General features: G+C 41.5%; 3 protein-coding genes across 4 annotated transcripts; 2 read left to right on the top strand and 1 right to left on the bottom strand.

Moving 5' to 3' along the window:
* The first annotated feature begins 26,138 nt into the window (after positions 1-26,138).
* Positions 26,139-38,717, top strand: LOC115057401 (glutamate decarboxylase 1-like). Its single transcript, XM_029524500.1, has 16 exons — positions 26,139-26,214; positions 27,912-27,968; positions 29,593-29,730; positions 30,422-30,664; positions 31,901-31,991; positions 35,280-35,392; positions 35,811-35,926; positions 36,571-36,650; positions 36,733-36,787; positions 36,875-36,991; positions 37,085-37,149; positions 37,253-37,331; positions 37,482-37,631; positions 37,819-37,926; positions 38,367-38,456; positions 38,544-38,717. Exons 1-16 carry the CDS (start codon positions 26,139-26,141, stop codon positions 38,715-38,717), a joined length of 1,752 nt encoding a protein of 583 aa, XP_029380360.1.
* A 3,468-nt stretch (positions 38,718-42,185) lies between these two features.
* On the top strand, positions 42,186-47,340 carry LOC115057228 (Golgi reassembly-stacking protein 2-like). Its single transcript, XM_029524170.1, has 10 exons — positions 42,186-42,355; positions 43,006-43,086; positions 43,179-43,382; positions 43,461-43,547; positions 43,662-43,792; positions 44,138-44,270; positions 44,751-44,874; positions 44,997-45,104; positions 45,481-45,582; positions 45,910-47,340. Exons 1-10 carry the CDS (start codon positions 42,293-42,295, stop codon positions 46,170-46,172), a joined length of 1,296 nt encoding a protein of 431 aa, XP_029380030.1. The 5' UTR covers positions 42,186-42,292; the 3' UTR covers positions 46,173-47,340.
* A 1,099-nt stretch (positions 47,341-48,439) lies between these two features.
* LOC115057227 (serine/threonine-protein kinase tousled-like 1-B) lies at positions 48,440-60,555 on the bottom strand. 2 transcript variants are annotated; one of them, XM_029524168.1, is made up of 22 exons: positions 60,080-60,554; positions 58,096-58,217; positions 57,504-57,572; positions 57,296-57,334; positions 57,097-57,172; positions 56,967-57,010; positions 56,781-56,870; positions 56,571-56,651; positions 56,399-56,491; positions 56,153-56,263; positions 55,498-55,634; positions 55,100-55,291; positions 54,595-54,661; positions 54,167-54,264; positions 53,860-53,941; positions 53,672-53,763; positions 53,503-53,592; positions 52,150-52,319; positions 51,821-51,956; positions 51,491-51,602; positions 51,090-51,197; positions 48,440-50,227 (listed from the first exon to the last, which is right to left on the bottom strand). In XM_029524168.1, exons 1-22 carry the CDS (start codon positions 60,204-60,206, stop codon positions 50,078-50,080), a joined length of 2,286 nt encoding a protein of 761 aa, XP_029380028.1. In that variant the 5' UTR covers positions 60,207-60,554; the 3' UTR covers positions 48,440-50,077. The 2 variants fall into 2 exon arrangements, with proteins under 2 accessions (XP_029380028.1, XP_029380029.1); XM_029524169.1 differs by lacking the exon at positions 57,296-57,334 and having other exon boundaries at positions 60,080-60,555.
* Positions 60,556-62,150: the final 1,595 nt, after the last annotated feature.

The raw sequence follows: 62,150 nt of genomic DNA on the forward strand, positions 1-62,150 counted from the left end.
CCCTAAAACTGAAACATGTAGAGATGAGCTGAAGGATGCAAGTAATTTCAACTTTTTCCTTTTTCAGGAACTTGAGAGGTCTATGGCACGTCTGAGCCTGGTGAGAAAATATAGCCTATAGCCCAAGGTATAAAGTGTGCACAACAGTCTCCCTATTTAGTAAATACTCAGCCATACTGGTCTCAACACATGGGTTGCTTGGTTACATAACAGCTGACATCAAGTAATTGTTAAGGATGAAGTAGTGAGGCAACATGAACATAAGAATCATTTAAAAATGATGGCTTTTATTCTTTAAAACAGCACAAAGCTTGAGAATAAGAAGTCCACAGAGGGTGAGTTTCATGGAGGGACTAATTAGGCAAGGTTTTAATTGAACAAACTGAGTTTATACAATGACATAGTGGTTTGAGCAAACCAATTAACACACAAGAGTTAACAAAGATGGACACAAACTCTGACCAGTAGCACTCACTAATCCCAAAATCCCCTGATAACGTGTCAGCGCATGGTTTGGCCCAATGAGCTGGCTCCAGGAACTCCCAAGCCATCACCCAAACCTTTTGCTCCTCCAGGTGGAGACTTGCTGGAGGAGCAACCATGATAACCCAAAGACAAATCTCCATGAGAGGCAAGAGTGCAAGAACAGGGTGAGGGTGGATGTTTCATCATAATGTTTTAATGTTGTCAATTGCTTCTAATGTTTGCTGAGTATATCCAGCTGTCTCTGTCATCGAATCACACTGCGTTAATAGTATGTTTCATTAAAGGGTGCAAAAATATTGTTATCATTAACGGCCAACACCAAGAAACATTTTTGAACATTGAGAGTGAACCTGTAATTAGACGTTGAATCAACCCACGGAAAAGCAGGCTCGAATGTCTGAAATGAAATATTTCAAACTGATAATGCATCATGATTTTACTTTTGTTTTATTCCACCACCACTAGAGGTCAGAACTGCACTACTGTAATATTCAGGACAATAACTGAGAGCACTAAGGTCTCTTGTGATGATGACCCAACCACTTATAGTTACATATAGACAATCAATCCATGCTTAATGAGAGGGCACAGAGAGCAGGAAGTCTTCATCTATCTATAAAACTAATTAGGAAAGATTGATGTGCTTGAATGGCCATGTGAACATGTGCAGCAAGTGACAAAAGGGAGGTCTGCACAGGATTTGTACAGATGACACGATTGAATGAATGTAAGTAGCTTTGCTTGTCAAAACAAAGATTTTCACAGGGTGAATATGCTGCTTGTGTAAATACCTCAGCTTCATCTCATCTTCTTTCTGTCAAATTTGCCCTTCTGGTCTCAGCTTCTGGGAAGCAGTGGGTCCATTCTCCTGACTCCAAAGACATCAATCTGGAGCATTTTTATTATGATCATATGCTAGTTGTATTGTTTGAGTAATGGTTTGGCTATGGGTCAGTAACCTCAGTATGTGCATGGTACATTATTAACGACCACGGATAAAGAGGAGGTGTGTGTATCACTGTGCATGTTTTCGTGCATACATGTGAGTGTGTGTACCACGTATGCAGACAAATGCTGCAACCAGCATCGATGAACGGAAGTAGATAAATAGAAATATTGCAGTTTTATCTGAAACCAATAAGAAGGAGGAAGTGAAGTGCACCTAAAATGGCCCGATTTAATGTGGTGATTTGTCAAAAGGTTCCTGAGAACAAACCTGGAATAGAGGAGGAGTGAATATATCTGTTTCTGGTGTTTCAAATGAGAGAGAATACAATTATGTTATTTTGTAGAAAGAACTGAGAATACACACATACTAGTGTGCACATTCACTATTGTGATATAAAGCGTAAGGAAAGAGGAGTTGATCTTTCGAAACACAGGTTTCATACATAGAAACAATCTGCATTACTGCTTCAAAAGTGTGAATTTAATGTCTCCACAAAAAAAAACACACCCACAGTCTTTTGCATGCAGCACTAATAATTTTATTCTCTTGGAAAAAAATGCATTGTTGTGTTGTTTTTGCCAGTGAAATAGGGAGCACATGTTTTGTGCTGATGATGAGTGACTGCAGGAACATTGTACAAATGTCACTGAGCATCACTTGATTGATGTTTTATACTAACAAATCTCTGTGTTCAGAAGTGTGTATGTGTTTGTGTGTGTGGGTGGGTCTTCCTGTTGGATGTGACAGCAAGTTAAGGAGAGTTGTGGTCACAAGACAGCACAACATGGGCCAATGAGTCACACAGGATCTATGGGGGAAAGTGTGTAGTTACATAACACTGTGATAACTGTGCAAAACACCCCTATAGCCAACAAACACATTCATACTATGAACTGTGTGTCCCACTTCAATTTAATAGTTCTGCACATCAGAGAGGACACCTCCCATACTTGCTAAGAGTAAATGAGAACCATCTGATGCATGTGCGTGAATATTAAATATGCTCCTTCTAACAGCTATTTCATGTAGCTTAGCACCAAGACAAAGCAGCCAATCAAAGATCAAATTCTGAGCCAAAGCACTAATTAACAAAGTAACACAATTTAACTCTGGTGTCTAATCCAACATGAAAAACTTGCTTGTTGCTATAAACCTACAGTTGGGAACATTTAGCTTATCTTATTTTGCTTACTTTAGTGCCATTTCTTCCTTCATCTTTTATAAAGATGAAGGAAAAGAGAAGTAATATGCTATTTAATGAGATTTTGTTGTGTTTGTTGATTGCTAGCTTTACATTAAGATAAGCTAACCACCACCTTGCTGACATGGGTGGAGTTTCTATGGTGTCACAGGGTGGCACCCGACCCCCCCATAATCTGATTGGCCTCCCATGTTATAACTGGCTCAATGCGCTGTCAAATTCTGTAAAGTTGTGTGAAAGTGGCTGCAGGTTCTACAACAAAGTGGAAAAGAAAACAAAACCTAGAAGTGAGCTGAAAGAAAACGTGCTTTTATTGCCAGTGCTTTTATTTTTAAAAAGTGCAGGAAGTTCTGCTGCCCTAATTCGCCACCTGTGAGTCTTCCAAATTCACAAACAAACTTGTTAGTTACTCGTTAGCATGAAAATACAGCTTCTTTTCCATGCTAATGTACGTTGAAAGATAAAAAAAAAAAAAAAGCCAATATTAAAATGTCACTATGAAATGTAAACCAGAGAAAAAATATGATGAAGAAGGGTTAGGGTTAGGGTTAGGGCTAGGGTTTGATGACTTTGTCATTGTTCAAGTATTATCAGCTGAGGTTGTGCGATCACTTAGGTCTTTGTGTATTGTTAATTTCACTGTGAATATTGTCAAATGTATTGTAATACATATAAGTATGAAAATATTCTGGCCGTGCCCCTGCTTACTCCAGCTCCATATTTAATATGTTTCATCAAACCCTCAGCAAAGAGGAGAAAATGTTTGATTGTTTTCAAAATAACATACTATTAGTTTAACTAATGGCTGCGAACACCTTGATGATTTGATGTATATGGCATGTAGGAGCAGCGTTACGCCTCAAGCTGCCTTTTCATGCTGAAGAATTTAAACACACACACATTCTATATAGTGGAAACCACAATGGCTCCTTTTTCTTTTCCCCTCCCTCTAGAGATGTTGAAATATTGGGAATATATAACATAACCAAAACCAGGATTCCCTCCAATCAATATGATCCCATGTTTTGCCTGCTTCATGGCACATTTTTACATTTTTTGTCACAGTGATTACAGTGTTCCTTTAACTAGCAGCAGTAAAAGGAAGCCATCGAGATTATGATAATTATATTTCCACATTTAAAGTAATAATTTTCAGTATAATCAGTGAAGGGTCTAGATGATAGTGGTCTCTCCTATCCACCCACCCACACACACAGCGTTTGGGTCCCGCTCTTTGTGGTGGAGTATTTTTACCTCACCCTCAGGGCAGCACTGAACTTAATGGGAAGCGAAGGCTTGTCCACTATGGTTAGTGTGTGTGTTTGTGTCTGTATGTGAGTCTGTGTGTCCTAGTTGTTTACCGTGTCCTGGCCCTCTCACGCTGTTCCTCACACCCTCCAGCTCTGAGAACATGGTCTCACCGCTTCGATAATGAATACGACATGAGGCATTCTGATTGGTTGGGCATGAGCTGTGGCATGCTGGCTTCTCCAATCTGCAACCAGACTGAGTATGAGAGGTGAGCCTCAGTGACACACAAACGTCATTATGACGCAAAAATAACAGTGTTTTTCCAGACCTATGTATTGTCTCATTTCGTTTCCCATTCAGGGCTAAAATTTGTGTTTTGACACCATAAATGGAGCTCAGGAAAGACGTCATCACAAATCTCTTTTCATCACCGATACTCCACCTGTTAGTACTTCCTGCTGTCAAAGTACTTTGTCAAAGTTTGGATTCATATTTAAAGCATATAAAGCACAGCACGTGGCTGCGTGCACAGCCTGTTGTGTGTTTATGATTATCTTTAGATGAGATATCTGCTTGTCCACTCAGCATCCACTGTCCTCAGGGCTACTGCCCAGTCAGCAGGATTCCTTCATCAAGGCCCCCAACAGTTTAAGGTGGAAGGTTGTTCAGTGATAGAGAAAATTGCCAAATTGTGGGGAGCTGTAAGAAACTAGAATGAAGGTCTAACTTTGCCAAGGTTGACCTCAACCATCAGCTAAAGACTTATAAGAACAGCTGACGAGCTTTGAAGAGGAGCAGTCAGGTGACAGTGACGTCATCAGTTGAAATTTGAGGACAGGATATGAAATTTGGAAGGTGACTGGACGATCTAGCTCTGCTGAGCTGACGTCCGAGGAAGTTTGAGTTACAAGATGCATTGCATATATAAGTAGAGAGGTTTATTGTAGTGAAAAGGTCACTAAGCCTAACATGAATAATAGGCCACAATTAACTATATATTTTTATTTTAAGTTCATGGTACAGATATGAACACTGAGAGAGATTTTTTGTTGTTGTTGTTGTTGTTTTTTTGTTTTTTGTTTTTTTTTTGCTGAAAAGTCACTGGCAGTTATTTTTGTTTCAGGGTGACTCGACATGTTTTGGGGTGACTTAAAGTCTCTTAAATACAATGACATGTCAAGGCTTCCTTGCAGAAAATGTCTGCAAGGAAGCCTTGCAAGGAAGTCTACATTTGGCAACAGTAACATTTGACCTTTCTTCACAGACAACACCAAGAGGATCCTCCACATCCAGACAAAGGAAAAGCATTGTTAAAGCATTGTAGCAGCCAATTGGTGCGGTAAGTCTCCTCACTGAAGTCTGTGTGACAATTGCTTATTTATGAATGCATGATGGTGTGTTTGAGGAGGTTGTTTTCCATACACAGGAGTCTATGACAAAAAGGAACATGGGGGACATGCCACACACATCTTGTGTTCAAAAGGCCCATAATTCTTAGCGACACCCCCGGGGTACATTAATAATAATCTTTAACCTTCCTTTGCTCCGTTTAGGTCTGTATTTAGAGCCATTAACCCAACGTATGTATCGTCTTCTACCACACTCCTTCACTCTGCTTCCTAATAGCCTGGATTAACCACTGCTTTAATAGACTCATCCATCTCCTCTGTTTATTCACACACACACTCTCTCTCTCTCTCACACACACACACAAATAATCTTTCTATCCCCTTCTCCTTTCATCTCTCTCTGCTCATGGGCAATTACACAAACAAATACAGTTTGTTTTCCGTGCTGCAAATGAATACATTTATCAGGCCATTACATTTTTAGTCTAAGGTCAGTTGTTGTATTATCACTGAGAAAAGGTGAAGTCACAGTGTCACTCCTTCAATTTGCACAGTACATTGGCCATGCAGATTTATGTAAATTCCTGCCACACAGTTTGGTCCCTGATTGGCTGGAGCATTACACCCCTGCAAAAGAGACTCAGAGCTTAAATCCCAATTTGCATAGCTCGACAGGAACCAAACGGGGAAGGAGAGAGGAACAGCTTTTTGTCAGCTGACGCTGCCGGGGTGGAAATCGTCAGACATACGTAAGACATCCATGTGATAGACGAAAGCATGCATGGATGGAACAAGCTTCGCAGCACTGTCATGGATTTCTCAAGGGCAAATCAAGGACAAATCCAGAGCATCTCGATTTTTTCCCATTTAATTCATACTTCTTCGGGATTAAATCCCTGATGTGATTTTCAAAATAAAAGCAATGGCTTTGGAAAAGTGTTTCCTAAACTCAGTTCACATTAGATCTGTAATGCAGCTTCTCAAAATACTCAAAGATGCAGCAATGTGTGTGTGTGTCAACATGGTGTTTTTTGATTAGCTGTCATTTCTCTAAACCAGCCTCAGAGGAGGCCTGAAGTAAAAGATCACACAAATAAACACACACAGTCACATGCATGGGCTTAACTAGTTTTACTCTTGACAATGATGGGGGAGTCACTTGTACATATTTCTACTTTTAACTGTCACTCACGAACTGTGGCCCCTCCTAACCCTATTCCCGCTCCTTCCTTCATGTTTTCCTTTTGCTTGATTCTCTGAAGGGAGGAAAATTCCCCTTATCAGCCCCAACCAGATGCAGCAGTGTATGTGTGTGTGTGAGAGAGGGGGGGAAATAATCCCTTGCTTTGCTTTTATTGGCTCAGCATTAACCCATTTTTGGTGAAGCTGATGACTTGGGGTTTATTTTAGAAGAAGCATCGTTTCATTTAGCTTTTTCAAGGTTGTGCGTTTTAGATGGCACTGCAGCAATTACTATGTGAAAGATCCAACAGTGGCATTTCAGAAAATTCATTATAAACTCCTGATTAATCAGACTGTGGTTGAACCCAACGATCGCATTAGAGCGTCACTGTGAATCCTGATGTCTCTGTGTGCGTATGTGTATGTGTGTATATTATATTGCTATAGTGATTCACTGAGCTTGTCTAAGAACATTAGTGTCAGTTCAGCTTGTTCTGTTTTCAGCAGCCTGCTCATCCACAGAATCTGTTTTCCTCATCCACATTAGTGATAGCGTGTGTTTCTATTGGGCAAAACCACTTCAGTCCACCTGCATGTCAAATTTAACACACTTTACTTCATTACTGGATGATTTGACATCACCACTCACCACTGTCATCACCATCTGAAGTCGTTATCCATTGGCTGCAGATTTAAAGCTGGTTTGTGACTCATGTCTCCACTCAGGAGCTCAACTGTGATCACATGACAACGGCATGTGCCTGTGTTCAGCCCTATTGCCAAAATTGAGAAAATGAAAAAACTCTCCCAGCTATAGTTGCCATAGTAACCAGCGATTCACTGCATCTGGCAAATTATAGGGTTGTATTGAAGGGCGAGAGGGTGCACATACGTGAGAGTGTGAAGTGTGTGTTTGTAGGAGACTGTAAACCTTGCCTGCATACAAAACCCGTTCAGGTTGAAATGAAAAAGAAAAATGGAAGATCAATTATTGTTTCTGTAGCCAATCAATATCAGATAAGGTGGCACATACACACAGAATACAAAGACACACCATTTGGGTCATAAATACCAGTTATTATACAGATATATATATATATATATAGATGCTGTCCTCTCAGAGAGCAGCGCTTTACTAATTTGTTATGACTTTGCTGTCGACAAATGAAGGTAGACGGACAGAAGGAGAGAGGGGGATGTCTCCAGCGACATTGCAATTATCTGTGCACGATGATGAAGGTTGTACAGATATGAAGAGAGACCAGTAAAGGGGTTCAGATAATACTTTTCTCTTGCATGTGGGGACATTGCAAACACCCTTTTCCTTGCTCTTATATAAATACTGTAAAAGAAGGTCGAGAGGAAACAGTTGTTCTCTTCCAGTGATTTTATGCAGCAGAAGGGGATAGACTTAAACATTGTATAATACACCTATATATATCTGTCAATACACACATTGAAAGTGAATAGATGCATTTGTTGTGTGAATTTTTTTAATTTTCTCAAGATGTTACAATAATTTATTGATCATAAATATTGTGGTGTGTAGTAGTGTAGGAATTCAATTTTGTTTCTTTAATCACTGAAGTTCCACAATATAAAAATAAAAATACTAAAAATACAACCAGGACAATTTACACTATATTAGCAATGATTTTTCTTTCCCAGGTTCAATGTGTTATCTTCCTTTATTTTTGATATTTCATATTACCTAGATTAAGATTCCTTGTGTCTCCCGCACCTTCAAATGAAGTTTCTGAGTAGGGCAACAAATATTACCTTCATTTTGTTGTTAGGGCCGTTATCCACAACTTCTTATCCACTGACTTCCATGAAATCTTTTCAAGCAAACTATATTCTTTAAGTGGACAAAATCTGTGTGTGCCCAACAACTAAACAAGTCCAAAGATATCATGTTTTGGTTGACCGGTGACTCTAAACTGTCCGTAGGTCTGAGTGTGAGTGTGAGTGTTTGTTGGTCTCTGTCTGTCTCTGTGTGTTGGCCCCGTGATGGACTGGTGGCCAGTCCAGGGTCACCCCACCCTCGCCCAGTGCGAGCGGGTATTGGCTCCAGCACCCCCCGCGACCTGGAAATGGATAAACACGAATGTATGTAATTGATTAGATTATGCCCATCTTGAATCTAGCATCAAAAATATTCTCAGACTTTTGTTTGAGCATATTATATTTGTCCTATTTAAACTATAACTACTTAAAAATAATCTTGCTACCACAGGTTCATACATTGCAACTCTGGTGCTGAGACAGTAAACTTATATGTGATGTGAGCAGGGCAGAGGACACCAAATACTAATACCTAGGCCAAAAAGGGGATCAGCTAAGCCTTGGTCCATAAATCACATGGGTAAATGGTCTGTGTTTAAGGTTTTACAACTCCCCATTGCAGAGAGTCATGTATGGCTGTTAGTGAACTGTTTATTGGAAACATTAAGCTATTCATAAAAACACATGCACTCTGAGTCAGCTATGCTTGCCTTTCTTTTCAGCTGACAGCATCGACAACAGGACCGGGCCTTGACATCTTCATTTTCTACTGTACTTTCAATTACCTGAGCAAGGGAAGAGAAAGAGGGTGCTTTCTGTGGAAAGTGCGGGAGGAGATATAAACCTGAAAATTGAGGAGAAAAATGAGAAGTAAAGGGAGCGAGTAAACCAGGATAGACAGCACGTAGAAAAAAGATGGAGAAGAGCAGAAAAACAGGAATAAGAGGTTGAAAGATGGATGTGTGTTTGTGTGTCTGCATGAGAGAGGTATACAGAGAGAGAGAGGTGTGTGAGGGCACCATTAAAGCCTTGTATTATAAATCTCTGACAGCGCGTGTGTGCCGAGATAACAGAGGGATGTCTCTCTCCAGTCTCACTCTGTCAAAATGATGTATGCACTCCTTTCTTCCTCCTTGTGAAATATTAGAAAGAGGCCCCGTGTGTATGTGTGTGTGTGTGTGTGATCTCAGCCAGCATGTGGCCAACATGTTTGGTAATTTCTCACCTCTTATCAGTCCTCACATTAGATATTGTGGGTGGGAGACTTGTGTGCGCCTGGAGAAAGAGGCAAAATGACCCAGAGACACACACGCACGGACATCAAGAAAAAAAGGCAAGAATTAAAGAAACTCGCAGATGACGGAGAAACGGGCAACACCTGACAGTGACAGCTTTCTTGATCTGGGGCTACCTGTTTGACAGGTGTGATTGATCACATAATTCCCAGCATATTTCAGTGCTCAGCTCTTCATTTAGCTGACAGCATTTTCTTGATAGCACCTTGTGCTATGGTATCATAACCATGGTTGTGCCACTGAAGCGCCCGAGGAATAAATCTTTATAATCTCCCCCACACAGCATGATGCATTAGGAGATGCAGCTGAACAGCTGACACTGCTCATGCAGCACTCCGTCATCCATCCATCCATGCTGCACTCCTTCATGCTCTTTCAAATGGCTATCTCAGCTGTCACTCAAAGTTCCTCATCACTCCATTGCAGCACGGACAGAGACGAGGTGAGACAGACGTGGATGAGGAGGAGGAGAGAGGAGGGCCAAAATATTCCTCCTCAGGTGAAACCACGCCCTCTCCCCTGTCCATGCACGAGGAGTGCTGAGTGAAGGCAAACGTGAACATGTTAAAACGCCTGCATATGTTTGATTCCCAAGTGTTTTTCTTTAAAGCTGCATCAATCAATAAAGCCTTAGCTCACTGTTTAGGTTTTCAGTCTTTCAACAGACAGGTCAAGCAGCTCAATGTCAAGCATTGAAGAAGTGGATCACCTTTCAAAATATATGACTGGGCTGGCTTAATTCATTTAAATCTTTATACTTTTTCAAGTTGTGTCGTGTTAGAAAATCTTCCTTGCACTTTTGAACTGAATATATCAATTCCAAATTATTTGTCTCCAGCTTGTCAATCCTTACTATGGATTAATTGCTAACTCAAAAAGAAAATAAATTCTGTGATCAAAAGAGTTCATGTGAAGAGTTCAGCGAATGTAAATATTAGTGCTTTATTCACAAAAATATCTTCCTATCTATGGATGAACTGCCAGCAGAAATGACAGAGGCAGAAAATGAAGTGATAAAAAGACCGGATAGGCAAAAGTAAGAGGCAGATTGATGGAACGGAAGGAAGAGGTGGACTGAAAAAACCCCTGAAATGGATGATGAGCTTGTGAGAGACAGAGATTGAGTTAGGAGCAAGAATGAAGAAATACAGAGTTGATGAGTGAGGAAATGATTAATGTGCTGAAAGAGAGACAGATGGGTAAGCGGATCGGAGATGTGTGGCAGAAAAATGGGACAAGTAAATAAAAGTTTTGCAAAACCATCATTGATTGCAATGATGCCAATGACAAAGACACACAAACACACACAGAGTTATTAGTGTGCCCAGAGTCTGGAGCCATTCTGGTATTAAAATTGCAACATCTGTAATAACGTAGGTATTACCAGTAAAACCACTTGGCTTGTTAAAAGCACTCAAACATGAGCGATATAAAGTCAAGAAAATACAAAAACCTCAGAAAGTCTTTACTTATATATGTGTGTGTGTCTGTTTGTGCACCAGGAGAATAATTTGTAAAATGTAAAGTAGAATGAAGGCTGAAAAGGAAACAGAGAGGTTATGAGTATTTCCTGGATGTTTAAATTGAGAAAATGAAGTGATAATGGGGTGAGCTGAGCAATCTGGAACCTTTAGTATGATAAAAAAAAAAAAAAAAAAGCTGCAGTTTCAGTTATTCAGTTGTTTGAAAGTAGACACTCTGTGGCAAATGTTAGCGATACGCATAAAGGCTGGCTATGGGACAGATTTTTTCTCTTTTTTCTCTAATCCCACCCTAATTAATACAAAAACTTTGTTACAAGAGCATATAAGTGTTGTTTTAGCTGTGGACAGCCTGATGCTATAAAACTTAACTGTGGGCGGAATGACTTCTGATGATAGTCATGTTGAATAGGGAACATTAGAGCCACTCTGTACTTTATACTAAAATAAGTTGCGCTGCCTGGTGACCTGACCCCGGATAAACAGATAAAGATGGGTGGATGAATGGAAGTTAGGCTGCTTCTGGTGGTTAGAGCTTCACATGTAGCATACGTGCACGATGCTCATAGCTATCTTTTTATCTAATGCTCAACAAAAAAGCATGTTTCTATAATAGTGCATATTTAGGTTTATTTCTCACTTTCCTTTGAGTTGCTGCCTTTCTTCGTTGTGGCATGGCACCACAACATCACCCTACACAGGGTTATGCTTTGATAAAGATGATGAAAATCCTTGCTTGCTTCACAGAAGGCCCCTTCCACCCCGCCCACACCCCCGAATGACCCCAGCAGATTTGCAGTATAGATAATGGTTGGATGGATGGGGAGATGATGAATGGAAAATTACATGATGATTATGACATATGCGGTAATTTGTGCCCACAGACTGGGTCATGCAGGTAGTTGATTTGTGACACAGTTACATCACGCACTTTTTAATTAACGGGATGTGACCCTCAAAATCGAAAACTGGAATTTTGTCCAACAAATAAATCAATAATTGTAACACCTCACTTGTCCCTTTATGTAGTCTGTTAGTGACGTCACCACCAGGCATTTGGAAACCATCCTTTTCCTCTCCCTCTCTGAGGCATACACACCCACACACCCACACACACACACACACATACACATACAGCCATAATGGAGCAATTATCCTCTCTAGCTCCGATCTGTTCTTCTGATTGTAATTTGCATTTATTATTAGCCTTCAGCCTGCCAGAGGCTGTGAGGCGTGAGGATGGATCGTCATACACCACATCACACTGATAGACATGCACAGATGCTGCATAAATACGTGTGCCTGAGGACACTGTAACATGAGCTACATATACATACAAAGCCAACTATATGCACCACAGATGTCATTATGAAGGCATGATGTTGCTTCATTTTGTTAATGCCGGAGTCTGATAATGATGCTGCAGTGCAAACAGTATGTTCAGTGCTGTTCCATCACAGAGGTACAAGCTTCACATTGTGATGTCCTGAAGGACTCTGATGTGTCTTTGCGTCCCTATTCTTGGTCTCTTTTGCTGTCAAGCCTGTCCTAGGGCTCATTATATGGAAATGTGTGAGAAGCAGAGTCTCTCAGGGCGCATACAGCACATACAACCCACTAGCACCCTAAAAGACTTGCTTGCTGGTGCTGCTGCACACACATGCTGATACATGCACACAAAGAGAATGTGCAGAAGATCAGTGAAGTGTGAAATGATTCTGTTATCATGTCATCTGTGTGGAATATATTTTCCCATCATCCCTCAGCGGCAGGTGTGCCTGTGTGTGCCTGATGGTCTGCTCTGTGTGTTTGTGTGTGCATTTTGTGGCTCTGACTCTGTCAGTCTGTTGTTAAACAAAATGGAGGGAAGGCTCTGTTTAAACAAGGAAAAACTGTCAGAGCAGCTTCTGCAGCTCACATTCCATACCGATGTTTGACATTTGACATCAAGACACTCTTTTGCTAAAATGCTTTAAAATCAAATCTTAATGAGTGATAGGGTCAGACAGGATGTTTCAGATAATTGCACAAGTGCGGTCATTTAATCAACAGGTCATTATTTTTATATAAATGACCTTATAATAGCCCTGCAAACGTATCTTTTCATGAGCTTTTTTCTGTGTGAATGATACAACAAGGGTTTAATGTAGGGGCAATGTCATGTCACATATTTCCATGCACCAATCACAGCTTGGTAACATCTGTCATGAACAGTAATGACAGGCTCAATCAAATATGATCAGAACCATAACAAAGCAGTTCTGATGAGGGACGGATTACTCTGATAACTTATAGAATTTTTTGTTTTTTTTATATCAAACCTCTGCTCCTTATATATATTATTGGTAAATGTTGGTTATTTAGTCATGAATCTTTAATGTTACAGAAACATGCAAAAGCATGATTTGCATATTGTACAATATATTTACATACGATTGCCTCAGCCTCAATGTATATTATATTTATATCATTAATCAAATCATTTTGATTTTGTTTTGTTTTGTTTACAAATTTAGTAAGACATTATAACATTTACAAGATCAGAAATAACCAAACCTAAGTTTGTGAAATGGAAAAGGAATCAGCAAGGTTCATCCTTTCTATAGTTTTGATGCTCTTCATTTTTAAATCATGCAAATATTAAAATCACCAGTCACAAAGTCTTTAATTAAAAATCAAACAGAAGTTGGCCAGTTGACACAAAGTTCCCATACTAAATACGAAAGACATGAAATGGTTATTTGAATTGTTTCCAAATGAATTATATATATTAAAAATGTTTTTAATCTCCTGCTGGTAATTGTTAATCTACTAAATGTATTATAGAAGATAGATTTTCCTGTCACTTCACCAACAGAAGAAGCCCAGCAAAGACAAAGTTTTCTCTTGAGATCGAATTTTACTCTCTTGAAAATAGACTTGCATACTCCTGCACATACACACACTCACTAAAAAGCACTCAAGCACACGGTTCAGCGGCATGTTGGTGTGCATGAGAGGAGGCATCTCGAGGGAGCCCTGAGTCTGTGCAACTTCACTGCACTGGCTAATTGATGTGTGCTTCCCTGTGTGTGACAGACAGGGTACAGGGTGAGATGCCCACATATAACGGTCCGAATTAACCTCACCTTTCTCCAAACAGTGTTTCAAATTTTGGCAGACAATGAACACACCTGCCACTCATGCTCTAATTCAGGCTCTGCAGGAAGTGAGAGTTCAATCTGCCACACCGACAGTTAATATCTTCTTGAGATTTTAGGACAACCGTGAAAATATACAGCCAAGTGCTGAGGAGACATGACTCTATTAACTACACAATACCCTAACATCTTCCAACACATGCACACACACAAATCCAAGACCGAGGGCAAATCTCTTGAAGTATGTGCAGCTAATTTAGCAGTAACAGCTACTTATTAGATGAAATATGGCAGACATGGAGGGAGGACAGAAACAGTTCAGCTATATTTCCCATTAGACTTTGAAAAGCTCTTATTTTTACCTAAGCCACAGTCAAGACAAATACATTATTGACTGCACTGTTGTTGCAAACTGAGTCGTGAAAGGACTATTGATATTAAAAAGTCATTAAGCTTAATCAAATATCAAGACATTACATGCATACATAAAGCGTTTAAAAACAACTGTAAAAACAAAACAACAAATTATTCCACATTATTGTGTCTATGATCTGTCCGGCAGTCCATGAAGGTAGCATTGATTCTGAGTTGGTCCGTCGTTATGGTAACAGCTGTTTACGTCGCAGTTGGGTTGTTAGCGCGACAAACGAGCTCACTTAGCAGCAAAGATCGAGTGTATCTTCTTCCATGAGCAGGTGAGACGTGTGTTTTATTCACGCCAGCTACTTTTACATCACCAGGCCGACTTCACTCTGAACAATTCGAAATAAACGTTCATCCTCGTAGTCCTGTGACATCACTAATGGTGGAATAAAGTCCTCTCCTTACATCTGTACGACTCCAGGTAAGCTATTCATAGTTTTCAGTCACGTGACTCGCGCTGACACCTATGGGCAAAAAAACAAGGTCAAAGATGGCGGCTAACACAGGAAACGTCGGAGAACAAGAACGTAAGCCTGTCAATTTCCAAACGGTTTTAAGTCACGAATATTTATATCATCTCTCTAAAAAAGAAAATATATAATATTAAACTGCAGCTCGGGGCACCCGCCGCCGTATTTCAGCCGTTAAAAACAGCGACGTCCCTGCCGGACCTCCAATTGGGCGATGTTTACATTAATCTTGTGGCGAATCCCTCCCCTTACACTACCGCCAGGATGACAGCATACAAAAGTATGGACCGTATTAAGTATTTATACTTAATCAATCTAGATGGGTCAGTAATGCTGCCGTTTGGGAGGTGAAGGACAATAAATTCTTCATTCTCAAAGCCAAGGTGAGTGCTAGCGTTAGCTAACGTTGATATGGGTCTTAAGTGTCAGTTCACTTATTCGCGAGCAGTAGTGACAATGCATGAATATTTCGGTTAGGATGAACAATAAAAACGTTCTCTCTCTCAAATGTCATGTGAACCATTCCTACAGTTTAAATGACCCCAATTGACAGCTTGGTTGCTGTGGAGAAAGAGCTCTTTCTCCACAGCATCCCTGTTAGGTGCGATTTGGCCACTGCACCTGTATGGCAGGTTTGGGAGAAAGTGTATTCACATGTAGGTACATTATTCTAAACTTTGCTAGCAGCTGTGAACAAACCTTACCTTTGATGAAATGTTTGCTGCAAAGACGTGTACTTCCGTGTTTGTCATTCTTTGCCCTGTCGAGGGACAGAGGCACAAGTCCTAAGGCACAAATCCATAATCTCCTCCTCTCTGGGTTTTCATTCTCAAGCGGGATTCTGTAAAAGCACAACCCAGGCTTGTCTCACGTCGATTTGTGCAGTCAATTGCTATCCGGTATTTTGATAAAAGTTAAGCCAAAACTATTTTTTTCTTTTTTTTAAGGTAGCTGGCGGGCAGGCAGAGAAAGTAGCGTCTTTTGCCCTCCGGGGGGCGTTCCCACAACGGCGTGACGTCACGTGAAACCGATGAATAGCTACTTGTACAATAGTAACTGTTTACTGCTCTACCTGCGTTTATTTCACTGATCGTTTTTTTTTTCTAGTAACTTTGTAAATTCATATTTCAAATTAACGAGTGAATCTATGGTGTAGTTATAATGTTGAAGTAAAAGTGGGCACCATGTTTTCCAGGTGCAACACTGATACATAAATGGTCCAGGCATCACTAAATCACTATTACTACACATATCATTTGCTGCACAGACCATTTTGTGTACTTTTGCCACGATGCATACTTTTACTTTCGGTGTTTTGTGTATGTTGATGCCAATAATTTTTTTTCTCTGCTGTGATTTAATGTCCAGGTTACAGTGTTTGGAGAAATCTTCCACTGGGTCACACAAACAGGTAATTACTGTGCAGAATTGTTAAACTATGCTATGGTTGAGTATGGTACTAAGTAAGCCTGAAGTGACAGAAGATTTTCATCTTTTCATCACATGCTCCCGGTAGTCATTAGCCTTTCATGTCAAACTTAATTATGATGTTTTAGATACAATGGGGGAAAATGCATTCATTGATAAAACAAGGTAAGAAAATAAGAAAAATGTCATCATAGGAAACCAACTTTTCTAAAATAGCACACTGCGCTCATTTAGCACTTCTTTGTATCCAGCAGTGACCCTCCCGGATTCACAGTTCCTGGTTCTGTACAGGTGGGTATTTTTTGATAGACTACACCAAAACTGAATTGGCAAACTTGTTTTGCATCATTACTATTCCTTATGTGTTACGTTATTGTTAAGGTTCCCGGCCACGAGTCTCAAAAGTCCAGAAGTGGGGGTGTGCTGAATACAGCAGGTATGAGATAGTGGACTCTCTGGGTCTGAGGAGAACTGATAATGATGATGGTCATTTTTGCCAGGAGAAAGGACACATGTTCCCCCACCAGTTGAAGCTGTGCCAGCTCATGAACTCAACGAGGAGGAGGATGCTGAGGATGAAGACCTTAATGCACCGGTGGAACTGAAAATCGAGGTAAAATGACTGATGATGCTGATTGACCACTTAATGCTCTGTTAAGTGGGTGGTCTCAACTGTTGTCAGTTATTATGTTAAATGCTCCAAATGTTTTAATGGTTGATTAAATTTTACTTTTTGTCATCTTGAATATAATTAAATGAAAAAAGATTAAAATTCAGCTGAAAATGTCATGGTTTCAGTTTCTCACAGCTTTGATGAACAGAGATTTTCAATTGGCCTGCAAGCTTTGTCAGATGAGTATGTATCCTGCATCTCTCAACTTTTGTCTGGCAATAAATGAACCACGGTGACACTTGTCTCCTCATTCCAGTTCTCATCCATGAGCCAGACAATCCTGAGGCCTCTGAGTTTGTACCGCTGCTCCAGAGGAAGCTGCTTGAAAGTGAGAGCCCTGACCCCCCCCCCCACTCCCCATTACAAACACTGAAGCTTATGCTGCTGATTCCAAAACACCCAATGGATGTGTGTCTTGTGTTTTCCTTAGAGCTGGAGGCAGAGCAGAGCAATGAGGAAGATGAAGCAGAAGCTAGTGGTGATGAGGACGTGGATGCTGATGATAACTCTGGTAGTGATGAGGAATCCTCGCAGAGCTCAAGTTCCTCTTCTTCTTGCTCCTCCTCTTCACCATCAGATGACGACGATGAACAAGAAGACACTCAGGTGAACAGACATAAGCTGTGTCCCCCTTCTCACATTTCGCTTTAAATATATTGTAGCAGTCTGGCAATGATGCAGATGTTCTTGTCAACAATGAGCTGCCCTTGTGTCTTGTTACTTTTGAAAATATTTCATAAATGTATTTTCTACTTCTACAGAGCTACTTTGCACAGTATAAGTCTGCGCATTTTGTAGGTGTGAGAATTAGAGATTTTTTTTTTCCACCTGCAAATAAAATATTTATTGTGGACATTTATTGTGCTAAAGAGCATATACTTTGGAATTCAAGGGTCTTAATATGAGGCCCTTGGGACCTGAAGAACATTCAAAGGCAGAAATTCACTGAACCCATCACACTATTTGCTTGATTCCAAACATTTTGTTTGTCATCAACATTTTGAAAGAATTGACTCAACAATGTGACATGCTTTGAAAGAATAATCCTTGCTGAGGTATTGGAGGTTCTGAGCAAATTTAAAAAGTACCTAGTGTAACGGTATGAATGAAAATATGTTCGTCAGTGCTGTGACATCACATTTTTACAACTGAGAGACACTCACAGTGCATTGACATTAATTTGTCCCCTGCAGCACCAATAGTGTAATGATAGCTAATGATGCTAATATTAACCAAGGAATTCAGTCTCCAAATGTCAAAGAACAACCAGGTTTCAGCACAAAGTGTCTGTCCTGTCATCTCTAGTCTAAAACTAGTCATCCCACTGCAATCATCTGTTCATCACTGACGTCAGTTCATGTTTATAATCTCAATTTACAGTCGGATCCGTTCAGTATGGATCAGGAAGATCGATAACAAATTTTGACGTAATTTCAATCAACTGCGACTACAAGGTTAGAGATAAAAACATTTTCCTAAAAACTTAGATGTCAATGTAACGCATAAAACAAAAAAAAACAACAACAAAAAAAAAAAAAAGTCAGAGACACCACAGAGATCCTTCATCTGGGTACCATGAATATGTTTATCTATGTAATAACTCAGATAGGTGTATTTTGTAGTTATGTTTTTGGTTGCTGTTGTGCTTTCTGACTGTTGGTGTTTTTAATCTTAATGAAACTGTCTGATTAAATTAAGTACCAAAGAATTTGTCTGATTGATTAAAAGGAGCCAAGCCACACCACCGATTTTTGTTCAAAACTTTAATGAGGTCCCAAATGTGAGCTACGGTGCAGTCCTTCTGTTTTTAGTTATTTTTCTGTGTTTACAGTAGCTGTATTCACAACAACTTGACTTCAACCCAGAATGACAGCAAAATTTAGATCTATGCCTGAAATGACGTATAGATATATTGGAACACACCAGCAGGAGGTCTTTTTACGCATGAAAACAGGATAACCACCAGTGGAAAAAATAAGCCCTGTTTTATGGAGTCTGTCAGCTCTTCTGCTCATCTTACTCATGTATTTCAACAAGACAGAGGCTTAATTTATTCCACCTCATCTGTGTTTTACCTGCTATATGGCAAACTATCTGCTTTGACAATGACTGACTGCAGACAAACCTCCCTACTCTCTTCAGAGGACATTGAGCTTGAATTGCTGTCATGTTGCATATATTACATTTTATGTCTTATGCTGAATATTCATAAATAGTGTAATATACAGTACAGATATATAATATCTTGGTCATATCTCACTTTTTTATCTTAACTTACAATTAAAATAAGGGAAATGAAAGACATCTTGACTTATTTTTCAAGAAGTTGCTGCTTCCAAACATGTTCTTCCTCTCAGTTCTCTTTGAACATGTGCATGGAAATAAATGACTGCAGCTCTAAACAAAAATTCCATCTTCAGTGGAACTAAAACTATTGTTCTAAGAGATTGATCAACTCTTTTTGACCACAAACATCCCAAACATCCCAAATCAGATTATGACATGTTGTACTTAGGCAGCCTACACTCACTTAATTCGAGTAAACACAAGAAACTTGTGCGCCAAACAAATGGACCAGACTCTGTGTCTAACTCCCTAACAACAAACCTTCGCCCTGCCCTATGTGCCCTGAAGATAATATCTAACTAGGCCAGTGAGCAGTGATAGCTATCATGTCTTTGGGGTCATCAGGTGGGATCCTCCTTTCACCGGTGTTTCATCTAGTTAGGCTCACAACACCTCCAGAAGGCTAGACAGTGATCACTGGTGTCCCTGAATCACCCCCTAATGCCAGCCATCACCGCTCCTCGTATCAAGACAACTATGTCAAGCAGCACTACCATCAACTACTCTGACCTCTCACCAACTGCACCAGTGAAAGTGGGGTGGGGATACGGACCCTGGTTCGGGTAGGGGGCATGAAAGTATAGAGGGTGCAGGAGATGAAGGACAAGCTACACTAGTAGATTCAGCAAACAAACTCACCTGAACAGTCCTATGATCAGAGAGAGAGCACAAGTCAAATCGAACTAATACAGGCCAACTCACCTGGACTAACCTCATGGTCTCAAAGAGGCTGAAACAGGACACACCCTGCACTTAAATACACTTCCTCTTCCTGGATTTCTTCCTCTGCTTCTCCCAAGAGTCTGTCTGTCAGCTGTCCCTGCTGGGCCCCAGCTACTATTACTTCTTCTAATCCAATCCACTGACTGGATCTTGCTGCCTCATCCGACATTTCCTCCACTATTTTCCCCACACTCTGTCACCTTCCTCCTAACTCCCTCAACAAAGCAACAACAGATCTTGCTACGAACCCTCTACATCCTACTTCCACTTGACAAATCCTAACCTACCATCCTCGCTGCTCAACATCCAGACCTAGATCTGCATACCTGAGCTTTTTCCTTTCGTATGCTTCTACAACTGAATCCTCCCACAGCACAGTCAGCTCTTTGAAATATACTCTCATTCTACTCCTAGACCACAAAATTATATCAGGCCTTAGCTTTGTACAGGCTGTTTCCTGGGAAACAACAACCTTTCCTCCTAAATCCACCTGCATCTTCCAGTCACTAGCATACTCTAAGCTGCCTTGCCTCTTTGTTGTCTTATTAATTTTCCCTCCTTCTTGAACAAACTGAATTGCAAGTCCCTTTGTCTTAGACTCCTAAATTTGCCTGAATCCGTATAATAATAATAATAATAATAATAATCCGTAAGCTTTTTAAAACTTAGTTATGACGCCACGTATACCGTTCTTGGAAAGACCAATCTTCCAACATGACAAAATGTGTTTTAGATTTGCAGTGCATGAACACAACGAACATACCAGGTCTCCATTAACCCAGAGTTTTAGGTTCTGGGGAGTTGGCAATACATCATATGTTGCCCTATCAAAAATCTAATACTACTTTCCTCCATACGTTTTTCTCTCTACACCTTCCCAGTTCAACCACTGTCCCTGCTTAGCCTGAGCCACAGCCCTCTCACTCCTTAATATATCCTCCTGTCTATGAACGTGCTCCACAACTAGTTTCCTCTTCTCTTTGGGACCTGCTCTACTCCACACTGGTTTGCCAGGGTCAAGCCCCAAGCCTCCCCTGTCTATTTGTACATTACCCACAATCTCTGTATGCCTAAGAGTTGCTTTCCCTTCCAGCGCTGCCATTCTTGGATTCCATTTTCTCCCCTTGGTTGGGTTTGGAACCACCTTACTAACAACCATATCTTTACTCCCAGATAACAGGAGCTCTGTCCTAATCTTAGTACATTTAAACTCCTCTACTAGACTAGATACTGGGAGCTGAAGTATGCCTTTCCCATACAGTGCCGCAGTGCTGAAACATCTCAGAACACCAAGCCACTTCCTAATGTAAAAGCTTACTAGTCTTTCCATTTTCTCTGCAGCAGATATTGGAAGCTCATATACTGACAGTAGCCACATCAACCTGGGAAATAATCCAAACTGCTAACACCACAGCTTCAAGTTTCCTGGAAGTCTTGAATTGTTTATTCTATCCAATCCCTCAGCGACATCTTTCCGAAATTGCACTACCTGTTCTCTCCGTCATGCAAATCTGTCTTGTACCACCTACCTAGACTTTTTACTGGTTTTTCCCTAATTATTGGAATTTCTTCTTCATCTATTACAAACTTTCGATCACTTAATCTCCCTCTATTTATTGAGATACTTCTAGACTTACTAGGCTTGATTTTCATATTAGCCCACTTTAAGTTTTTATTAAGTCTCTCAAGTATTCTTTTCATGCATGGCACCATTGTAGTTATCGGCGTCATATCATCCATGTATGCCCTAATTGGTGTAAGACACATCCCATCCTACCACCTCTCTCCACCTACAACCCACCTAGAAGCTCTAATAATTACCTCCATTGCCATTGTGAATGCTAATGGAGAAATTGCACCCCCTGCCATAATACCTATTTCTAGCCTCTGCCAACCTGTTGTAAAGCCTGCTGTATTTACGCACAGTCTGATATCCTGGAAATATGCTCTCACTAAATTGACAACTACTCCAGGCACTCTAAAATAATCAAACGCCTCCCAAATAAGGCTATGTGGCACTGACCCAAATGCATATGCTAAGTCCAAGAATATCACATGCAAGTCTCTTTTCTCACTCTTGGCTGCCTGAATCTGATGCCAAATCATGCTAGTGTGCTCTAAACACCCTGCGAAACCTGGTATTCCTGTCTTTTGTACTGAAGTATCTATTAAGCTATTCCTTTCTAAATAACTAGCTACTCTCCGTGCAACTACACTAAAGAAAATCTTTCCCTCTACATTCAGGAGGGAGATCATACTGAACTGACTCAGGTCTGAAGACTCTTTCTCCTCTGGAATAAGAACACCTCCTGCCCTGCGCCATGCTCTGGGAGTAGACTGTTTCTTCCAAACTATTCTTAATTGCCTCCACAAAAATTTTAGGATATCAGGTGCGCCTTTATAAACTCGGTAGGGGACTCCATTTGGCCCTGGGACCGAAGAAGCCTTCGCGCGCCTGACTACCTCCTCAACCTTCCTTCCACCTATGTGGTCTAACATCCATTTCCTGATCTATCTCCCCTAATGGCGGCATGTCAGGCGGAAGCCCTACTACTCTATTCTGCTCAGAATCCGAATATGTATTCCTCAGGTACTCTTCTACTTCTATCTTCGCTGACATAGTATGTGAATTTCAACAGGGTTGCGTTGTCCCAGATCGCTGCTTTTGTGCATTTACCAGAAATGGCAGTCGCAAGAGGTGGCTGTTATTGTTGCCCACCTGCCGTCAGCTTTGCTTACTTGACTTGAAAATGCATGTTTTCCTGAATGTCACAACACATGGATTGAGTAAGGGCAGCTTCTGATTTGGGTTGTTTCCTCCTAATTTTCACAAATTCTGCTTGGTTTTTGTTTTTTTTCCAGTGGGGGGGTTATTGTGTCAAATCCACTTGCTCTTCCTCCACAACAGTGTAACAGCACCTGACTGGATAATTAGTGCCAGAAGCTTTTTATCTGGATGAATCAGCTCCATCTGGAAGAGCATCTACATGAGCATCAAACTACGCAAAATGCACAAAGTTTTATAAAAAATGTATTTGAGTAGGTAATGTTGAAATCTTAACTTGGCTTAAATGAACACAAATGAATGTTCGCTTAAATGACAAGATTAAATCACAAGTCTACGTTCTGCATGTAAACAGTATGAGCAGTTTTGATCTGACACTTAGGCTTTTTCTTAATCTACGTGCATACCCTGTTGTCACTTTAAGGGTTACACACACCCTTACACAGACACACAACTAATCCATCCTGATGGAATGCTATCATCGTGTGTATGTTGATTTATTATCAAATGGCAGGACTCCTCTTTATGAGTCATCTCTATTGTAAAAAGATAAAGTATGAGCGCCATCTGATAAAGGTTTTATAATCATTTGCAGTGGCTGAATGAGCATAATGGCTGGTCTCTGTCCATTCAGCGGACCAGCACACAGGCACGAGGATGACAGTGAGGACACTAAGTCAACGCCCGCCAGGCTGGATTTACTGTGATGTCTCTGTGTTATTGTCCATGTCAAGGTTATAAAAAGGGTGCAGGTCAAAAATTATGATGCATGCAGTGTTGTCATCTCACGAAGGTGAATATTACAGTGTAGAAAGATGGATGGATAGTGGAGGGTACGCTGCTTTCTACCATCCATCGGTGGATTTAGAATAAATATGGGTGAAATAACTTCTAGTTCAGGGGTCTGCAACCTTTAGCACTAAAAGAGCCATTTGGGCCCATTCCCACCAAATTAAAACCAACTCTGAGCCACAAAACCCATTTGACCACTAAATTGAAGCCATTACATATAGTTTCTTTAAACTTATGCTTTATAAGAGTGTGTTACCTTTATTAAATAAAATATGAACAGAAAATGACCGACTTTTTTTATTTTTCATTTATTAACACGAAAACAAATTATTTTGATTTCTGAAAGAAACAAAAGACACTGGAAATTATTCTTTGTCAAATAATGCAGGCCTGTTTGATTCATTGTAAAATCGTAATATAATATTAATAAGGGCAAACATAAAATGCCAGTTGAAGTGATGTGCCGTAATTCTTTCCTCAGGTGACGATCAGCAGCCAACCGCCAATCTGAATATGAAACACAAATACAGTGCATCAGATCAGCCGTGAGTGATGTTTGCTTTTTATAAAGCTCATTGTGGAAAAAATATGCTGGCACAGGTATGTGGATCCATCTTCACATGAGTGTCGTCTACGGCGTTCCATGTGTCGAACACAAGTTTTTCGGGTTTGGGTCTTTCAATGTCGCTCCATTTGTGCTTCTGAGCAAGCTATTAGCTACTAAAACAAAATTTATTTTAAAATCACAAGAGCATCTGAATCTCCGAAGTAATAACTATACAACGAAAGAAGATACTAAATAAATAAGATACAATAAATTAATTGGCCGTTAATTGATGAGCTCGCCCTCAGGAGCCACAGCTGGGATCTGAAAGAGCCGCAGGTTTATAACACAGAGCTTCCACAGGTCAATTTGAACCAGACCAATCACAGAAATTAGGATATTTACAGGATATTCTGAATGTTGCTTCCAAAAAAAAAAAAAAAACTCGGGTTTTCATCCCAAGGTCAATTTCTATTTCACATTCAAGTCTCCATCCACCCTCCCACACCCACCCACACCTGGAGACACACGCACACAAACACGCAAAGGGGGGTGGGCACACGTCACTGGTGTTTTGTTTTTTTTTTTTTCCTCCTCTTGTGCTTTTTGGGCTTCTTAAAGTGGATTGTGTATGTCAGTAGCACTCAGGGAAGCTTCATTAGTCGTCAGAGGGAGGCAAGGCTGACTCATGTCTGCATGAAGAGACCAATGGGCAGCCGGAGCCTCAGATATAAATAACGAATATCTATGTGTATTATAAAAGAAAAACATTCTTGAGGGAGAAAGGGTCACTTGCACGCCGCTGGATGGGATTTTATTAGCGCTCCTTGTTTGGTATTCCGCCGTCGCCGCCACCAGACTGCCTCTGTCGCGCTTTTGGGTAGCAGTTATAGTTTCTGTGCACTCGACAACCTGTGAGCCGGTAAGATGCCTCCTCCTTTCATTTCAGCTGCGCCCATCGTGCCTTTCTATACAGACAGACTGAGTTATCCAGGAGGAAATTAGATTATATCAATTATTACATAGGGGGAGATATCTGCCATAATTCACCGTATCATTTGGGAGAAATTAGTCCTTGATGAGTGGCGGAAGGAATTCATTAGTTGTCCAGTCTGTCTATCATAGCAGAATGACATTGAGTGATGATTGTGTGGGAAATCAAAGCGCAACTTAATTGAAATGTCGATTGCTCGGTCAATTTGTGAATGATGTGTACTATTTATGTGGACATTATAGTTACATATTATCATTATTTGTTAAGTAAATCGGTGCTGTTTCAAACATGAAGGCTCAAGCTTTTTTGAGATATATCTTCTATGCCGAGCCGAATGTGTCCGTGTTGTTTTTATTCCTCAGAAATGTCAGCTGTTGTTTGCTGTGGTTTATCACAGACACACTCATTGGTTCTTAACAGAACCAAAAAAGACACATTTGCTCCAATCAGCCATTAGAGCTTAGTGTAAATAGTCATCTTTCTTTCATATTCAGCTCCAAATTTACTTTTGTGGTCTAACGTTGTCCCTAATTTCTTGAGATTAATTGCCAAATGCTATCCATAATGTTATCACTAATAATATCTAACGTGCGTATTGCCAGTGCGTCGTGCGCAATCCTTTCCATTTCGCGCGTCTTGATTCACAGCCTCAGACATGCTTGGACATCACATCATTTTTTAATCATACCAGGGCCTGTGCCAGATAAACTGAGCAAATCATTTAGATAAATTGGCTGCTCAGGCTGTGAACTGGACAAGCTGGTCGGGCAGTTTCTAACCGTGGACCGTTTTGTTTGCAGTTGAATAATTCCCCAGCTGGAGATCAGATAACAGAGGACTGATGGCCACGTCTGAACCGAGAGCCACCGGCGGCGACCAGGACCCCAACTCCGCCAATTTAAGACCTCCGTCCACAAGTACGTCCTCACACCCATGCCTCTGTTAAAAACCCCCAGTCCATACCCGGGGGGTAAATTCTTGTTGGGGTAGTTCTTCCCTGGAGGACAGGGACTCGGTGCCTTGCTCAGGGACACTTCTGCGGTGAAATCTATTGCCAATACGCAGGCTTAAAGCACCCCCACCTACACACACACACACACACACACACCCTCCCGGCTTCAGTCTGCCTCTGTCTGCCCCCTCCCTCTCTCTCTCCTCCTTCTCTGTCTGATAAAAGCCTCTCTCTCCCGGGCCATTTGCTGTGTGGGCTCCGTCGTTAATCATCCCGGTTAAAAACAGAGCCATCACAGCGGCCTGTAGCTGTCTGGAGGATCAGCGGCGCACACATAAAGCGCCATTAAGACAGCGCTATTTGTAACGAGCCAAGAATGACCTTAGTGATGATGTTTTCAGAATAAATATGTATTTTCAAATCGGGAAAAAAAATCCTAGTGGGAACATTTAGGTTATTTTTTTTTTTATCTCAACCACGTTTGTTTTGGTTTTCTAGGACTTAATAGCGTTTTTTTTCCAAACGATCCTGACGGATTTATGAAATAAACTCTATCGGTTTTTATTTATTTTGATTTATTTTTGTCATATTTGGTTTTTCAGAGTTTTTCAGCCAAATATTAAAGAGAATGGACTGAATATCCCGAGGTCCAGTTTAATTTCTACATCAAATTAAGATGTTTGAATCTTTTTATTTATTTGTAGCCCTTGGGTGTCAATAAATGTGTCTTACCTTAAAATATGTTATGGTTATTTTAAATGTGAATTTGTTCTTTGGGTAAAAAAAAAGAGCCATTTAAACAGAGTGTTTGTTTTGTCTGGGTTGCTTGTATACTGCTGCTGGATGTTGTCATTATCTCTCTGCCACGCTCCATCTCACGCCTGGCGGCTTCTAGTGTCTGCAGCTACGTGTGTGTGTGTGTTTGTGTGTGTGGCCGGCCTCAGCACTTTGAGCTCCACTTTCTCTCGGAATGAAGTTGCCTCAGTAAATTTAAATACTTGTTTTTGTTTTGAAAGTTTTCCATGAGGTCCCCTCTCCGCCGCGCTGTGCATTTTATTCCCTCTGGCTTCTGCTTCATCTCTGCTCATGCATGGCCACGCTCAGGTCTGCGTGCGTGCGTGCGTGCGTGTGTGTATATGTGTGTGGGTGGCGCGAGCTTGCGTGCATGATGTGGACGCATTAAAGCTCACTATAAGTTTCTGCATCAAGCCTGCTACGGTCTTCCCGGCCACAGACATTACCAGCTCGCTTCAGTCACATACTGTGTTTCACTCAATTAATTCCTGCCCGCCTCCGCGAGCTCATTTCACGGGTGTTAATTCCAGTCCGCCCCTCGGCTGGGTGTGTGAGCCGGCGTGGATCTGCCGGCCGGGCCACTGTCTGTCCCTATCGATTCAACTTAAATCGGAAATGTTATAAAGACCCATCCCCTTATGATCAGTGGGTGTTGTGATAAATAATCAAATAATAATAATAATAATAATGGAAGAGGTGAGTTCTCTCCCAGCAAAGTCAAAGAACTGCCACAAACCGCCAGAAACACACCTGACGTGTCCAGGATCACACACCCGGCCCGGGAGCCGTCCGCCGCCTGTGCTGTCTGCTCTCTGCTCTGTGTCCGTGGCCCGCAAGTCACAAACTCAACCGTTCACTCTGTTTTAGCTTACGAATATGCGTGGATGCACGGATGCACGCGGAAACTGGGGATGAAGATTTGCGGTAAGTATTTTTTTTTTTTTTTTGAGGGTCTTGTATCTGTTATGCAGCATTTTGACACCGAAACTTTTCTTACACATCTTATAAATAATGTTTTTTTATTTTTATTTTTGTGGCTCAAGTCACCTGTCATTCCTTCTCACAAAGGGAGTCATTTTTGTCTCTTTTCTTCTTTAAATTTTCAACATCATGTCACTGTTATTTTTTATTTTCCTTTTTACCCATTTTGAGGCCTTTTGAAAAAGGCCACGACAAGGACTGTTCAGTACAGTTACGTCTGTCACTGTGAGTTTCCATCTTCTGAAGGTCAGTGGACATTAGCCTGTAGGTCCAAGGATGTGAGCCGAGGGGCAGTCCCCCGACCCCGAAGCCCCCCCGACATGCCTTTTCCATTACATCAGTATCAGGAAAATCCAAGACAAGCCTGGAAAGGTGGAATTTGCAGTTCAGACCGACCCTTAAATTAACCAGTAAATGTGACGGTATTATCATTTCCCAGTCACATATTTCCTGAGAGACATTTATCCGAGTGTGAATCTGTGCAGCCTTACTGTGTTACTGTGAGAGGCGGATGTGACGTCGCAGAGAAGGCGTTCACGTTTCTCAGTCTGAAGGAGTGGTTTTAAAAAGGTAAACGGATGATGGATGGATGATGTTTACCACCTACCCAATTGTGGATGAATTTCAATTTCTTGTGAGATATTACCGGCTCATTTGCTGGCAGAAATGAATTAAGAATCGAATATTTTTGATTGATTGAGTGAGTGATTTGTTCATTGATTGACTGCCATTTCTGAGAATGAGAAAATGACCGGCTGTGATCGGTTTAAATGACATTTAAATGGTCTGGAAATGAAATGGAAATAAACTATTTTATATAGGTATCTTAAATATGAATAATTTTATTTGGGACTCAATGAAGGATATGTGGAAGTGGAGTTTTCTGTGAAAAATACGGGACAGAATATTTCATATCTTAGAGATCACAGTGGACGACCTCCACGTGTTTCACGCACAATTAGTCCCCAACTCTATACGGCGGATTCAGAGCGCAATATGCAGGACACGGATCGATCATGGAGCTCAACACTATAGACTTGCTTGCAGGGGCAGACTGCCTGAGGCCTGTGCACACCCTTCATTAAGTCCTCCTTATAGGGCGGTATTTATTGGCTGCATGGTTCATTACCGCAGGCGGTCCTGCCCACCGACCCGGTCTGTCTGCGAGGGCAGGAGGGAGCTTCCTGACCGGGGTGTGGTTTTGATATCACAGGGTGGGGCAGCCACCCCAACGTTTGTGTGCGTTTGCGTGCGTTTGCGTGTGCGTGAGTGCGTGTGTGTGTGTGTGTGCATATTTAAACTTCGGCTTCCACCAAAACATTTCTGATAATAGACTTTGGTTCACGAGGATCTGACGTTAGATAACAAAGACATTCTTCTAAATTAGTTATCCCACTCATATATTTATCATCATTGACTATTCATACGTTGATTCGCCTTATAATAGCCTCCTTTTCATTTAATTATCATTTTACTGTATTTGTTTGCTTCCGTCATTAAGTCCTCCTTGTGTGAGGGATGGAGATGTTTGGTGATAACTCCTGCCCTCCGCCGTGTAACACCTTAGGGTTCCTGCAGAAGAACAACAGTCTGGAAGAGAAGGGAAGGCTGGCGGGCCAGAAGAACCTGCTCTCGGTCGACAACAGTGAGAGGGACGAGCGTTTCCGCCGCACCGAGACCGACTTCTCCAACCTTTTCGCCAGAGGTGAGGTATTTCTGCAGGGCTGCACCAGACCAGAAGAGAGCTCGTTGCTTTATTACAGCGTCTTTATTTCACATCTAATGAATTGATTGTGCTTTCTGCCAGGATAAGAGCGTCAGATGCTTCCGAAGAAGCAGTAAAGTCCAATCTTCAGTTTTGTTACTGTTTGATAATATAGCCTGACATATTTTTAACCTTTGCTTCACCGAATCTAAGTGTGTTATGTATTTGAAAAACTGGCCAACATCTCAAAAAAAGAAGAAGAAGAAGCCCGAGCTTCAGAAGCTATGATGTTAAAAACCTACTCTATAGGCTCAGGTGGGCTTTTTGAATATTTTGACAGTGAAAATGAAAACAATAATTCATACACCAGCTTTTGCTTATAAACTGCTCCCAATGTTCTTTGTGTTCTCACTCTATAATGAGTATGAATTAATAGGAGGTTGCAAGATCGATACCTCTCGTCGCTTTCAGCCAAAATTTATGACTCATGCTATTCGACTTCTCCGATAATAAATACAGTCTTTATTCGCCATGAATATTTCGTCCATCGTACAAAGGTGCCACAGTTTTCTAAAGGCTCCTCGCTTTGACAGACTCAGGCCTCCATTACAGGCCCACTGTTTGGATTCAGCACCCAGGTTGACCCCCCCCCCCCCCCCCCCCCCCCTCCGCCTCTGTCCCCAACTCTCAGACCTGCTGCCAGCCAAAAATGGAGAGGAGCCCACCATGCAGTTTTTGTTGGAGGTGGTCGACATCCTCACCAACTACGTCAAGAAGACTTTCGACCGTTCCACCAAGGTGCTGGACTTCCACCACCCCCACCAGCTGCTGGAGGGGATGGAGGGCTTCAACCTGGAGTTGTCCGACCAGCCCGAGTCCCTGGAGCAGATCCTGGTGGACTGCAGGGACACGCTTAAATATGGCGTCCGGACCGGTGGGTGGGTTTACCTTCAATACAGATCAGACCACAACTCAGGCCTTTCAGTCGGCTACGTAATTTTGAATAGTGACAAAATGACAGTATGTTGTTAAAAATATAATCAGCATTTTTACTCCATTAAATAAAATAACGTTTTTACGATCATTATTATTTATCTATTAGCTTCAAACTTTGGATGTAGCCCAAGTGCAAATTATTTTGCAGACAAATCCTAACGTTCTACGATGTTTACATCCACTATTGTTATCGTGATAAAAAAAAAGTGCCAAATGCTTCACGTTCATGTAAATTACTACCGACAACTTTATTGTGCAGATATGAATTCTGCACAAACCATTTGGGGAAAGCTGTTTTAGGGATAGTATACAGATTATCACGATGACTGCTTTATTTATCGTCCCCTTGGTAATTCGGTTCACATCCTCCTTTTCTTTCCCTTCGACTTATTAAAGCAAGTGTCGCCTGAGGGGGGATCCTAACACGGGCTGTTTCAAGCTGTTAAAAACGACAGCGCTCAAACTGTCTCCTGGGGTTTATACATCAGGCAGTTTCTTCGGTGCATATTATTCACTGCCACTTTTAATTTGGACACTTGGTGTTTTCAGTCTGTTTGTTTTTGTTTTCTCTGCGTTGTTTTGTTTTTGGTGAGCGCTGACTGGGGGAGCTGGCCGCGGTGCTGAAACCCGGAGCTGACTTTTCTTTTTGTCGTCAGGTTAATTAAAGCAACATCAATTCTAATACATCAGTGTTTGACATAAAATATTTATATTTAGAAGTCAATTCATATAATTCAGATAATATATATGCCACGTTATATTTATTATTCGAGCCACCCAATACCACATCCAGAGGTGTTGATATATCCATGACTGCATTTAGGCTGCAGGCCTATTGTGTGCAAGTACCTCAGAGTCTAAATGGCTGTCACACAGTCTTGTAACCAATGTAATTATGGTACACTTCTCAGGCTCTGTCAGGTCCCTCAGGTTTCATGGTTGACCAAGGAAATACAAAATGACACCCAAATGGAAACTAAAATGAAGAGCTATTTCTTGATGCTGCTCATATTTTATATTATCAGATTATTTCAGCTTTATCCAGCATACTGGTGAGCATTCTTCAGTTTCTCAAAACTGTCTTATGGCTTTCTCTTCGTAAAGGTAACAATTCCTCCGTTAAGTGGCACGTATATGTTTTTTAAGTCATTGATATATTTATTTTTTATGTCAGGTCACCCACGCTTTTTCAACCAGTTGTCTTCTGGTCTGGACATTATTGGTCTGGCTGGAGAGTGGCTGACCTCCACTGCTAACACCAACATGTAAGTCATGCAGGAGGCTGCTTTCATTGTTTGCATGCTTGTGACACAGTCAACTACACAGGGGGAACACTTCTACATGTCATGACAGGACAACTGAGATTTCCAGTTTCTAGGACACAGGAAATAGGTCCCAGTCATCATCATATAAAATCATTATGAAAGATGCTTATGGTGTTTCCCTTAGCTCACTCCACTGTTGGTTACAACGTCCTCTGAGGGCAGTTATATAAAGTGTTAGCTTTGTCCTGTAGAGACTTTGTGTTGACAGACGGTGGGCTGCCATTGTGTACTGTATATTGGAGACGGCCCAGCCTCAGGGGTGGTTAGATTGCATATTGATCTCAGGTCACAGTTACATGGTGGCCCAGTCTGATAGAGGGCACGAACCATATCAACATCACACACCCTCAGCGCAGATACACACACGATCACACATAAGCTATAACCATGTGATTACTAGACTAGAACAAGGAATGTCCCACTAATACTATTGTACAATATTAGAATACACACACACAGGTAAAATAATAAAACAACTCTGTCAATCCATTCCAATGTCTGCATTTAATGATTGCATTTATTATTGTTTAATCGCTCAGTTATTTTCTCAAAGAAGTGATTATTTGTTCCAATTTTAAAAATGTCAAAATTTTCTAAAGTTGACATAAAGCAGAATATTTAGTATTGTCCAACCGATATTGCTTATTCTATATCAGCCTCAGAAAAGCAAAAGCAGAGCATACTCAACAAATGAGACAACAGAAATTGGAACAAATAATTTAAATAAAGAGTCCAAAGCAGAATCGGCCTTTTAACAACAACAGATATACAGGCATTTGCAGTGATTACACTGACATCTTAACATCTCTAGTTTTATGGAACAGTCTGACATGGAGACTCCAGGATGGATGCAATGCATAGACTAAATATGGGAATTAGACAATAGACTCCGGTCCACGTAGACAAATTAAACATTAAGGATCTTTAACTATCCTGGCCACTCCCTTCTCTCCTGAGAATAATAAACCAAAAGCTGGAAAGGGAAATTGGCAACCTTAATTCACCTAATTTCTCAAAACATTAGCTTAGCAACCCACCCCCTCTTAGGAAAAACTTCCCCAACTCATCTCCTGGTTGGAAGAATGCCCCAAGAGAAAAGGCCATTGAATTTACACATTCATGCACACTTTCATAATGACTCTCTCTCTCTCTCTCTCACACACACACACACACACACAGACACACACATGCACACACAGGCACACACCGGCTCTGGCTGTCCCAGATAAAACAGCTAAGGTTTCCAGTCCATTGACTGCAGGCTCATTGTGAGCTGGTCTTAGCAGATAGGCCAGCTGGGCCCCACACTGACACACAATGTCCTCCGGCTGCACAGAAAACCCTGTCACACTGTGGAAACTGACTGCCACAGTTCCCTGTGGAGTGCTCATTCTGGCTCTATTGTCCCTGTGGATACAGACTGACTCAGTGGTCCTTTTAGAGGCTGAGAGGAGAGCGTGGTTGGGGGTCACAGGGTTAGTCACATAGAGACACACGCACACACACATTCAAACACAGACCCATACACGATGAGTGCCCTTGATGACAATAATAAGGGCATTTAGGGGCTGTCCCTGGGGACAGGCAGGTGACTGAGGGGTAATTTTCACCCTGAAAAGACCAATGATTGGCTCTGATTGCGATAATGATCACCATTATTGTCATTACAGCATGAAATGACTCACAGAGAGAAGGAGAATTTTAAAAAGGTGCTCTGGCTTTGTTCCTTTTCAGATGTGACTGGGACGAATTTTGAGAGAAAATGTTAGACATCAGGGTATTTTTTCCTGCTCCTTATATCAGCTATAATTCCATAATGTTCACACACACCTCATCCAGGGGATGGATGATCAGGAAAGAGAGAAGACACTTACTCTTCTCTCTCATTTTATCCCCTGTTGTTACTGTTCATGGTCAAAGCCCAGCAGTCATAATCTGGTCTAGTGTATTGACTAGGAGCTAATGTTCCGATCAAATCCATCCCACAGATTTTTTCTCACCAGGCGTAATTACACAAGAAAAATGTGTCCCTCATCTATTTTGCTTCATCTTTATATTTTCATTTTCATCCCCCATCATGGCTGTCACTCTCCTTATTTTCTGCTTCTTCTTTTTGTCCTGCTTTCTCTCCTCGCTCTGCTTGCACATCCTTGCCTCCTCTTTTGTCACAGTTTTCTTTAGTCCATTGTTTCCCTGCAGCTTTTATCTCCGCTTCTTTACCCTAACTACTAAATGCTTCGCTCCTTGTTCAGAAACCTACACGAAAAAAGAAATCTGAGAGGAACTGAAGAGGATGGAGATAATGTTATTGTTTTAGATGGGTATGGAGGCGGCCAGTGGCCAAGTGGGGGAGTGTTGTGTAACTGGCCTCATTAGAAGCAGGGTAAACAGGGATCGTTCCTGAGAGTGAGTGTGCGAGATAGTGAGATGGCCTGTCAGTTAGCAAAGACAGCAAAAGCTTAGACTCTCTGTGACACATTTGATCTTCTTATCCTTTACAGGAGTTTTGTGTCGTCCATGGAGCTGCCATGCCACCTGTAATTTTATCTTTTGTTGAGAGGTCAAAGACAAATCTGCCATTTTTAAAAGGCTGTTTTCTGTCTCTCATCTCCTTGTGTTGTGGAGATCTATTTATGTCTTTTAATCTTTTCCTCTCTTGAAATGACAGAATAACATTAATAATCATGGTCTCCTCCTCAGTCTCTGTAGTTTGGGGCCAGCAGAGGCTGTTATCTCTTTAAAACACTCCCATCTTTCTCTCTCACACACTAACACACATGCAAACACAACACATTCACATCGCCTCAGCCGCCAAATCAGCTGCATTCAGACTCAGCAGTGAGATTGGCAGGATTGACAGATAGCCATCAGAGCTTTGTGTGCATTAATTAAACTACTGAGTGATTTTTTTGAGGCATTTGAATATTAATGTTTGCTGCCCAACTCCTATCAGACACTTTTTAATTAGCCCAGTCAGCACAAGCTCCAGTTTGTGCTCTGTGGATGGAATTATAGCAGAGCTAATGAAAAAGTAGTGAGCCTGTGTGTGTGTGTGTGTGTGTGTGTGCGGTGGCAGCGTGACTGTGTTTTGGGTTTTGTAATCTGCAAATGTGGGCATAACAGTTATCTTTTATTCCTCTTTCCCACAAAGCAGTTTTTAATGACTCTTTTCTTGCAGTGACATTGATTGACACATTATATTCAGCAGTTTTGTGACATGGTTGACAGGTTCACCTATGAGATTGCTCCAGTGTTTGTGTTGATGGAACAGCTGACTTTGAAGAAAATGAGAGAGATGATTGGTTGGCCAGATGGAGAGGGAGATGGACTCTTCTCACCAGGTTGGTCTATTGTAACTGTATCTATTTACATATATTAGAATATATTAATACACTCATCTTCTACCACTTATCCATTTCCGGGCCGCAGAGAAAGCTGGAGCCAAACCAGCAATCGCAGGGACAACATGCTGGTGTCAGTTTCCTCCCTCTGTCCAAAGACATCATGTTTGGGTTAATTGGTGACTCTAAATTGTTTGTAGGCCTGAGTGTGAGTGTGAGTGGTTGTTGGTGTGTTGGCCCTGTGATGGACTGGTGACCTGTCCAGGGTGTACCCCGCCCTCACCCAGTGTGAGCACCCAAAAAGATGACTGAATGAATTAATGTTAATACCGTTGAGTCCCAGTCATTTTGGAAATAATACAACAGTTGTGACCATTGTTCTGTCCATGGTGCTGATCTGTTGGTCTCCGTTCAACAGGGGGTGCTATCTCCAACATGTACAGTGTGATGATTGCACGTTATAAGTATTTCCCAGAAGTCAAGACCAAGGGGATGTCAGCTGCTCCCCGCCTTGTCCTCTTCACATCAGAACATGTAGGGCACCATGAGCACACATACACGCACAATATCCATAAGAAGATGTTTTGTGGCTTTGATAATCAGAAACCAAAATTCAGCGTAGGGAGGAGTCTCTCTCTTATTGGCTAACTGATTTCTCAGAGATCAAATGAAAATGCAGGCGATTTCAGGTAAACACTTCAGATCTTGAGAAGTTGGATGTTGGGCCCAGGTGGGTGGGGCTTGGCACATGGCTTAGAGCAGTGACTGCTTTGTTGTGACATCACAATGTTGTAGAAGTGCCGACAAGTCATTTTATGGCTCAGTGCGTGAACGCGTGCTGTGAGCATTTCTCTAACTGAGCACTTAATGCCACAAGGGATCTTTAAGTATTCCCATAAAGTAGGCTATACTGTATGCTTCACTGATTGTAGATTACGGCCATTGAAGAAGCCCTGTAGTAATCAGCAGGTCTATTTGAATCAAGGCAATGGCTATTTAAATGGTTTTGTTTGACTTTTATCACACCCGCTTTTGTCAATGAACAGCAGAGCTGACAACATATCAGCCCGTAAGATAAAGTTCATGTAGCAATTAGCTCCTGAAATCTCCACTCTAGTTGAGCTTAGCTGTTATTTCACAGGCTGATGAATCGTTGTTCTGATGCTTTTTCTCTTCAGAGTCACTACTCCATAAAGAAGGCAGGAGCTGCTCTGGGCTTCGGCACTGAGAATGTGATCCTGTTGAGCACAGATGAGAGGTATGGGATTAACGTTAGAAATTTGCGCAAAAATAATTTCATCGAGTCATGATGCAAACACGCTGCTCTGCACCCTTATCAGGGGAAGAGTCATTCCTGCAGATCTGGAGGCCAAGATCATTGATGCTAAACAGAAGGTCGGTATCTTCCTTTTACTTTCATTCCTTTTATGTCTCTTACAACGATTTTGTTCTTCTAAGTGGTGCATGTGGTTTTATCTGTAGGGTTACGTGCCATTGTTTGTGAATGCCACCGCTGGTTCAACTGTGTATGGTGCATTTGATCCAATCAATGAGATCGCTGATATCTGTGAGAAGTACAATCTATGGCTCCATGTTGATGTAAGTAGTTGACACTGGTCCAGTTAAATTGTAATATTTTGATAGTAGCTATCTGTGTACCTTTATGTAACAGTAACTGTCCTGTGTCCTCAGGGAGCGTGGGGTGGTGGCCTGCTGATGTCCAGGAAGCATCGCCATAAGCTCAGTGGAGTTGAGAGGTGAGCACACAATAATAACGAGTTGGATTTCTCTGTATTATTGCTGAAGGAACATTTAATGGGGGCTATGTCGGTACTTGAACACGTATATTAAACTTTGCAGAGCCAACTCTGTCACATGGAACCCTCATAAAATGATGGGTGTGCCTCTGCAGTGTTCGGCCATCCTGGTCAGAGAGAAGGTACACACACACACACACACACACAGTACATGCTCGCTATGTCTCTACATTCATTATCTCATCTCGTAGTAATAGCACGCCAATACAGCTAACATAGTTCCAACAGAAAGGATGGGAAAAAAATGTCATGGACTCTGTGTTTGTCTTCAGGGAATCATGGCAGGCTGCAACTCCATGTGCGCCGGCTACCTGTTCCAACCGGACAAACAGTATGACGTCACATACGACACAGGGGACAAGGCGATCCAGTGTGGTCGGCATGTCGACATCTTTAAATTTTGGCTGATGTGGAAGGCCAAGGTGAGATTAAGTGAGACGGATAATCTGTATAACTGCATAACTACAGGTTGTACGTTGACCTACAGATTAAAATGTAATGAATTGAAAAGTAACTGATACAGGGTCAACAATAACACGTGCTTTAGTGTTCTACTCATTGGTTTTTGCAGTAATTACTGTCTCACCAGCCTTTCTCTTCCCCCGGCAGGGCACCATTGGGTTTGAGCAGCACATTGACAGGTGTCTGGACCTGTCTCAGTACCTGTACAACAAGATCAAGAACAGGGAGGGGTATGAGATGGTGTTTAATGGAGTGGTGAGTTTGCTTAACTTTATGTTCTTTCAGTTTTAAATTCATCACAGAGGAAAGTTTTATATTTAAGTCATTTCGAAATACTGACTTTCTTTGTTAGCTATATATCAACATGACATCAATTAATGGGGAATTAACCAACAGAACACACCCATTCTTATCCGCTGTAGCATCTAAAGTGTCAGATATATTTGTGATTTTAATTACACCTTTTTAGTGGAGTTTTAAGTCTCTGAGCACTGATACTTTCCCTGTGTTGATATGGAACCTATACTTAGTAAATATAATAAAAAGATTTGGACATCTCCCGCTATCCCTCTAGCTCTGTCAGTATTTATCTTGCTGCTTTTCCACTACTTCCATCTTCATTTTCTTGGTGTTTGGTTTAAATCTATAGGCCATGTGTGTGTGTGTGTGTTAATTGTGTTTATTTCTGTCTATAGCCACAGCACACCAATGTTTGTTTCTGGTACATACCACCCAGCCTGAGAGGGATGCCAGATGGTGATGAGCGGCAAGAAAAACTCCATAGGGTACAGCATCAATTATTTCCAGCAAATAGCAGTCACTTTCATAAACCTGATGGATGATGTGCTGATAACTATTATGAATATCATCAGGTGGCTCCAAGGATCAAGGCCATGATGATGGAGTCGGGCACCACCATGGTGGGATATCAGCCTCAGGGCAATAAAGTCAACTTCTTCCGTATGGTCGTCTCCAACCCAGCAGCCACTCAGTCTGACATCGACTTGCTCATCGATGAGATTGAGAGGCTGGGTCACGACCTGTAGGCTGCTGCCGCTGTCTGTTATCTGTTATATTTGCATCGAGGTGAAACAGTCACAGTGCTACTGACAGAGTTATGGCAGGACATGTTTTAGGTTCTTTCTATCTGGTCCGTCTCAGCCTGAAGCATTTTGATTGTTTCTCCAGATGAAGAGAAACGAGCAACAAGAGAGACTTTGAGTGTCTTACTCACTCTGTCTTATGAAGTTCCTCCTATAGACAAAATATATAGACCAGTATCTGAAAGCTCCAGGTACAACAAACATGCTCTAATGTATGAAATCTCGTTATGTACGTGTGTGTTTGTGTGTGCCTGTCGGTGTGTGTCATCTAGTTTCCAATGTAATTTGTGTTTTAACACGGGCGCGCTTGTATGTGTGTGTGTGGGTGGGTGAATGGGATCAAACAATTAAAGGGAGAAAAGCAAAGATTGAAATATTACAAAGTACCATAAGTTATTCCGCTGTATCATAAATTTGCTGCACACAATTGCATCATTGGTGCTTTCAGCTGTGTATATATTTAATCTTTAGTGAACCAACTGTCCAGAACCAGTGTCCGAGCCCCTGAAGCCATGTGTGTACAGTTGAGCATGTGGCACATCCTGTCATGTATCTTAGGCTAGACACTGTGTAAAAAAAAAATAAAAAAAGAAAAAAGTTAATGTGCACACCAGAGATACCAAGTGTGTTAAACTGGGAGGTGGGGTTAGTTCCACCTCCAGCATCTTAACTATAGCCTGCAATATTTTCCCTCATAGAAGTTTAAGATTAAGATTTAAAATGTCGACAGCTACCCCAAGTCTGTGGCAACATTTAATCTGTAAAACACTGGCTCGCTGTTTGTTTCATGCACTCATGTACTGCCCATATGTGTTTATAACATTAGTATAAAGTATAAGTATTTCATAATATAAGATCAAATATTTATTGGATTTCCACTGTTTGCAGATTCAGGTATTCCTTTGTAAATGCATCTTTATGTGTATTACATCGTAATACATTTGTAAATGTAATCACAGGAACTTGAGTAAAGTTTATTTTCAGTGATTTTGTCAGCCAAAGAAAGAGAAACGGGAACAGAGCAATCCATCATCCTTCATACATAAGTTCTTATAGACTATAGGTGTTTGTAAGATGTTGCCGACCTACCCTAAACTGCAATGCAATTTCTATAGTGTGTTTATTTCTGTGATTGTGAGTCTTTTTGACCGAATGTGTTGAGATGACTGACTGGCCTTCTGTTGAGATAAGAATGAAGTCTATAAAATCCTCCGGCAGTCATGCTGGTCTTTTATTTTAGAGTGAATCACCTGAACGTGAGAATGTACTCTCCTCTCGAGACTTGGAAGAAAGGATTGTCGTATCTGTCTGAATCCTAATGTATTTATTGTAATAAAGTATATTAATTGTAATTTATATTACCGGTATTCTCAGTGTATTCTCAGTGAATTCCTGTTTGTGTCTTTGCACAATGTTAACTTTCTTTCTTCCACTGTAAATGGATGTGTACTATGGCAGTAATATATAAGCGTTATGTTAACAAAGTATTTATGGTATCTAGGGACCATATGTGAATGACACATGTGCATAAATCATATTTAAGGTAATCTGTGTACTGTATGTGACCAGTGACTCCTGTACATGACCAATCCTAGCTGTAAGGGAACATTTCCCAGGAGGTTTTAAGTAGGCACTTTAACAGAATCATGCCATCTCAAAAAAAACTTTAATAAAATCTATTAAAGGGAAAAACGAGTGTGAATTATTGAAACACACAGAAAAAAGGCTGAGTCCTTCATAGGTCTCTCACGCGCACACACACACACACACACATACATTACTGCTTCCCTGCCTAATCATCTTTGAGACGGGTTTGTTTGCCCTCCGACTGATTCTCAGATTGGCTGTTCTCCAGCATCAAGTCTTCCTAACATATCAGCTCCTTCTTACATTTATGTCCTCCTTGGTTTTCATGTTCTCCTTTCTTCATCTCTTCAGCCCCTCCTCTTACTCACCTCAACTCATCGGCTTGTGTCTTTTGTCACATCTCTCTAGCTTTTATTCTCCTACATCCACGAGACTGAGCCTCCCTAAGACACCATATCACAGAAAAAGATGGGCACTGGTTACAGAGTCTCACACCCTTCACATGGAGGGAGCAAAATTATCAGAGGGAGTAAAGGTTAGCTTGAAGATGAAGTTCTGCTTTGTGTATAGCAGTGAGGATTTGATGTACTGCCACTGCCCTCTGGTGTCTGCACAATTAGCTGATGTAGTCCTGCACAGCATGAAATTCTAATAATGAATGGAGGGCATTTTGGTCTGTAAAGCCTATTATCATGACAGACATGGTGGCAGGTGTTTTGATCCAAGACTAGCTAATGATAGATAATTGTGGAAATACATAATAAATTTAAAATCTAATTTCAGTGGCCCTGTATTATATACTGCAGTTCAATAAAACAACAAAGATGCTGAAATAGTCCTATAAACTATGGTTTCACTTCACATTGACTTTTAATTTACTTTGCTTCATTAACATGGCTTTTTTAATCTTTTTGTATTTTTACCTCGCCTGTGCTTATTCAGTAATGGTAGCTACTTACCCCAGGCTTTAGTAATGGCCAGCACTTCAAAATCATTTTGGATTTGGTGTCTGTAAAATGAGCATATTTAGCTGTAATTTACTTTCCTGCTATTGGTACAGAAGTAGGTATTGTACATATGCAATGGAAATGCGTCTAGAACATATTTACTTGAACAGTACACTTACATATTGTCAAAGAAAATTGCACAATATTAGCATATACTCATGGAATACACAAGGACATGACCTGATAGATGAATAGATATGAATTTTGATAACTTTTTAATTAACTAACCCATTTTGTTTGAATATGTATGCCATTGTAAGAAAAAGGTTTTACATACAAAGAGTGTAAATAGAACAGGGTTTATCCAATTGTGAATATATGAGGAAGAATTTGCAGGTGAAAAGTTCATTGTTTCTGTCTTATTATTGTCTAATTATGATGTTTAAGAAAAAGCACTGACACAGATGCTGTGTTTTAGGCCATTTTCTTAAATGAGCAGAATAATAAGAGTATGGTGCTCCAAATCAGCCCAGTGTGAAAACAACAACAAAAACATAATACAGGAAAAAATAAACAAACTTAAATAAATGAATAAGACGTCTGTCTGTAAGTGAACTGGATATTAGTTTACAGACATTCATTATGATTCATTAGTGATCAAACTGGAGAGACCACAATAATTCTTTATATAACTACATTATAAAAATAACGATAGTAATAATTTAAACTAAATAAATTTAGCCATCATGAAATATGCTAAGTGAATTTTAACATTTTATGTCAATTCAAAATGAAATAATTTTGTAATAACAAAGAAACCGAACATTTCGAAAAGGCGTTATTTCCTGCCACGTAACGGCGCATGCGCATCGCTCCGCTGGTCACTTGGCTACGTGTACCCGGTGTGTGGAAGTGTTCAGGTATTTCATCTCTACTGGGTCACAAGTTGCCATAAACACCTAAAAGCCTTAAGATAGCTGAAGCATGGGGGGCTCGCAGAGTGTGGAGATACCGGGAGGAGGCTCCGAGGGCTACCACGTCCTCCGGGTGAGTTTCTTAGCCTCTGCATCCTGCTGTTAGCTGCTAGCTTAGCGTATGCTCAGAGGTGGCGCTTCCCCAGTTCTGTGTGTTGACGACAGGCCGAGGATGTGTTCCGGGGCCTCGGTCGAGTCAACACCAGCACCGTGTCAGGAAAACGCTGTGAGCATCAGAGCTGAGTCGATGTCTCTCTCTCTCTCTCACACACACACCTACCTTCGTTTAAGGGCAGTGTTCATGCCGGCCACATATACCAGTTAAATGTACTCATTTGCAGCTAAGCGGCAGAGCTGAAGCTAACTGAGGCTACGTAGCTGCGTGAATGACAGCTGCCAAGCTGGTTTTGTGAATGTATCCAATATCGGACGAAGCTCCTTTAACGCGGTTTTGTTCTGATCAAACTATGAGAGCATTGGGTGTTTGGTTCAGGGATGAAGCCAGCTCATGGTAAGTCCTGGCAGATCAGAGTCAGGGCTGATACTTCATGCAGGCTCAGGGAAGGGAAGCAGTCTTCAAACAACGGTGCTGTGCTTTGACCAGCTTAGGTCCAACCTATTTATGTTGTTTGCAAAATGTTGTCAGACACTAGTTACTTACAAATGCTAAAAGTGATTGTTGCGTACCAGCAGCAGCTCAAGTTGTCTCTCAATGTGGTGCAGGTTCAGGAGAACTCACCTGGACACCGTGCAGGACTGGAGCCTTTCTTTGACTTTATTGTCTCCATCAATAACACCAGGCTGGTAAGGAAAACCAGAAACCCTGTTTAACATGGTCCAATAAAAGTAACGAGGGAGACCGTATTTCACGATTGCCTCTCTTTCTTTTTCTATAGAACAAGGATAATGACACCCTGAAGGACTTGCTGAAAGCCAGTGTAGAGAAACCCGTTAAGATGCTGGTTTACTCCTCCAAGACTCTGGAGCTTCGGGAGTCCACTGTCACACCCAGCAACCTGTGGGGAGGGCAGGGCTTGCTTGGTGTTTCCATTCGGTTTTGCAGCTTTGAAGGAGTCAATGAGAATGTTTGGCATGTGCTGGTAGGTAGCCCTCATCCGTGTTTTCCCGTTTTAGGTGATAAAGTGGTATTTTATTCTCTTGTACTCTTTATTGAACAGGAAGTGGAGCCGAATTCCCCAGCAGCCCTTGCTGGCTTGCGGCCGCACACTGACTACATCATTGGAGCTGACACGGTCATGAATGAGGTAGTTTATTGGTGTTTCATTTCCTTGCTCCTATGACCTTTGAGATTATCTGTCTCGTTGTGAATTTGGTCTGTTTACTCCTTCTGTCTGCCTCTCTGTGACTTCATCCTGCAGTCTGAAGACCTTTTCTCTCTGATAGAGAGCCACGAGGGGAAAGGCCTGAAGCTCTATGTGTACAACACAGACACTGACAACTGCAGAGAGGTAGTCATCACCCCTAACAGTGCCTGGGGAGGAGAGGGCAGGTAATACCCTACACACTTATTTAGACTTTCATATGTAAGATGATGCTAATCCTGTGTTGCTGTACTGTCATTTAAGTGCCTACAATGAGGCTTTCATATCTGTTTTTTATGGATAATGCAATTTTTTCTTTGTAAGACGACACCCCCATCCTAAAGCTTTGATCTGCCAGTTGATTCTGTACCCAATGGAAACAGTTAAAAATTAACACGGCAGCATAATTATCATCAAATATGTAAGACCTTGCAGTAAATCAAAGTTCATTAACAGGCTAATCTAAAATGCATTCCATTGAAAATTGTTGTTCCATTGTTAGTTTGAGTCTGAGTTAATCTATCTCTTACCAGCCTTGGATGCGGGATTGGCTATGGATACCTACACCGGATCCCCACCCGGCCATTTGAGGAGGGGAAGAAAATCAGTTTCCCTGGGAATAATCCCGGTGAACCTGTTAGTCCACTGAAGGATGGATTCACTGAGGTCAGACCACAGATTGATTCCATATTACTGGTTGAACTTTGTCATGGCTCTATTCCAGTTCTCTAGTCACATTTGAGACAGGTTGAAGGCAAAGCTCTGAAATATGAATGCTATGTATGAAAATCTGAAAATCAGCATTTGTGTTAGAAGTAGCACTAAAATTTTATCCTGGAGTTGGCTTTGTGTCCCAGGAAGTCTGGCTTCCTCTACTTTGAGTCGGCGAAAACTTTAACCATCAGCATGCAGAGAGTATGGATGACATTGAAAAGATTTAAGTTCTGAGACATGCAGCCTAAAATTTTTTTCACACTTTATAAAAAGCAGACATCCTCATTATGTATGCAGCAAAGCAGACAGGAAGGACAGTGAGCAATGTTACTCATTAGAGTTAATTGCTTGTTAGGAAGAATGTGACCTTATCTGACAGCAGCATCTTTTTCTCTGCCCCCTGCTTCATGTTCTCTCTCTTGACTCCTTCAGGTCCAGCTTTCAGCAGTGAGCCCTCCTCCCAGTGCACCAGCTGTCTCCACAGGCCTGGAGAATTCACTGTCCAGCCTGTCGATCAGCACAGCCCCGCCCACCATGCCCAGTGAGCTGCAGACAGGTTTGTCACTCAGCTCATTAAATGGAAATGATATGTGTGATTGGGGGAAAAACAGCATCACGCACATTATACGTCCGCTCCTTATTATCTAATGTGATGCTGCGTTCTTCCTTCTCTGCTAGGTTTGCCCACAGTCCCCCTGCTTCCCTCTGCCACTAGCCCATCCCTCAGTCCCCTCACTCCATTGAATCCCACCTCCACCAACTTCAACCCTGCCACCACGCTACCAGGTGGGTGATTTCTCGAACGTTCAAAGCAAACCTCATCTGACTAAGTCACTGAGCTTTGATCTCCGCTATTGGGAAAAGCATTAGAGCTGTCTCTATAAGTTTATGAGAGCGTTTACATCTCTGCAGAATGAAGAGAAAGGTCAGCCTCGCCTTTGTTAGTCATCATCAAGTCTTACTTTGTGTACATAGTCTAGGGGTACAAAAAAAATGTTAAGCTTAAACTTTCAGAGCAGTAACAAACTCATTTAGCACAGTCAGTGTGCTCCTATTATTCATCACCAATTGTTCACGTTTTCTCTATTGTCAGCATGTGTATTACCTCTCGCCATTACCTGTCAGTTGTCTCGAACATTAATACGTTGTGTTTTGTGTGTAGGTCTGATGCCACTCCTTCCTAACCTCAACCTGCCGCTCCCAGACCTCAGTGCCGTGCCCCTAGTAGGCACCAGTACTTTACCACCACTAACAGGCACGACAGGTAAACAAAGTGTTGTAATCACTGTACACGGTACCAGCAGCTCCCACATTAATGGATTGTAACAAGTAGACATTTTTTTTGTCAACGCTTTGGAATACTGCTTTTGGATACAACATTTTTGAATGTAATTGTGACAGAAACATTTTCCCATAATGCACTGCATGTGAGAAATTAGCTTTTTCCACCATACACTGGGAATAAAAACATAAAGTATACACAATATGAACATAGTCTCATGTTAGATAGATTGTATATTCTGCATATATATTCATCATGCTAAAGTACCGGCCTCATGTGAGCATAATGTCTGTCTTCTCTCTCCATCAGTCCCACCTCTCGCCCCTCTCCCGCCTCTCAACTTGCCAGGTCTGGCCCCTTTCCCCCCTCTACCCACTGTGCTTCCCTCCCAGCTCCCTCCTCTCCTGCATCAGGGAGTGGCCCCTCTCTTACCCACGTCAACTGCCCCCCCTCCCACCTCGGTCACAGTCACAGCAGCACCCGCCGCTGACTCTACAGCGACCACGGAAGCCGCCTCCACGAACGTGTCGGAAGCACCAGCCCCTACGGAACCATCACTAACATCGTCGTAACCTGGGAAACAAGATCCTGCTTGCCATTAAACCAAAACACACACCCGGTTTCTCTCTTTTTCCCCAGTCTGTCTATTCTGTGTTTTTCTATTTATTTGGCCAAGAGGGACAAGCAGACAGATGCACCAGTTCAGACATGGAGGTCGGTTTGCTCCAATTCTGCGTGAGGAAGCTTGTGTGGAGCAATAAAGGATGGATGGATGGATATGAAGAATGGAGGACAGATGTAGACTGGTCCTACCAACATGTCTTTATTACCAGATTGTCACAGAGCTACTGTAAGAGGAGGATGAGGTCTACTCGTCCGCCTGTAGTTTCTTTTGCACTTCTGCAGTTACATTAAGGCAAATAACTATTTTAGTATTTTCCCTTTGATCTGGCAACCTTCCCTGACTGTTATCTTTATATAAACAGCATATGTTAAAGAGTCTGGATGTGAAATCGAATAGAATATTGATTGAATTACGACCTACATCATGACTCCCATGTAAATTAACAGAATAACAACCACCACCACCACAGATGTGAAACTGGAAGTTAACCAATCAGCTCACAGTCCAGTCCACAAGTTATTCACATGGTTTGATACGAAACGCAGGCTAACACAGGAAAGGAGCCTGTACTGCTGTAATTTCAGTTTATCATGTTACAGATTTAGGTCTAATCATCCAGCTCTAACATTTAACCCTTTTAACATTAGTTTATCAGAGTCCCCTGACCAATAGATTAACTTGATTGATATTAATTTTTGTTCGTATTTCTGAGTGTTTCCACCCAATGAATGAATCTGCATTATTTTGCACCACATTTGTGTTGAAATTATTAGTCTGTCCCTTTTGTATGTCTCTACGTATACACAATTCTTCAGTCTCTACCACAGAGAGACAGTAACAACCCGACGGCCATGCCAGAGGACAATAAGATTCACAGTTACAAGTGCTACTGAGTAGAGTGTGTTTGCTGTCGAGTGATTTATTAGTAGGGTGAAGTGTGTGTTGAGGTTCAACAAACAGCTCGTCTCCTCCTGGCATGGCCCAAACGAATTGGTGAGCAGAGCTACAGTGATGCATAACTGCCACAAGGTGTCGCTGTAACGGAAAACATCTGCAGTATGCACGGTGAAAGCAATAAAGCCAAATAAATTTTACTTAACGCCTCTGTGTTTCTTCGTACGAAGTCTGATATTTTTTGCTTTCTTGGATGGTCGCAGCCATACTTTAAATAAACGAAAGAACAGAATGGTAAAGTAGTAATAAGCACAGGGAAACTCCTCAATGTCCAATCCTTAAGATCAGAGTGAGATTGATGCAGGTTTGTTCAAAAATGCAAAAACCAAAAGAAACCAACACCTGCAACATTTAGGTTCAACGTGAGCAGACCATGTGAGAGGAACAATATAAAAAAAACAAATAAAACAAACAAAAAAAAAAATCAAATCCATCCACATAAACCAATTTCACAAACATGTAAAACACATGACTGAAGTCTGCTCCTCTAAGTGATGATGTCTCCAGTCAGAGATTAATGGATGGAAGTGAATTAGTCTTAAAATCCAGTTAGTTGCACCTTATTGTCAGATTTAACCACAGCTTGGTGTAAATGGACTTTTCTAGTCTTATTGATGCTTCAGAGTCTGAACATTATAAATTAGTCTTTTTTTCCAGCAGCTCTCACTCTGGTGTCCTGGACGTACATCATGACAGATGGTCCATATTGAGAATGTGAATATTTCAGTGTCCTCAGACAGAAATCACTTTCCCCCTTCTCCTTCTGGTGTTAAACTGCTGCTGGTGATGTTGTGTAACTCTCTGCAGGAAATATTGGTCACACTGCAGGAATTAAGACTTGCAAGGCAATTTTTATTGCATATGGATGACATGGCCTAGCGTTGGACCCCTACCACTAATCTGATGTGACATAAAGCTTACTAATGGCTGCGCTCACGTGTCTACACGGGGTTCTTCATTAATCATGGCGTATATACACTTGCTGCTCACAGCCATCTCCATTGTTGTTTTGTAGGTAGGGACTACCACTGGGTTTGGGCATTGCTCATCTAACAGCTCACATATGCAAAATAAATTAAGACTTTTAGAGCAGACGAGAGCATGGAGGAAAGATGAGACACCCACAACTTACTCTTAACCACTCCCACTTGTCTTTTATCTGATTTCTTGTCCAAAAACATTTCCCTTTCTTCGCCACGGGTCTGATCCGAGTCAAGCCCAGGTAGCCTGCATTTAAGAAGAGCTTAAAATGCCACAACATACAGGTAAGTGTTTTATTTACAGGACGACAACATTTGGATATATCCACTCGATTTCTAGCTGCAGTAAAAAAAACATGCTGCAACACAGGCCAACCTGGAGCGCGCCCACTTCTACTGACATGAACAGGTGCGACCGTTCCTCACTACACAGCATACTGGGATTTTGCTCCATATAATGTCTGTTGGACTCTTACATGAAAATAATCAACAAAAATAAGAACCCACATGGACATTTGATGTTTGGTGGCAGGATAACGTGGTGCATCCCTTGGAACAGCACAGCGTGTGTCCGTTTTAGAAAGAGGCTCTGGAGAGTTTCCTCTTAACGCAGTTCAAGTATGAACATATGCAAGGCGAAAACCATTCACACAGCACAAACTAAAAGCGACATTTATAGCAGCAAACTGAGAACAGCTTTCAGGGGGAAACACAAATAAAGTGAGCAAAGTGAAACCCTGGGCAGCAAGGATAAGCCTCATTATTATATATCTGCTAGTGAGTAATGTCTCCTGCACATGAAATGTACACCCAAGTCTTTGCAATACACTGACGGCTGATCCAGCCCCTCTGCTTAGTCCAGCTCTTTTCAGGCAGGTTGATGAGGACATCTATGATAACATGAACTGTAATACTCGGCCCTTTGAAACATTTTGACTCTTGCCTCAACAGCCAAAAAAAAAAAAAAAAAAAATTGATTAAGACACATTCACACATCCGTTTTCTTTAGATCTGAACTGCTTTGCAACACAATGAAAACGCAAACGGAGGATGTGACCACAGGGAATTCCAAGGAAGAGCCCAGGCTTTAAGTACTTCATGCCAAATCTGTGAGACCAGATGACCAGGATCTGAATCTGAAGTGCAAATTAACCCCAGAAATATAGTCTGGAACAATTTTTTTTTCTTTCTTTGTCAAGTCCTATCTAGGTTACATCAGTTTAAAGTTGAGCCCTGTTATGTGCCCAGGGGCTACAAGGGGAAACTCAATGAGATGTAACCTTTGTAATGTGCCTCAGCTCCACAGATCGCACAGTTAGACAGGTACTCTATATGTGAAGACAGACACTCCCCTGCACCACACCATCGTCATCTGCTGCCCGCTGCAGCCCTTCCTTATTAAGCAACACGGCTGCATCAATGGCTTAGCATTACAATTCTCAGCCATTTTGTGAGGTGTACTGAGATGTTTGTGTGTGTAGTGCTGAGAGAGGTGGAAGTGGTCAGGACAAGTAAGAGCTCCTATAGCTGTTGAAGTGTGTCCTCGGGATTATTTCATAAAGTCCATGAACAAATCCACTGGTTTCATGTTGTGTTGAGCCGTTCCTCTGCCTCTCTCTTTCAATTTCCCTTCTATTTTCATTTTGGTCTTTCATTATTTCCCTCCCTCTCGTCTCACACAGTCGAGTTCAAGGACACAGCACTGTAAAACGTATGCAACGAGTGTGCCCCCCCCCTCCACCTCTTCTCTCACTTCCATTTTTCGGTTTAATTCTGCTGTGCTGCTAATTTATCCATTTTGGGAACAGCTCAGGAGAAACAAAAACAAAAAAAAGCTCCACGTCCATTTTCCTTCAAATCCATCAATCTTGCCTTGGGATTGGCCAGAGGGCATTGTCAGTCATGTGGAAGAAGCCAGTCAGTAGGTGGGGAGAGATGAAGCGGAAGGCTGCAGGGAGCCGGAGGAGTTTGAGCGTCTCATGTGAGGGAGGAGGTAGGTGTCCGAGCACAGCTGGTGAACGTCAAACCTGTCCTCCTTACGATACGCCAGACAGCGCCGGATGAACGCCTGCAGAGCAGATGAAGACATTTTAGAAAATGAGCAGCGAGCTGTGACTGTCTGTGTGTTTAATTGAAGTAAATACAGTCGAGAATTCAGCTTGTGCTTTTTGCCTATTTGGCACTGACCAGATTCAGTTCCTTGTCAGTTACACATCAGAGGGGATTCAGAAGTTGAACACGTGTCAACGTGTCACCTTGACAAACTTTCTGACATTAATACTTTGTTTATAGTGTGTATGTGCATTTCAATAATGCAACAACAATTCCAACTTACATGACTCAACTTATTTATGCCTATGTCAGATAAAGCAATGATAAATACCCAAAGAGGACAGACTATTATTCCGGACTAACGGGACAATGCTGCAAATCAGTTGATGCAAAGAAGAACTATAGTGTTTCTTGGATGCGATTCACTGGGCCCAGAAATAGACATCCCATGTGTTTTTTGGTAGAGCTTAAGAGAAAATGCTCACCTCAGTCATTTTGCCTGTTATGACAATACTTAGGATCATGAGGAGGTTTTGTCCATGCTGAACTAGCTCATTCATGGATTCAGTAACACATAGAACCACATTAGGAAGAGCATTCACAGAGACCTTAAAGCCAAACAAAGTAAATTTGTCAGACTTGAAGGCATCATTCACACTGGACTCATGTATGCTGTTGCTATCTGTACTGTGCTCATTGTGCCTATTGTAGTCATATTTTCTGATTTACAGTGGTGTTTCAGTCTGTAAAGCAAAGTTTCCACTGCACTTAATACTAATTTTTTGAGTCTGGATTAATAAAGAGAGAAGGCAGATGATGAATAAAGTAAAACCAACATAATGGCCCTTCTGTTGTTGGTTTATGTGTGTTTGTGTTACCTTGGCCTCTGTGCTGGCCTGTGGTTTAGCAGGGAACTGAACTTCTGTGGCTTTGAGGATCGTGTTTTCCTGGAGAATGTCCTGTTGAGACTGGTTGTGACCAAACGGCTGGAGAAAACAAGAGACATTAAAATGAGTCTGATGTCTTTTTCATCGCTTAAACTATTAAACCCCTACAGCTGTTTCATGGACACTGAACTCAATACCAATGAAACACAGAACTAATAACTACAAATCTTTTCCTCCCCATTTAAAAATAATGCCCCTACAGATTAACATCAGTGGGGTGGGAACACAGACTGTTAAAATCCACATGCATCTGTGTTAATCTTAATTTTCTGCTGACTGTTCAGCTCATTTGCTCATTCCAGAGTGTCACAGTTTTTGTTTCGGTGCTGTACCTTGCGTCCATAGAGGCATTGGAAGAAGATAACTCCCACAGACCAGACATCAACCTTGTTGGAAATTTTGGGCGGCTCCTTTCCCACTACGAAACACTCTGGAGGGAGATACCTTGAAAAACATGCACAGAACACAATCAGTGTTGATCAGTGTAGCACAAGGGTTCAACCGGATTTTCTTGCCAATTATCTTTTTCATTATATCTATCTATATATATATATATATATATATATATATATATATCTCACCATATCTAGAAAAGCAGCAGTCATTTAGTGAACATGATTGTTTTCAGCCATGCGAGTCTAAGGGGTTTATTGGTGTCTCACCAGTAGGTGCCGGCCCCCTGTGAAGTGAGGTCCATTCCGTCCACACCATAGTTGTCATCGTCCATGATCTTTGATAGACCAAAGTCTGTGATTTTGATTTCTCCACATGCAGTGCCATCCACCAATAAAATGTTACCTGTTCAACACACAGGCCATGAGACCCAAGGTAAACAAGCAAAGCACTTACAGTAATTTAAGAGTTTCTAGCCGAAATAGTGTGCACCTACCCTACTTTATATTACTTCAGACTTTATAATAGATTAACCACCTAAGACCTAAGCAAACGATATTCATCTATATACAAAGTGTTGTCTGAAGATATGACCCACCAGGTTTGAGGTCATAGTGGATGATGGGAGGTTTGATCTCGTTGAGGTAGCGCAAGGCGCTGACGATCTGCATGACGATGGAGCGAGCCTCTTTCTCGGACATCAGCTTGTTTTGTTTCAGGTAGAAGTCCAGGTCATTTCCTTCACAGAACTCCAGCACAGTACAGAACCTGGGAGCACAGACACACACAAGGGAGACAAGAGTGAATTACATAACCGGCTGTAAACATTTGCACAGTAGTTCACCAGAAGTTAATTATCAATACAAGGTTGAAACAATTTGATAATTCTGGAGGTAAGCAACTTTACCTTAAGTGCTCCTTTAAAAAATGTCGGTGAGTATGTGTGTGTGTGTGTGTGTGTGTGTGTAAAATCTTGTTTCACATGATGAAAACTTCTTTCTTTAATGAAATAGCAGCATTTCTGTTTTTAATTTGCTATTTGTGTCGATTTGAATAGTTTCCCAACTGTTATGTTTGTGAATATACAACGTTATGCATTTGTTACATAAAACTTACTAATCTGTAAGAAATGTTAGCTTTTTTCCATTTTTACTTTTTGTGGTGGCTTAGGTGTGATTGCAAGCTGTATTTTATTCAACATCATGAGCATTTTATCTCTTAGGGTGGAAAGTTCAGCTTAAACTCCAAAAGGGGCTAAACGAAAATTGCAATATCATTAATTAAATTTATGCAGAAAACATGATCACCATCACAAAAAGGCATAAGCTTTACTACATAGCAAGTATATAGTACACAACAGCATGCTCATATAAATCTAATGTGACACCTGGCATGGCTTAACACAGAGTCTGATTTAGAAATCTAGGTGTTTCCACCTAAGCAAGCTGAGAAGGAGAGGTCAACTTTGGAGGAGGGCTTTAAACCACACAGCCAATTAGAAACAGATACATGTACTTTCTGCGCTGGTGTAAAAAAAACAAAAAACGAAAAAAAAAACATTGATTGGGGGAGCAAGATGTGCCCTTAGCTTGTACCAGCCTGCCATTTAAAAAAAAAAAAAAAAAAAAGCTCTATTGTCAGAACATGCTGATGCTGATTCATACATCTTTCTGTCACGTGTTCTTTACCATTTACTCTGTCCCAATCCGATAACACTCCTGTGATGTTTGCTCTCATTTGCAGCTCCAACGTTGAGCCTCCAGGCAGATAGCAAATTGTGTGTTTTTGTAAAAGTGTTGGAACCTTGCAGAGGCTTGACTCTTACTCGCATGGAATGAGCTGTTAAAAACTATGGTAAAACATTCTTTTTAACCCAGTGCTGTGTTATTGGCATGCTCAGGATATGCCGACCCAGCAGGGCTGCAGCTGGCAGGGGTCAGAGGTGACTCACGTGTCAGTGTCCAGAGAGAAGTAGTCATACAGTTTGACTATTCTGGGATGGTCCAGCTGCTTGTGTATCCGGTACTCCCTGCATGCATGCCTGGAAGGAAATAAATATCAGGTAGTGCATGCATTACTGCAGAAAAAAAATGTGTTTTTGTTTATCTAAAGCCACTTACTTGTGGTAGTTCTCCTTTTTCTCCTCTCTCCAGTTCTTGTTGAGCTGGTGGATTTTAACAGCTGCATAACGCTGCTCAAACAGGTCGAAAGCCTGTACAGGACATAGAAACACACACATTATAAAAACCTGAAACTTACACGGGGAGGAGGGAGAATAGGAAACTTAATGCAGCACCACAGACTTTACCTTGTAGACTTCACTGAAGCCGCCCCTGCCCAACAAGTGCAGCAGCAGGTATCTCTCATTCAGGGTAGGATGGTCTTTAAACCTGCGTGCAGAGAAACAGAAATATTTTACACGATCAGGTACCATGAAGACCATATATTCATTGGGAACTAATCTGGAAAATGACATTTTCCATCTTTGAAATAACAGTTTCAAGGACTTTAAAATTTTTTTTATTTGAATATATTTGTTATATATCATCAAAAGATTGACATTTATTATTTACATTACTTCACATTCATTCATTCCACTTGCTCAGGGGACTTACGCTGAGCTGTCCTCATTGTTTATCCTCTTCAGCTCTCTGATGTGGAGGTTCCTCACCCGCTCTAATCGCTCAAGCTCTGCTTGAATCTCAGCTTCCTCCTACACACATCATGAGATGTGTCATTTTACATTTCAGTTCTGCTGATGTTAAAAATATGTGTATGAAGGAATTTCACTTATGTAACTAAACTCACAAAAAAAGACTGTGGTGGCCTTTACAGGCCAAGTGTATCAGCACCTCTGCATCCTTTGTCTTTTATTGTTTTGATGAACATTTTGATCATCCATCACATTGATAGAACTGATTTGTAACACTTCACTGAGCTGGACTGTTTTTCATCTTTCTGCATGATTTCACTAAATGAAATGTTTCTTTGGCATCATATAATCTTTTTGACTGATTGTCCAAGTGAATATTTTCCTACTAACCTTCTTCAGATGTCCCAGGCGAAGCTTGAAGATCTCTTCCTGCTCATGGTACTCAGCAAGGGTCAGTCTGCCAAAAAACATAGACAAAGTCAAAACCTGCAGAGCATGTACAAGCCAACGTGCTGCACATCATTCTCCATACCTTCAAATCCATTTCACCCTCAATCACACTTTGATTCCATCAACTAAAAATAGAGTGAAAGTCTCACACCTTGTGACACCTCCAGACACTTGAGAAATATTATCTTTAATGATTTGTTAGTTAAGGATAACAGTAGTACTGGTTTGACACCAATATTGTGTCTTACACCTATGATTTGGATTATCTTCATGATAGGTTCTGCTTTTTATTAAAAAGTATTGGTAACCAACGGAGGTAACATGAAATACTTTCACTAAAAAAAAAAAATAACAACAATAAAAAAAAGACAAAAACAAATCAACAGGGGTGCCATCATCATTCACATCCTCCACTGACAGTATGAATTTATTTCAGGAAACTCACAGCTGGGGCAAGGAGGGCTTGAGAAAGGGGTCCGAATCGTTGCCATTGACCACCTTTGTTTTGCGCTGCTTGGGTTCAGAAGTGGAAGCAACCGATAAGGAGGGAGATGCAGGATTTGGAGGCTTCCTCTTGGCCAGCAGCTTCCTTTGTCGCTCTATGTCCTCCCTCTGCTGGTTGATACCCTCCTGTTGCCTGCACGCAGTTACAGAAAAAAGAGGAGGAAACAGGGTCATACCAGACAGTCTTTTGTATGTTTTCTTCTAGCTGCTTTTAAAATTCACCTGTGTCATTAGGACATTCCCAACATATTTCTGTCATACATACATCCAATACAAAATATTTATGAAAGGGACCGGATCTACTGGAAATAAAAACAGTGCTTGTGTGGGAAAACTCACTTGATCAGGTTCTGGAATGCATATCCGTCAGTCCACTGCTCGGTGTAGGACGCGCCATGCCTGACAGTGGTGAAGTGGCCGAGACGGAGGCGATCCTGCATGCTCTTCTCACGGCACGACTGCTTCTCCTGGGTGCTCTGATCACAAACCAAGAGACACAAACACGTTATCAGAAATAATTGACACTAGAGCTCAAGGTGTCTCAACAGTAGCAGCTGACGGAAGAGAGAATGTTTCTCCTTTTGCCTCAGAATTGTAACTTGCAAATATTCTAGTGACAAGTCCTCACCTCTTCTTTACATTTCTTCAAAATTATTCTGTGCAGCTTAAAAATGGTGGCTACTTGAACAGAACAGGTGTTGGGAAGGGAAGACACTGAGCTCTACAAACCACAAGAGGGGCTTTCCCTTCAATAATTGTAACACATTAGAGAAGCTAAAACACCAGAAAATGTTGGACCTGATATCAGCAGACTGGAGTGTCTGTGTTTCTGCAGCAACTTTTTTTTTTTTTTTTTTCTAAACATGCTGCATTAATTGATACATTTTCCCTGCTGGTGTCACACAGTGCTGGCTGTTAGTGTGTTTCTCTTTTTAAGCTTTGGTGTGAGGGTGGAGATACAGTGGATATTTAAAAATAAAAAAAAAAAACATACCTTTTCTATCAGCAGTTTCTTGCTCATAGTTATGCATTTATTGAGCCTCTCCTTGTATTTCTCCAGGAGTTTTTGCTGTTCATCGATCTGTCTACGCAGGTCACAGTTAGCCTGCAAAAAAGTGACAGCAGGTAGAGTGTTAGCCCTGGACACGTCCTTACATGTTGTAGTGAAATATAACACCAATAAAACATAAACCGACAGCCTCATATGTATTTAAACACAGGAAATAGATTCAGAACTCACCCTGAGCAGGTCGTCTATCCGACCCTCTTTCTTCTCCAGGTCCAGACTCTTGTTGCTCTCCAGAGCAGCAAGTTTTAACCCTGTTAACTCAGTCTAATAGAAACAGACAAAGGTGCATTAATTTATGTTTTATGTTTGCTTTAAAGTGTGTTTTCTGTGTGCATCATATTACCTGGACAAATTTACTGGAAGAGGCTTTAGCATTGTGTTCCCCAAAACACAGACTCGTAGGAGAGGAGCTATTCTGCCGGATCTACAGACGAGGAGATTTTGTCACAACTCATCTTGACATAGAGAGCAGAGACTCACAAACAACTCATTTGCCATTTAATCATCAGAAATTGTTCAGTGTAAGGTTTTGTCCTGCTTGCCAAACACTCACAATTGAGCCAGGGGCAGAGTGTGAGTTCTGTGGAGAGCGACGGGCTGATGGGAGCCCTCTGACAGGACTGGAACCATTTCCACCCTGGAACTTTGTAGAGAAGTCGAATGAATTGATGTAAGAATCTGGCTCCCTGTGATAACTGTTCTGACATGTCAAAATAACAGTAGTTAGTGGACTACTCACATCAAAGTAATCACTGATCTTGGGTCCACGTGTGGAGGTCTTCCCTGCAAAGAAATTTGAATGCAGATTTAATGCAACTTGGAAAGTAATATGATACATGACACTGATGTTCTCCAGGTATTAGTCATACCTTGACTGCTCTCCGAATAGGTGTCAGCTTTCCTCTTTCTCCCTCTGGACGACTCAGAGTGCTTCTTCTCTGGAGTCTAGAAATCAATATGAAATAGAGGCAGGGGGGAAAAAAGTGTAAATCTGTGTTTAACCTAATAAATCAGGATTCAGTGGTGGTGTTCAGCAGGAAAGAACGGAAGGTAAGAAGTAGTACATACTGAGTAGGCAGGGGAGCTCCCTCTTTTCAAATCAGAGTTCTAGGAAGAGAAGAGAGGCAAAGTTGGAGGTAGTGGGAGGGACAGAAAGACGAGTGGGCCGCACAGAAAAAACAGAATCCTGACAACATGTATCTGTGTCATACACAATTAATATTTAATCTTAGAAATAACAGTCACCTGTGTTTTTGTGTGTGAGTGTGGGTTTTACCTCTGACTCCTTGTCACTGGACGAGCCCAGGCTGCCATAGCTGTGGTTAGAGGACTCATTGGCCAGACCCTGAACACAATGACAACTCAATCAGATACTTGAGTGCAATTAAATACCTCAACGCAGGTGTGTTATGACCTCACAGTGACACACAGCCTAAAAGCAGGGCTCTAGTTTGCCAAATCTGACAGGAATCCAGATTAGTTACTTCAGTTATAGGCGTGTCGCTTCGCCCCTTTCATGGCTTTCCAGGAAAACTTGAATCCTTTAAAGGAAAACACAAAGTTCCACCTGCTTTTCACCAAAAGGAATTTGGGTTTGCTTTTGATTTGTTATGCCCAAAAAGTCCCTGCCCCTGATGCAGCTGACTCTTTGATTGTCTAAAAAATATCACAGTAGAGTTAGTCCCTGGAGTTAGTCACCTCAAGACGGCTTCAACATGTGTACAGCATTCTTACTGGGTTATTGAATTATGTTAGAGCTAGAAGGGAAAGTCCAGTCACTGTCTTTATTCATTAGTCCCAGGTGTTTTTAGTGTGAGGCAGTGACATATATAAAAAATGAGGCTTTTGTTTATCTGTTTGGCTGTTACCTTAGCTCCTCCGCTGGTGCTCCCAGTGCTGCCTACTGTGTTGCCACTGACAGCTCCTGTAAACCTGGCCTCCAGCAGCTCTTGTCTCCTGGGGTCCAAGCTGTGCAGCTCCTCCATGGGGCCTGGCATGAGCAGAGTAGGGTTTCGTTGGTACATTATCACTGTTACTGACAAACAATACAGTAGTAATATAAGGAATCAGAGCAAAAAAAAAAAAAATACTGTTCTAACAAAATGCCTAGAAAGGTATAAAAATGAGCTCTATGAAACAGAGCGGAGGATGGTGTCTGGGGGAGGATTAGAGAAAATTGGAGTGATTAGAGGTTAAAAATAGAAAATGGATTTAACTGTAGGTACAGTAGGTAGCTCTTTAAAAGATGCACTTCCATCCAGTGATGGGAGATGCTTTAGATTCTTCAGATGGGTGACACTGCATTTCTAACTTAGGCAGGAAGGTCGTTCTGCCACTGGGGAGCCAGGAGATTCAAGACTGAGGAAGTCTACTTGTTTGTATGTATCATGGGTAAGGCTGCTACAAAGGCCTCTTTGCACAGCACTAAACTAATCTCTGACATCTAGGCTTCTCTGTACCTCGGAAGCTTTGCTTCAATCACATCTAAGATAAGGACACTGAGTTTTGTCCAAAAGTAAAATTTGACATGGTGCAACGTCAATGAAAAATAGATCATGGTCTTTCAGAAGCTGTCTGTCTAATTTAAATGCAACACATGTGCAACAATCTTCCTTACACTATTGAACCAGGACACAGATTTTAGTTTTATAGGCTATTTAGGTTCAGTGAAAGCTTAGTTTTACATTAAAAGCCCCACACCATATAGTTAGAATTACAGATGACAAGAGTGGGGAAACCGTTGCAGCTGTAAATCAGACCAATCCAAATAAAATGACTCTTATTACAAGCAGCAGCCTAACATATACACTGTCGCCTGACGAGGCCCTGTTCTATGACAACCAGTTTCCAGGGAGAGACAGGCACAGGTCCTCTGCTCCCTGCTGGCTGCTGCTGCTCAAGTGTTTGTTTCCTTATTGGACATTTCCCGGCCGTCATCTTTACATAGCTTCTGGCACAGGGGCAAGCCCTAAAAGGCATAATGGACATTATGAAACAGTTGTGCAGTGAAACAGAGAGCACACAACAAGGCCTTGGAGAGGTTATTTAAGGACAGGGCAGAGAGTGATTTGGGTTAGTTAATCAATATATTTAGAGCAGTATATCACAACAGTATATTGATGTTTTATTGCATCACTGTTAATATAAATGTAAACGATTCCTCGCTGGAGTGACCATAACGCTAGTTTTCGCGTTCACAGACTTACCACCATCGCTGTTTACATGTTGTACACGTATATTATGAGCGATAAGTATATCCTTAGCTGGAAGACTGAGACAAACTGCTGCCACTTAAGATCAATCTTATGTCACATCATATCCAGCTACTCGGCAATAACTGTAAACAGCATCTCCACAGCATGAGGCGAACAATTTGGAAAAACAGACCGTCCAAAACTAGAAAAAGTAAAATAAAACGGGGCCTATTTTCAAGTTCTTAGCAGCAGGGACGTGCATTGCAATGCATTCATGGATGCATGCATTGCCCCGTAGTTAAATATCCAACTTGATGCTGCCGAAAGAGGCGAATGTAACAAACTGCTACAGAAACGCTTATTATCGCATCGACAGCTACGAGCCACATGGAAACATGTAAGCTGATAATACCAGCAACAAAACAACAAGCTAGCGCTGGCGCTGTGCAAACACGATAGCTCGCTGCTACTTAGACTGGCCATCAACTGAACTGACAGCTGACGTTTGGCTTCCAATTCACGGCATCAGTGAACTTGACATCCATTTTTACTTCATCAAACGTTAGCTCGACACGGCCCAAATCACCCACTTCTCCTGCAGAGACCAAAACCTCAAGGGGGGGAAGAGTCGGCCGTGCACTTGGTCGAGCTCATATACCTTCCTTGCTCTTTGCGGTCGCCGTTAAATGTTGTTGAGAAATCGTTGGGGACGAGGAGAGCTGCGACCAAGATGGCGTCGCCTCCAAACTTCCACCACCACTTCCACTGTTACTTTGGACACTCATGAAGCCACTTTGCCGCCGAGAGGAGCCAGCGTACACACTGCCGTTCGTGGAAATCCCAAACTTGCCTCCATCGACACCTGCCGTAGCCTAAAAAGGCCAGTACGCGGGAGCTAGTCCGTTTTTGTTTTTTTGTTTTTTTGCGTTGCTAGACGTCTGGCATGTTGCGACCCGTGCGGGTCCTGCGGAGGAGCGGCTTCTTTAGACACTCGCTGACACGGATCCAGTGTAACCTTTGCATGATGACCGCACCGCGCGCCTGTCAGCATCCAGTTCACGAGCGGAGCTTTGATTCTGGTAGGCGAGGCTATCGCGAGGCTGGCGCGCGCCTAGAAGCACGATGGGGGATGGCATGACACTTGAGCAGACACTGATCTGGGATCGTTTCAGCCTCTCCCTGGCTAGCCGCCGCTCCGCTGCAAAGCACAACTCGCCTCGACCTGAGAGCAGCTTCTTGTTTAGGCGAAAACAACAAACACCCCTAAAAATGGCCGAAAGTTCCTGTCTGCTTAAGGAGGACGAAGGAAAAGAGGAACACAAACACGCACGCGTGCGCACTATATATGCCATCTATACTATACTAGGATGATACAGTATAGTACTACAATAGTGCTGGTGTAGTGGTGCACTACGAAACACTAAACACATATGTATATGTAAATGAATATGTATGTACATAAACATAATGTGTACATAAATTATATATATGTGTGTGATATATATATATATATATATATATATATATATATAATAATTACACTACTGCACAACTGTAAATGTATCATGTACAGTAGTCTACTCTTTGTGTGTGTGTGTGTGTGTGTGTGTGTGGGAGAGAGAGAGAGAATGTGGTAGGTAGGGCTGTGGTCTTGAAATACTGTTTTTCAGTCTTGAAATACAAGTTGCAGGGAGGGGAGTGCAGGTGGGAGGATAGTGATGTGGTCTGGGCTATAGGGTCTTTTGTTCCAAATTTGGTGCAGTGCATCAAAATTCCTTTGCCTTCTTCTAGGGCAGAATACACATTACTCAACATACACACACACACACACACATACACATACAGGGAGAGAGAGAGAGAGAGAGAGAGAGAGGGAGAGGGAGAGCAGGGAGAGGGAGTAGGCCAAACAGTTGAATGTTTGACCTACATTTTACTCTTTCATTCTTCTCCCACTTTAATTTAAATGCAGTAATTTTGTATTAGCATACATTTGCTGAAACCTAGAGTGTACATTGGGACTAAGCGGATGTGTCTCCTCTAGCACTGACAAGATGTTTAACCTCAAATATTTGGAGAGTTAATGCTAATATTAGCATATCATAGAATTTGTTAAGCATTCAGAGTTGCAGGAAGCAGAATGTAAAGACTCTTTTGTCTGTCAGAGCCTTGGTCCACTTGCAGTCAGATTGCATCAGGAACCAGACTGAGGCACAAGCGGTCATACTGCACCTCATATGCACCTGCCCATGGTAACCTGATTTTTTTGGTCACATGGTTTCCATGGTAACAGCAATAGTCTTGACAGGCAATGAGAAGGCTTGTATAAGCAGTCTACGACATCACACTACTATACACACACAGACAGTCTGTGATGTCATTTCAGGTATGAAATTGGAGTTGTGTTAGGAGGGGAGAGGTCACAGGTGCCTGATATTCAAGCAGCAGTCAGAACATTCCAGGAGCATCAAATGTCTGATGGAAAACCATGAGTGTTGGCTGACATTTTGAAAACAAGCTACCAGCTTGTGTATCAAACACACAACTGTGCACACAACAATAATGGTCTTCTGCAACCTAATTACAAGTTTGTATCAAAGTGAAAGAGCTAAAGACAAATATACAATTGTACAGTTTTAGCAAGTAGGTGTAGTCAAATACCTAATGTTTCAGAGATTAAATTCAGAGGTGGAAACAATGTTTTTTACAAATAGGTGCAGTTGTGAAAAGAT

Source organism: Echeneis naucrates, chromosome 17 (genome assembly GCF_900963305.1).
Source record: "Echeneis naucrates chromosome 17, fEcheNa1.1, whole genome shotgun sequence".
Taxonomy (NCBI): Eukaryota; Metazoa; Chordata; class Actinopteri; order Carangiformes; family Echeneidae; genus Echeneis; species Echeneis naucrates.

Excerpts from the sequence above, each read along its gene's own strand:
- LOC115057401 (XM_029524500.1), top strand. The coding sequence starts at position 26,139 with ATGGCCACGTCTGAACCGAGAGCCACCGGCGGCGACCAGGACCCCAAC. Across the intron at positions 36,992-37,084 it reads ATCTATGGCTCCATGTTGAT|GGAGCGTGGGGTGGTGGCCT; the intron begins GTAAGTAGTTGA and ends CTGTGTCCTCAG. Across the intron at positions 37,150-37,252 it reads AAGCTCAGTGGAGTTGAGAG|AGCCAACTCTGTCACATGGA; the intron begins GTGAGCACACAA and ends TAAACTTTGCAG.
- LOC115057228 (XM_029524170.1), top strand. The coding sequence starts at position 42,293 with ATGGGGGGCTCGCAGAGTGTGGAGATACCGGGAGGAGGCTCCGAGGGC. Across the intron at positions 43,793-44,137 it reads GCCTGGGGAGGAGAGGGCAG|CCTTGGATGCGGGATTGGCT; the intron begins GTAATACCCTAC and ends ATCTCTTACCAG. Across the intron at positions 45,105-45,480 it reads CCCTGCCACCACGCTACCAG|GTCTGATGCCACTCCTTCCT; the intron begins GTGGGTGATTTC and ends TTTTGTGTGTAG.
- LOC115057227 (XM_029524168.1), bottom strand. The coding sequence starts at position 60,206 with ATGAGTGTCCAAAGTAACAGTGGAAGTGGTGGTGGAAGTTTGGAGGCG. Across the intron at positions 58,218-60,079 it reads GACCGCAAAGAGCAAGGAAG|GCCCCATGGAGGAGCTGCAC; the intron begins GTATATGAGCTC and ends TGCTCATGCCAG. Across the intron at positions 53,764-53,859 it reads GCTTCAGTGAAGTCTACAAG|GCTTTCGACCTGTTTGAGCA; the intron begins GTAAAGTCTGTG and ends TGTCCTGTACAG.